The sequence below is a fragment of the Chinchilla lanigera genome, unplaced genomic scaffold (genome assembly GCF_000276665.1).
Source record: "Chinchilla lanigera isolate Chin_1 unplaced genomic scaffold, ChiLan1.0 scaffold00083, whole genome shotgun sequence".
Classification (NCBI taxonomy): domain Eukaryota; kingdom Metazoa; phylum Chordata; class Mammalia; order Rodentia; family Chinchillidae; genus Chinchilla; species Chinchilla lanigera.
Genome location: NW_004955484.1, coordinates 8,663,681 through 8,724,661, shown reverse-complemented (window position 1 = coordinate 8,724,661; position 60,981 = coordinate 8,663,681). Strand labels below are relative to the sequence as shown.

At 45.7% G+C, this 60,981-nt stretch overlaps 1 protein-coding gene, 1 long non-coding RNA gene and 1 pseudogene across 10 annotated transcripts in view; 1 reads left to right on the top strand and 2 right to left on the bottom strand.

Moving 5' to 3' along the window:
• LOC102015637 (dipeptidase 2) overlaps nt 1-9,625 on the bottom strand; it is a 14,447-nt gene extending 4,822 nt beyond the window's left edge. For 2 of the 8 annotated variants that reach the window (XM_013503879.1, XM_013503880.1), the window contains exon 1: nt 2,972-3,218. In XM_013503879.1, the coding sequence (XP_013359333.1) occupies nt 2,972-3,084 (113 nt within the window). In that variant the 5' untranslated portion in view covers nt 3,085-3,218. The other 6 variants (XM_013503881.1, XM_005403599.2, XM_005403597.1 and 3 more) reach the window with 6 other exon arrangements.
• Nucleotides 9,626-19,285: 9,660 nt separating this feature from the next.
• Nucleotides 19,286-21,474, bottom strand: LOC102007773 (annotated as a pseudogene).
• A 1,399-nt stretch (nt 21,475-22,873) lies between these two features.
• Nucleotides 22,874-38,569, top strand: LOC102014903. 2 transcript variants are annotated; one of them, XR_001231043.1, is made up of 7 exons: nt 22,874-23,019; nt 29,890-30,003; nt 31,718-31,847; nt 32,262-32,340; nt 33,962-34,045; nt 36,832-36,901; nt 38,508-38,569. It is a non-coding gene; the product is annotated as an uncharacterized LOC102014903 (long non-coding RNA). The 2 variants fall into 2 exon arrangements; XR_263896.2 differs by lacking the exon at nt 33,962-34,045.
• Nucleotides 38,570-60,981: the final 22,412 nt, after the last annotated feature.

Genomic DNA, 60,981 nt, shown 5'->3' with positions numbered 1-60,981 from the left:
GAGAGAGAGAGAGAGAGAGAGAGAGAGAGAGAGAGAGAGAGAGAGAGAGAGAGAGAGAGAACCAGGTGGCTCTCCAGCTGCCTCTAGGGTTTGCTCTCCCAGAGAGCCCCCTGGGGTCCTTCTCCCACAGCGTGGCCTCAGACCCTGAGACCTTTCCAGACCACATCGTGTCCTCCGGTTCCTACAGCCCACCCCTGGCCTCTCTGAGGCCACAGGTGTCTCTGTGACCACAGTGTTCTGAAGTCTGGGTTTCTCCGAGCTTCCAGGTAGGGTGGGAGGAGACCTTCTCTGGAAATGGAGAATTAACCTCCTGGACTTTGGAGTGAGGAAGGGACCCTTGGACCCTGATTTTATTCTTCCCTGTTTTATCGTGGCCACATGTCCATCTCTGGGGACTCCAGCCAGCAAATGGAGACTGTCAGGGGGACCCTCCCTCATGAGTCCACATCAGCCTCAGGAAAGGGCTCCCTCCGAAGAGGCTCTACCTGCCTAGGACTCTCATGAAGGACTAATCAGGATGAGAACTGAGAGAGCATCTAGAGGGGGCGAGGGAATGCCCACTTAGGAGAGCAGGAACTCCAACAGCTATTTGGGTGGAATGAAAGGAAGTAATTTCCAGTGCAGCAGAACCTCCACCCCAGCACCTTCCTCCAGGGGCTGCAGGCTGACCCAATTACCGGGATTGTTCCTACCTTAGTGTGGAAGCCAGGTCAGATGTATGGGTCTCAAGGGAAGGCCTGGACACAGGGTTCTGTAAGCACCCCTGCCTTACATTGTGGATCTTGTGGCTTTATCTGTTACAGTAACCTCAAGGGCTTGGTTCCCTTTCTTGCCTGGTAGGCCCCACCCCATTTCCAGCCTGGGGCCTCATCTCCCACAGCTTCTTCCAGGAACCCTCCAACACATTCACAGATGCCCATGTACTTGGGCACACATCCCCTCATTCACTTGCCACCAAGATTCTTTGGGAGCAGTGCCCAAACTCATGCTGTGACTTTTTCCTATTTCTTGTTCTTGCCCCTCAGTTTCTCAAGATTCTACCCTGAATCCTGAAGCTGTAAGACCAGTGCATGAGGACTTGGAGAGGCGAGACAACCCTCTAAAAAGGAAATGAGCAAACATTGTCAAAGAGACTAGCGGTTCCAAGCTACCCAGGAGCGGGGGTTTCCCAGCTTGGATGGATTTAGGAGCTGTGTGTTTGTTGTTGCCTGGTACCTGCTGTCCTGGAGGAAGGCAGATCAACAGAACTGTGTGAGGGGTAGGCCAGCTCCTTGCCTTCTGCAGCTGGAGGGTTCTGTGAGTAGGCCCATTGCAGACACTGGGAATCCACTTCAGATGACACCAGGCTATGTGCCGGCCCTGGGTGGTTTTTGCACCCTAAGATAGACATGGGTCTCTTCCCTCCCACAACTGGTCAGCAACCCCCACCCTGTCTTATGCTGCTAAGTGACAAAGAGGAGGAGACATTCTTGGATTTGCTGGTTTCTAGGTTAAAGATGTGGGTTTGATGGTAAACAGCATGTCTGTTCCACTCCTGATAGCCTGCAGGATGTGGCGGGTTTGAAGAACAGGGAAGACATAGACAGAAATAAACAAGTAGTAGCTGGTGATAGAGGAGTGGGTGAGAGAATTTAGTTTTTAGGTTTTTTGAGGCTTTTAAACTTTTCAGGGGCTGAATGTCTGATATCTCAGGACTTGGGGGAAACTCTAGCCTAATAGAGAGATAGGCTATGCTGAGTCACTCTCTCTGTAGAAGATTAGTTGTAAGCTGTGTGTGGGGGTTCATGCTTGTAATTCCAGCTTTTTGGGAGGCTGAGCAGGAGAATTGTAAGTTCAAGGGCTGCCTGAGCAACATGAAGACCCTATGTCAAAATCAAGTAAAAGGGACATGGGATGTAACTCAGTGGTAGAGTTCTTATCTATTATGTGTGAAGCCTTGGGTTCAATTCTCAGCACTGCAAGAGAACAAAAACAAAACAAAACAAAACAGAAACAAAACTCCAAACCAAAAAGATTAGGCGAAACATAATTTTCCATAACTTTCAACTTCAGTCAAACATTGTCTTTGAGGTAACCATACAAAGCCAATCATAGAAACCGAACACACCCAGCGAGAACTAAACATTCGTGTTCAAGTGGTAAGCAGGTTTTAGCTAACAAGGTGGGTGTCTGCCTCTTAACCTCACCCACGGCCATCTCTGCCCTGTCGCTTCCAGGGAAAAAGAATACATTAGTAAAGTCTTGTCTTAGGGCGCTCTCCACCTCCCACAGTCTGAGGGCAGAGGCTATATGCTAGCAGTGGGCAGATTTGGACAAAAGGTAGAGGCGCAGGGGCTCACTCCCCACCCTACTCCCCATCATGGCATTTCCAATTCCTCCTGGCTCAACCTCAACACATCTCTTGTGTCTGCTTTCTGTTCCTTCTGGCTCTTCCCCAGTAGAGGCTGCTTCCATCTCCCCCTTTCTCCTGGTGTTCTGGTCTCTAGACTGTTCCCCACAGAGAAGCCCTTCCCTTCCCTCCCTCCTCCCCTCCCTTCTTCCCTCCTCCCCTCCCTTCTTCCTTCTCTCCCTCCCTTCCTCCCTCTTTCCCTCCCTTCCTCCCTCTCTTCCTTCCTTCCTCTCTCCCTTCCTTCCTCTCTTCCTCCCTCCTTTCCTTCTGTGGAGATTGAACCCAGGGTCTTCATACAGAGCTACATTTTCAGGTGTACACCCCCGACCACCCCATTTTTTGAGACAGTGTCTTATTAAGTTGCCCATACTGAGCTAAAACTTGCAATTCTCCTGCTTCAAACTCTGAGAATGGTGGGGATTACAGGTGTGCTCTACCAATTCTGGCTATACCTATACCTGTTTTAAAAAACCCCTATCAGAGGTGGGTGATGTGACTCAGTGGTAGAGTGAGTGCTTAGCATGTTCAAGGCCCTGGGCTCCATCTTCAGCACCAAAGTCAAAAACAGGGTCATTTTCTTACCTGAAGTTATTTGATTTCCCAGTGTACTTAGGATATACCAGTTCTTTTCTTTGGCTTTCAATTGCTGAGGAGCCTGCTCCCATCAGTCTCTCCAATCTCGTGGAACTCCTCATGCTCTAAACTAGCTGCCTCCTACCACAGGGCCTTGGCACATGCTATACCCTCAGCCTCCAGCTGGTGGGGCTATTGAGTCAGGGAGGGGTAGGACAGGAAATCTTGCCACCAAGAAGGGGCGAGTCCTTCCAATTCCTCACCTCTGCAATGTTGTAGTAGCTGCTGATAGAGGAGTGGGTGAGAGAATGGAAGAAACAGGACCAAGGTTATTCCAGTGGCAGAGCTGACGCACCTCTACTAGGTCCAGTGCATTGCAAGAATATTCAGGAAGTAAAAGTCAGGCTGAGTTATAGGTGCACAGGCTGTCTCACATGCTCAAGTGCAGGCGTAAGTGCAAATGGGGGGTTACTTGCTAGTTGGGGTTGCCCAGATGATGGTCATGTCCATTCGGGGTCCCCAGCCCCGGGGGTCTCATGCCTCTTTTGGAGTGTAGCGCTAGATCTGCTCCCATAATAACGGACACAGTCAAATTCCCAAGAAAACAATAGTCTTGTAAGTCAGAAGATAGATGGCCTCCGATCACAAAGCTGAGGCTACCCATTCTGTTGTCCGAGTACTAACCAGGCCCGACCCTGCTTAGCTTCTGAGATCAACAAGATTGGACGTGTTCAGGGTGGTGTGGTGGCCACCCATTCTGAAGGGACAGCACATTTTTCTTCCTCCAAAGGCAGCAAATGTTTATCTTGCTAGGAGAAATGTGATAACCACTACTGCACTGCTAGCCTCTTCTTCTGCCCAACCTCCTCTGCAACTCCCACATTTTGTTCTGCACCCTGGCCAGCCTGTCCGTCCAGTGGTCCTGGGCTGCTCTTTGAGGAAGACGAGTGGTGTCTTGAGTCCATCTGTACTGCTGAGCTCCCCTTGCAGCCAGGTACTGCTTCACTTCAGGCGCTAGAGAGGATCCAGTGACAATGTCCCTAGAGCAAAGTCACATGTGGTGCCCGACAGGCTTAATGTGTTTATCTGAGCTGTTTCTGGAGACCAGATGTTCTGGTGCTTCACCCTGGCTCCACGGACTCCCATGACTGCATGTGGCTTTGAGGGGACACAAGACACAAACCATAACAATGCTGTTGTCAGTGATGCTCAGGTGGGCCTTCCACACCCAGTGCCACGCCGATTCAGTTCAGCTGGGTGTTACAAGCTGACCATTAGTCAATCCACCACAGTTGTCTCGATACTTTTCTTCCCTGTGTGTGTACTCAGAGAAGATTCATGTTTTACAAATGAGTTCTCAAGACAAACATGGAGGTAAAATCAAGGTACCAGTGATAGTAAGTGAAGTTCTGATCAGCAGTGGGATGCCATGCTGTTTGTGTTTGGGTCAATATGTATATCAAAGAGTACTGTGTGGATAAGCTCATTGCTTTTGAAGGTGCCAGACCCGTGGAAGGAAGTTGCTATGAGGCATATGAGGATCTCTAATGACTTAACAAAGCAAGAATGAAAGACCCATTTTTCCATGAAATTTGAGGCACACTTATAGCCAAATGACATAACATAAAGTGTCAGCCTTATCTTTTCACTTATGTCCTGTACAAACGGCAAATGGGCTCAGGATAGAGCTCAGTGGTAGAATATTTGCCTCACACTCCCGAGGCCCTGGATTTCATCACAGCACAAAAAATTACAACCAAGAGTCTTTGGAAAACATGTGGTGCTTAGCATATGAATCCTTTGACTTCATCCTACTCAGGATAATAATTTTGAAGGGAATCCAAAAAGATGATGTATGTTAGTAATCATGAAATAATACAACGTTAAAATTCAAAATCCACTTTAGGTTTCATGGGTCATGGAAAAGTCTACCCTTTAATGCTGATGTGTTGCTTCTCATTCAAAGCCAGAAGCAGCTCACTAGGCAGGGCTTCGGGGAATGGACCGGATAGCCCAATGCCTCCTGCTCACAAGGGTGCTCACCCACCCATTATCCTCCTGTGGCTTCATGTTTAGGGCTGTGGCCACCTCTTTCTCCCCGCTGCAAGGACGTAGTGTAAGACTGAGTGTGCAAGCAGCCCAAAGACTCAGTGCTCAGAACTGTGCTATCAGTTCAAGGTGTGCCAGCCCATTCTACTCTGCACACAAGTGTGTTTTACTTTCACTTTCAAAATGAGAAAACTGAGCAGCAGGTTAGGCAAAGGAACACAGTGGTGCCCAGCTGGCTAAGCCACAGGGAGATTACTTAGAGCCCTCCTCTTCCAGGCAATGTCCCTCTCACCAGGAGGGGCCTCGATCCCTTCCATCATTCCATTTGTCTAGATAGCCTTTGCTGGTCACCCGTTGGTGCCGGCACATTATGAGGTGGCAGGACAAGTCTCTGTGGGCCACACTTGGAAACATGCTGTTCACAGGCACGCTGCATCATCCCAGATTCTTCGCTGCATTTGTTTGTGTGTGCAGGGCCTCCCTCCTTGGCCTGGCTTTGTGGTTCCCTCAAGCAAGCTTACCCTCTGTAGCTGAGCATTTGAGGTCTCACTGCTGCCCATTTAGATGAGCATCAGGTTGCACCTGAGATGCTTTTATCATTATACTTTTTCTTTGGGGTGTGTGTGTGTGTGTGTGTGTGTGTGTGTGTGACAGTATCTTTCTATGGACTCCAGGCTGGCCTCTCACTCAAGATCCTTCTGCCTCGGCCTTCTGATTGCTGGGATTGTACATGTTGGCTTCCACGTCCAGGTGAGTTTTCTATGTTGTTGAGTTTGCTAATGTATCGCATGGTGACATTTTACATGTTTGTCTGTCTCTCTCTCTCTTTTTTCCTATAAGCTGGTAGTTGTTGGAATCTTTTACAAATGATTCATTCATTCATTTTTATAAAAATGTTGTCTGGGCTGTCCTCCAGCCTGTGGGCTTGAGCAATCTTCCTCCCTCCAACTCCCACGTAGCTGTCACTACAGATGTGTGCCAGTGTGGTGACTACAAGAGGCTTTTAAAAGTATAGATTTCCAGGTCCTCATCCTATAAATTCCCTTGGCTTGTATGTGTTCTGGGTATCTATTGTTCCCAAGAGCTCCAAGTGAGCCTGTTTTCTTGTATTTTGAAATTGGCAACATGACCTGTCCAGTAATTGAAAATCTGCTCCAGTTATACCAAGTTTCAGAGGGGCGGGGAAGGGAAGGAGAGGGGAAGGGCTGGGAGGGGAAGGGAGGAGAGAGATTGTATGTTGAAGTCCAGACTGTATAGGGTTAAGATGCTGAACACAGGGACCTCTGGCTGTGCTGGAAAAGCTCATATATATAATACTCGGAAGTCAATTTAACACCACAGCTGAGGTAGTCAAGGATGTGGGCTGCTGACACTCTCTATTCCAGAGCAATAAAGCTGCCAACCTTAAGAGATCAAACAGTTCCCTTAACTGGCAAAATTTACTGCTTGGAGAGGTCTTTGCACTGACCTCCCAAGGTCCTCCTCAGTTCCCATGCTTGCCTCAGTATCCCCTTCCTTTGTTTGAAAATTAAATAAATAGGGGTTGCCTGGAGAAGCTCTTTGTCTCCACTTCCAGAGAGTTTTGAGCTTCTTGGACGCCTCAAAAATCATACCACTTCTTTTATTGAAGCCATTCGCTGCCCAATCCTTTAGGAGATTGAGGGTCTGATCAGTTCGTGATAATTGTGGAGGGTTAACTGAGACTCTCAGTAGGGACAGTTCTGGAGCCCAGGGGGCCTCTGCTTCTCCTTTTAGCCCACAACCTTTCCTGGCCTTTTAAGTATATATGTCAGGGGAGGAGTTACTGTCTTGCTGCTTTATCACCTTACAATAAGTAAGCTATCCACAGGATGGGACACCACACTAGGGCTCTGTGCTATGTGTGGCTGACAGCGCCCCCTGACACTGCTGTTCTGGTGTACTAGGGTAGGTGGGCATGACACACAGGCTCAACCTATTTTGTTGGTTCTCTTGTGACTGCTCCCCTCCAGCATTCCCCAGGACAAACTGTCCCCCTAACTGCTGAGAGAGACATTTTCAAGGTAACCCTCAGTACCTAACTGCCATGGCTCAAAGCAGCTATGGTGAGCTTTTTAGAATCTAGAGCAGATTTCTTTCCTACCCTCTTTATGTTTCTGCATATCTTCTTGCATCTAAAGCAAGATTCACATTCTTTACCACAGTGAGCAAGGCCCACACTTTTCCAACCACATCTTTTGTTCTTCTCTATCATTCCTTCCTGGCCTCTGAGCTGCTCCTAGAATAGTTCAGCCTCATTTATACCTCAGGGACTTGTTTTTTTTTTTTTTTTTTTTTTTGCTTTTGTGCTATCAAGAATTTAACCTAGAACCTTTGCACTCAGCTACGTCACCAGACCTTGTTGTTTTTACAAGGTCTTACTGAGTGACTCAGTTACGGTGGTGGTCTTGACCCTGTGATCATGCTGCTTCAGTCTCATAAATTTTGGGGAATATAGAAGAGCACTAGCCCACTTGGATTTTTTCTTTTTAGACAATATCTGGGAATGTACCCAAGGCTGGCCATGGTTTTCAGTCCTCTACCATCATACCTGGCTCTATCTCAAGGTCTTTTCCATATACGTTTCCTTCAGGAATGCTTTACTTTCAGATAGTCACATGATTCCCTCATTTCCCTCTCTGCCAAAATGCCCCCTCATCAAAGAGGACTTGTTAACTAGCTTGTATAACATGGCTTTCCTTATTACTCTGTATTCACAATGTTTTATTTTCCTTTGTAGTGCTTATAGTAATCTCATTTTAAAATTTTATTTTGCTGGTGCTCTAAGAATGAATGCGGATCGTTCCCTATGCTAGGCCCTTTACCCCTAAAGTATAACCACAAACCCTGATACTGTATTTTCTATCTCATCTTTTATTTGGCAGGTGCTTTGGCAAGAGAAGTTTCAAATCTCTCATTTACCAACTTATCCTCAACAGTGATGCGGTGGCTGATGTGTGACAGGTGCTCATAAGTACTTGATGAATGAATGGACATATGTATGGGTAGATTGAGAGGTGGTCCAACATCTTCTCAGTCCTACTTCTCTTTACACATACACGCATGCACACATACAATTATGCAAGCCTAGCTTTGAGCACAGGGCCTCATACATGCTAAATACATTTAAAAGAAATGGCCTATTTTCCCCCGCAAGTTGTCTAGGCATCATTGTAGGCATCACACTGTGAGAAACTGCATCCAAGGATCCCTTTTGCCAGCAGAGGCCTTAAAAGAGCAGGAACTACATGTAGAAATGTATTTCAAGGGAAGTGGGAAGTTTGAGGATTGGCCTGCACAAGCTGGATTTCCAGTCAAATATCTTACAGAAAAATTTTTTACCAAGCACTAAAACCTACTTATGCCACAATGGGCTGAGAAGAAAGGAACATGTAAACCTGAGGGATGTTCCTGGACTTTCTTCACACCTTTCCTGCCCCCCCCCCGAGCAGATCCCCGCAACCCCAGCTCTGTTTTCTGCCTTTTTTCTTTCTTCATTAGTGAGAATCAAACTCAGGACCTTGCGTTTGCCAGGCAGGCACTGTGTCACTCAGCTATATCCCTGGGCCCTGTTTTCTGCCTTCTAAGACCAAGGGTATGAGGATCCCTGTGTAGTCCCTGTTTACTTTTTTAGTGTGGAAACGTAGACCTTCTGCTTGGTGCTGGTGGTTGCTGGCTGTGATTGAGGACTTGAGGGCAAGTAGATTGGGCAGACAGGTGTTTCTTCTGTGTGAAGAGGGACTTCAGAGTGTTGAGCAGGAGAACATCAAATCTTCTTTCCAGAATAGCTAAACTTTGGTGTCCTTGGAAACACCAGTTTTTGAGGCTCCTTTCCCCATAGCCAGTTGGCATGGAAAGCAGTTGTTAGGGTTTATATCTAGATGGCCCCCCCATGCCTCATGCACTCCTAGGTGGGGCTCTGGGAGGTGATTGAGCCCTGGGGATGTGATGCTCATTAGTGGATTTGTCCATGGATGAGTTTATAGATCAGTGTGATGCTGGGAAGTACGAAGTGGTCTCCAGAGGTGGGCCACTGGGGGCACGGCCTGGAAGAGTCTGGTTCCCTCCCTCCTCCCTTGGTGTCTCTCTGCTTGCTAACTGCCATGCCTGTGAGCAAGCCTCCTCTGCCCCGCTGTGGAGCCAGGCAAGCACAGACTGTAACCTCTGCAAACTGTGAGCCCAAATAAACCTTTCCTCCCTTAATTTGTGGGTGTCAGGTACTGTGTCTCAGTGACGAGGAGTGTAACTAAGAGAGGGCAGTTAACTGAGATTCTCAGTCAGGATGTTCTGGGAGCCCAAGGCTCTGTTCTTCCTTCTTCTTGCCCAGGTTAAGGTAACTCTTGAGTTACAGAATTGTTCCTGGCCTTTTGATTATGCATGTCAGGGGGAGGAGCTACAGCCTTGTGCTGTGGCGCCTCAGGATGAGTGTGCTGTGCGCAGGGTGGGATGCCTCAGTAGGGTTCTGTGCTGTGGGTGGCTGATGGTGCTACCTGAGACTGCTGTTCTGGGCTGCTGACGTAGGTGGGGCTGGGACGCAGGCCCAACGTATTTTGTTGGTTTTCTGGTGACTGCTCCCCACCCCCACTCCCCAGGACCAACTGTCCCCTTAACTGCTGAGAGACATTCTCAAGGCAACTGCCAGTATCTAACTGCCATGGCTCACAGCAGCTAGGGTGGTCTTTTTAGCACCAGGTCAATTTCTTCTCTACCCTTTCTATAGCTTCTTCTTGCACCTAAAACAAGATCCCTATTCCTTACCCCAGGGGACGTGGCCCACACTACCTCTCCAAGCACAGCTTTCCTTCCTGGCCATATTAGACTTAGTGCAGCTCCTAGACTAGTTCAGCTTCATTTCTACATAGGACTTTTTTTTCTTTTTTTTTTGGTGCCACTGGAAATTCAACATAAGACCTCTACACTGGGTCACTCAGTTATACTGCTGATCTGGTTTTCTGTTTGTTTGTGTTTTTTTTTTTTTTGTTGTTGTTTTTTGAGACATGATCTTGCTGTATAGCTCAGGTTGCCCCTCGAATATATATAGCCCAGGCTGGCCTCGAATTTGCAGCAATCCTCCTGCCTCAGCCTCCTGAGGGCTGGGATTACAGGAATGCACCATGCCAGGCTTACCCTGCTGATTTTCTCCCATCCAAGTACTAACCAGGCCTGACCCTGCTTAGCTTCCAAGATCAGACAAGATCGGGCGCTTTCAGGGTGGTATGGCCGTTGACTTGCTGATTTTCTGTAACTATCCTGTTTTAGTCACATACTTTTGGGAATACAGATGTATACAAGCACACCTGGCTCATCTTTTTAAGATGATAGCTGGGAATGAAGTGGAGGCTGTCCACAAACTCATGATCTGCCTGTCTTAAATTCCTGTATACATGGTTTACAGGTCTCTACCACTATATCTGACTCTATCTCAAGGGCTTTTACACACACACACACACACACACACACACACACACACACACCCCACACATTTCCTTCAGGAATGCTTTATTTCCAGATATTTGCATGGCTCCCTCATTTCCATCTCTGCTGAAATGTCCTCTCATCAAAAGGGCCTTCCTAACTAGCTAGTGGAACAGAACATGGCATTTCTTATCTTTCCATAGTCACAATGCTTTCCTTTATAGTGGCTTTATAATAACCTGATTTTTAAAATTTTACTGGTGCTTCAGATTGAGCACCCCTGAGATATAGCTCCAAACCTTGATATTGTATTTTATATCTCATCCTTTAATTGGTGAGTGCTTTGCTAAGAGCAGATTAAGCTGGCATTCACCAATATATCTCAAATAACTAGAAAGGAGCATGTAAACCTGAGGGGTGTTCCCAGAATTTTTTCTTTTTTTTTCAGGGGCTCTTTTTTTTTGCCTTTTAAGGCAAAGGCATGAGCCTCCTTGTGCAGCCCCCGCTTATTCCTTTAATGTAGAAGCCTGGACACCTCCTGCCTTGTGCAGGAGGTTGCTGGGTATGACTGAGGTGAGACATCCATGTGGTAGATCAAGCTTTCCCTAGGCCACTCTGCACTTGACTCCTCCTCAGCTTGCAGCGTGCAGAAGAGACTTTAGAGCATTGAACAGGAGAAAATCAGACTTTCTTCCAGGATAGAAACTTGTTGTTCAAAGCAGGCTGTCCTTGGAAACACCAGTGTTTGAGGCTCCTTTCCCCACAGCCAGTCAGCATGAGAGAGGGACTCCTGGCTGAGGAAGGCTCAGGAAGAATGGCTCAGGTCCTCCTTCCAGTGGTGGGCAGTAGAGTTCGCTGGAGTGGAGGCCTTGACCCTCTCCTGACATCAAATGTTTATTCTCTCAACAGAGTGACTCAGGCAGCAATCTGTTGTCACCATTGCTCAACTGGCACATTTTAGGACTAGGGCAGCCTAGGTGTTGGGTAGGTTCTGCTATAAATGAAGGCTTCTTGGGACCTTTCTGGAATGCAGGCTTACCATATCTGGCCTTTGCTGGGTTTATAATGGAAAGATCCCCACAGGGCCACCTGTATGCTGGCTTCTCTGCTCTGGCTTTTGCTAGGGTGATGATGGAAGCTTCCGCATAGGCCCAGGAGCTGCCAGTTAGTTAGGTAATATGGTAACCCACCTGAGTCTCCACATCTTTGGCAGAGGACATCTTGGTAAACAGGTGTAGGAGTAGCTCTGATTGGTAATGCTGCTAGAAGAGAAACCAGAACTGATCAGTCATTTCTTTAAACATTGTGCTGCCAGGACCTCCCTTTCTCGTGCACATTCTGGCCTAACGTCCACCAATCCAAACATACAGTTGGCCTTAATTTCAATAGATCTGTTAGGAAGGGATGCCCACTGTAATAGTCTCTGTGGAGCTAACAGCAGCAAGAGACCACAATATCTGTTCCCCATTCACACAGAGAACAGGAGAACCTGGAATAATTGAAAATGGGACCACTCAGTTTCTGAGTACCAAGATTTGGCCAACTGGACCTCTCATACCAACCCAAGTTACTCATCTACTTTGTTGTTAGATTTCTAGTCTTAATAGTACTTTCTCTTTTCCTGGGCTTTTCTTTTTTCTTTTTTTTGTCTTTTTGAGACAGGGTCTCACTATGCCTTGAGCTCACTTTGTAGCCCAGGCTGGTCTCGAACTCGCAATGATCCTCCTGCCTCAGCTTCCCAAGTGCTGGGATTACAGAGGTGTGCCACCACACCCGGTTTTCCTGGGCTTTTCTGTCCCAGTTGTATATCACCCTTTCCCTTATACTCAGCAGCTCAAACAGGAATGTGACTGAGAGATCTCTGTGTCTCCATGGCAGCTCAGTAAAGATGTCTGAGTCTTAAGGTGCAGTACATGAAAGGCCTTCAATAACTCTTCCTCAAATTATCACTTAGCAGCAAAAGCACACTTGGATTGAGCTATTATGGAAGTCTCTAACGTAGCACCTTTCCTTTTTTTCCTTCCCTCCTTCCTTCCTTCCTTCCTTCCTTCCTTCCTTCCTTCCTTCCTTCCTTCTTTCCTTCCTTCTCTCTCTCTCTGTCTCTCTCTCTCTCTTTCTCTGTCTCTGTCTCTGTCTCTCTCTCTCTCTCTCTCTCTCTGAAATGGGAGTCTCACTATATTTTCAGGCTGGTCTTGAACTCCTGGGAGTAAGTGTTCATTCCACCTCAGCTTCTTTCATAAGAGAACTACAGACTCACTCTATTGCACTCTACTGCACTCTGAAGGAAGCATCTTGTATTGCAAAGGAGAAAGCTAAACTGATAAAGATTAGAGGCATTCTAAGTGCTTGCCCGCAAATGACATTTCACTTTTGCCTCCACAATAAGCAGGGACACTCTAGCTTGCTGCGTGGGTACCGGGGTGCCGATCCTATTCATGACTGGGGAGGTTGGGCGGCGTGTGGCAAGTACAAAAGGAACGTGTGAATAAAGATGATCTGGTGCCACACTCTTTTCCAGACAACCAGACACACTAGTATCTTGTAGAAAACTGGTAGGGAGTTTTCCCTACATTTGAATGGTGTCCCTGTGTTGACTTATGATGTCATCACTACCCAGTGAGGTCACATTTGGAATCTGTGAGTTGATAGGCAGGCTTCAGGCCCTCCACATTTTCTGGAAGAGAGCAGACAGAAGACAGAGAGGATCCCTCTTTATCCTCCCTGTGTGGGTGGGCACAGCTTCAGGAACACAGGAGGACAGGGAATCGAAAATCCTAGAGTCAAGATTAACCTGAGACAGATTGCCCAGCTCTGACGCTGTGTGTACAACCAGAGCAGAATAAGGATTTGGGTTTCACTGTGGGCATGATGCAGAAATGAGATTTGGATATTTGTAAAGATTTTCCAGTGGGGAAGAATAAAGTCAAAGATGGGCTCTTTTTTTTTTTTTTTTAACCTTGTTCTGCCCAAATTATACATTCCTAGCACCTTAATATGTTTACACCTTAATATGTTTATAATATGTTTATATCTCAAAAAAAGCTAAGATGTTAAGGGGCCTGATATGGTCACACAGGTAGTAGTTAAGAAATTCTTTTCAATAGTAGGACTTCGTGTTGTTCATGTTGAGGTTCCAAGTTACAGCTGTTTGTAATGTGAGGACAACATTAGCACATTTGAAAGTGACATACCCTGGGAATGAAATTCAAGCTGCTCTAAGACAAAAATGAGGGTCTCCATGACTCTAGAAGCTGGAAATTATAGCTCCCTTTATTTATTATTTATTTATTTATTTATTTATTTATTTATTTATTTTTTCCTTATGTTTTTTTGAGCCAGGGTTTCACTATGCAGTTCAGGCTGACTTTAAACTCACTTTGTAGCCCAGGCTGGCCTTGAACTCACAGTGATCTTCCTGCATCAGCCTCCTGAGTGCTGGGATTACAGGCATGCACCACCACGCCTGGTGACAGCTACCTTTTAACAAGCAATTCAAAACACATTCATGACAAAATGATATAATACAAAATGACAACCTTACACACTTGAGCCCCGAACACCTGAACCTGAAGCTGACAGGCAGGCACCCATCTTCAAAGTCTTTCCAGGCACCACCACTTAGGACTATGACCTCACTGTTATTAAGCATGGTGCTGCTGCTATGGCTCCTGGTTAGCACTACCTACCTGTCCCTCAAGAAATGGTTTTTACTTCTGTGCATTTAATAAAAACTTCACTGGTTTAAAAAAAGAAATGACATTAACATTTTACTCCCCTGTTTTAAAGTAAGTAATCTAGATAGGCAGGGATATAGCTCCGGGGTAGAGTGCTAACCTTACATGTCTGAGGCCCTGGGTTCAATCCTAGCACCTCCTCCCCCACCCCAAGTTAACCGTCACAACCTTTCACCTCCAAGGAGTGCTTTGGAGTATGAATGTTCACAATGTGCTGAATTTTTCACAGTGATAATTATTGCAAATTGTCCGTAAAAAGATCATTTATTTATTAGAAATTGTAACATGAACCTAGGTAAAAAATCCCAATCCACTTTTGTTCAGCAGCTTCTTACTCAAAGTCATAAGCAGTGCACCAGTCCCTGAAGAAGGTGACTATGTAGTTTGAGGCCTCCTACTGACAAGGGTGCTCAGCTTTGGAGATTGCTGAGAAAAATCCCTTGGCTAGCATCATGTTTGTTTGTTTGTTTATTTATTTATTTATTTTTGAGACAGGGTCTTACTATGCAGTTCAGGCTGGCCTTGGGCTCACTTTGTAGCCCAGGCTGGTCTCGAACTCAGAACAATCCTCCTGCCTCAGCCTCCCGAGTGCTGGGATTACAGGCGTGCACCACCATACCCAGTGAGCATCATGTTTAAACCAGCCAAAATCAAGCTTGCTGAAGGAAAAGCTCTGTCACCGAGGATGCTAGTTCTGGATGGATGTTTCTTCAAGATGCCAATTCAGTCTTCTGTGCTAGGCTCATGTCCCAGAGACACGTCACAATGCTGTTGGTGGCTGATGGTCCAATGCTCCCCACCCGCCCTCCCTCCCTGCTCTGTTAATATCATCTTCAAGGTAAGAGGGAAATCATAGCTGAACAAGCAGCTCTCCTGTGTGCTGACTGGCCCCTTACAGGCCATGCCAGTGCAGGGAAGTATGTCTTGGCAGCCCTGTGGAACCTCTGGAGGATACCTGCCCTCTTTAGAGCTGGCACTTGCCCCTTCAGCTTTTGGTGTTAGATTTTGAGGTCATACAGGATATTTCCTAGCCAGTTTCCTTTGGTGGCTAAGTTGCCCAGAATTCACTCAATCTTTTGATCCTCCTGCCTTCAAGTCTAGAGTGCAGGGATTACATATGTGGGACACCTTGCCTAGGTTTGTGCTGTGTCCTTAAAGCTGGGGGTGGATGGAAAATTAGTGTGGCCTTGGGTACAGTAGCTGTTTCAGTCAAGACATTCAAGGATGGTTCTGAGACTAAAAATTTCCCAGACTACCAAACTATGATATTCAGTTTCCTGAAGAAGGGGCAGATCATGGAGAACTCTGTTAATTCCACACACTCTCTGGTGACTTACCTGTGTACAACATAGCCCTGAGGGAAGCCTCTTCGCCCTACTGGGTCAGGTTTTGTTGAGAACTTTCCTTTCTCTTCCTCCTCATCCAATCAGTCTCTGGTGGCGAGTAAACTCAGCGAGGCCAGGGCCACTGTGTTCTGGCACCAGGTAACGCATACCAGCACTCAGGGAACATTTTGTGGAAGAGTGAGTGCACTTGGCTTACAGGAGTTTACTACCTCCCCTTCTGTTCTGCAACAAAGGCGTGTAGGAGGAGTGACTATGACAGCAAAGTGACTGTGTGCCCAGAGCTGTGCTACTAGTTAAACATGTGCTAGTCCATTTATTCTTGCTCGCCAGGGAAATTTTCAGCAGCCTCACTTTGTGAGGCAGGGCACACGGAGGAATGCATGGGTACCCTCCTGGCTTAGACACATGGGGGTTTCTCAAATTCCTCCAGTCTTGCTGCTGTCCCTCTCAGCAGGAAAGGCCTCCACTTCCTACATCCATCCATTTATCTAGACATCCTTTGCTGGTTGGTGCTGGCATTTTGCTGGTTGGTGCGGCTAAGTGTATGAGAAATCCAGTTGATCATCCCTCTGGACTAAACGTGCACCAGGGTGGGCATCAGAGGGACTAGGTTCTCAGAGCCAGACCTCCCCCTACATCTGCACGGCATGTGCGATTTCATAGCCTCTGGGTCAGACTTGCCATCTCTGTGGCTTGACCTGTCCCACTATCTCAGGCAGCAGGAGCTGTTCACAGGTACCCGGCACCCCAAAGCCCTCCCCCTGTTCGGTTCGTGTGCCCTCCCTTCTCGACCTGAATTCGTGGCTCCCACAGGTAAGCTTACCTGTGAAGCTGAGCTCTCGCTGATGTCAAACTTGGACAAGCATAGGGTGCACATAATTGGTTTTTTCCTTTTCACATACCTTTTTTTTTTTCCTTTTGAGACAAGGGACCCCAGACTCATATCTAATCAGAATCCTTCTCCCTTGGGATACCAATTGCTGGGATTCCAGGTTTGAGCCTCTCTGGCTGGTGAGTTTTCTGCTGCTGAGTTTGCTGATTGTGTCCCGTGGTATCATTTTAGATGTTCCACTGCCTCTTTGTTTTTCATATAAACTGGGAGTTGTAGGGATTTTTTATTCATTGATGGATGAATTCATTCTTTCATTTAGGGACTGGGTCTAAACATGTTTCCTAGTCTGATTTACAACTGATGGACCCAAGAAATCCTGCCTCAGGAGAGCCTGCAGGCTTATGCCAATGTTGCAACTACTAGAAGCTTTTAGAAATACAGATGTGCAGGCCCTCATCCTAGAAACCCCCTTGCACTGGTGGTATAAGTGCTGAGGCTCTCTCATCCCTAATAGTTCCAGCTGAACCTGTTTTTCATGTTTGCTTGAATGCCACCATGACCCCTCTATTAACTGCAAATCCACTTCAATCACACCAAGTATCAGAGAGGAACGCTGGAGGGTGAGACGCTCAGTGGGGGTGCTATGGGAACTCCAGGACCTGTGCCTCCTTCTTGTAGACCAGTGCAAGGAAGCTGTTGATCATAAATTCTTTCCTGGCCTGGCGAGTATGCCTATCGGGGAAGAAAAACAGTCTAGCTGTTGGAGCCTCTCAGGACAAGTGTTCTGTCCTGGGGTCAGGATACCTTCTCTAGGGTTGGGAACTATGAATGGGGGATGATGCTACCACCTGCTCTGGACTCAGACAGCACCAACTGTGTGCTGTTCCTGCTCTACCAACTGTCCCCGCACTTGCATTCCCGTGACCAACTGTCCCCTTAACTGCTGAGAGAGACACTCTCCAGGTAACAGCCAGCACCTCATTGCCATTATTCACAGCAGCTAGAGTGATCTTTGTGTATCCACATCAGATTTCTTCTCTATCCTATGCCTGCTATAACTTCCTCTCACACTTTAAATGAGATCCATATTCCTCATCACAGATGAAAAGTCCCACGCCTACCTCTCCTACCACATTGTTTATTCTCTATCTATCCTTCCTGACCACACCGGCCCTTCTGGGGTTCTAAAACAGATCAGCCTTACAATCTTTTTTATTGTTACAACGGAGATTGAACCCAGGGCCTTCCCACAGAGCCAAACCCCCAGCTATTTTAATTTTTACCCTTCAGACAGGGTCTTATGAAGTTGCTCAGTTGCCTGGGCTTGTGATCCTCCTGGCACAGCATCCCAGAGTGACTGGATCATGGGCATATCACAGCACAATGGCATTTTAAAATTTTGTCCATATTTCTATTTTTAGGTATTTTCTTTTTTTGATAGAGAGTCTGGCTATGTAGTACAGGCTATCCTAGAATTTGTGATCCTCCTCCTTAAGCCTGCTGAGTGCTAGGATTATATGTATGCATTACTGTTGTGGTATACATCTAAAATATTTCTGCAAAATCTTGTGTTGATTTCTGAAAATTTGTTGGACCATGAGGCCCCTTCATATGTCTTTCAGTTGGAGAAAGGCTGTGGTCTCCTTGTTCGTGCTGGCAGTTGCTGGTCGTGACTAAAGTGAAGAATCTAGCTGAGGTTCGGGGCCTCAGCTCAGCTGCTCTGAGATCGACTCCTTCTTGGCATGCACCTGGACACAGGTATTTCTTTCGTATGAGAAAGAATAATGGAGGGTGGAGGGGCGAAACATAGTCCTTTTTCCTGGTAAGTTCATCCTGTTCAAAGTAGCTTCTCCTTTCAAACACAGTTTCTGGCTCTTTCTTGTAGCCAGTTGGTAAAGAAGAGAGATTCTGCCTTAGCTGGGATCAGGCAGGATTTCCAACTTCTATCTCCAGGACAAGGCTATGGAGGTCACTGAAGAGGAGGCTCTTTTGAGTCTTCCAATGTCCATCTGCTCAGAAGAAAGGCTCAGCCATTCCTAGGGCTTGTCACTATTGTTCAAATGGAAAATTTTGTGTCTAGGGCACCCTAGTAGTTGGTTATATTCTTCCATACATTGAGATCTATTGAAAGCCTGTATGGATGCTGCCTTCTCTGCTTCAGTCTTGGATGGGATGATGGATAGAAGATTTCACATAAACCTGCCTGCATGCTAGCTTCTCTACTCTAGATTTTGCTGGGGTGGTGATGACAACAGCACCGCAGGTTCAGTGGCCGCCGACCAGGCATCAGGCCTCTCCATGCCAGCCCATCTGGGCTTCTCCCCATACTCCATAGAGTAAACAGGTATAGGAGGATCCGTGGGCAGCACTGCTGCTAGAAAGAAAGCTAGAAATGATCAGTCACTTCTGCTTCATACATTGAGCTTCTAGGACCTACCCTTCTTATGTGCCTTCCTGGCTGCAGCCTGTTAATCTACTTTGTATCCCAAACATAGACTTGGTCTGTCACTTCTATAGGTGGCCTAGGAAGGGATGTCTGCTGTAAAGAACTTGGGTTTCATGGAAAGTACAGCAGCCAGACGCCAGAACGTCTGTCCCTCATTCTGACAGAGAACAAAAGAACTTGAAAATGGGACATCTTGCATTTCTGGGTACCAAGATTAGGCTCAACGTGTCTTCTCACATCAAACCAGTTCTGGTCTCCAGGCTTAATAGGAAGTTAGCTCTCTCCAGGCTTCATAGGAGGTTAGTTCTCTCCAGGCATTTCAGAACCAGCTGTATGACAAAACCCCCACCCTAGTCCTCAGCAACTAATACTAATATTGTTACTGGGCCCAAGTACATGTCTTCATGACAGCATAGTAAAGATGCCTGAGTCTCAAGGTGAGGTTTATTAGACATTTTCAACAGATCTTCAAATAGTTCTTATCTCTTTTTATTCAAACAAAAATGTTTATGAAAGAATAGACAATGTAAACAAATAACCAATCTCACTTCCTTGTACTAGGTGGGACCAGTCTGACCCTTTAAGTGAAAAATACCCTTGTGCTTTATTTAGCATAATAAAACTTACTGCTTAGACTTTACCAAAAAATTTCTCCCTTCACATAACTTCCCTAGCATTATGTAAGATTTGTCTATTTCCAGATCTTGAAGTTTCTCCATTGTAATGTTTGTACAACCCATTTAAAAATTATGAATGCTGCTTGTATTTCATGTTCTGATTAAAAACTCACAAGCAAAACACAAATAGCAAGGCACACATCATGTGTTATAATAGTATTTGTTTTGGAACATCAAAAATAGCAGAGATCCTGAATATAATTTGCTTAAATCATAAATTCTGAGATTGAAATAGGCATGTACAAATCACATTTAGGCTCCATGAACTGAAATCTCTCCATAAATACATAGAAGTACATGTGAAGTACAAAGCAAGGGCAGTAAACATGAGTGCTCTGGAATTTTGGTCCTCCCAACTCATCAGATTTCAGGTTGAGTTAGCTGAGGATGTTCTGGGTGAGCATCACATCCAGACTGCCTTATGGGACTCCTGACAAGTAAACTGCTTCCTTTTCTCCAGGGCCTCCTTCAGATCAGTGTAAGTGATCAGGGTTTGCACTTCAATCACAGCTCTTTTCCTGGCTTCCCAAATGCATGGCTTCCCTTCCAATCTACTTCATCCAGCAGTCCAGTCAAACCCTGCAGTTCTGTCTTGACACTCAGGTACAATTCAGGAGGGTTTTGAATTTAAAGAAATTCATTTTTTAAATTTCTTTTATCCTCTTGAGAACCTTTTCTATTTTCAGAGTGGAATGGGTGCTGGGCCTGGTGGCACATGCCTGTAATCCTAGCACTTGGGAGGCTGAGGCAGGAGGATTGCTATGAGTTTCAAGCCTGCCTGGGCTACAAAGTGAGTTCAAGGCCAGCCTGAACTGCACAGTGAGAAATTCTGTCTCAAAAAGGAAAAAAAAAAAAAAAAAAAAGGAATGGTTCTGTCTCAGGTCAAATGTGTGAGTAGTGTTGGCTTCCTCTTCTAAATCCAAATACTTCAGGAATTTGTTGATATCTTCAACTACTTCCCTCGGATAGTTTCTGGTTTTTGAATGCCTGCACATATCTAAAGTGTCCAGATCAGCAATCAGCCCTGACAGCACATGGTAAGTGTTATTACTATCCACTCCCATTAGAAGCGCAACCCTGACACCTCTGGTCTTGTCCACTTCACACATTGCAGAGTTGATTTTGGTGACGGAGGTATATACATCCTCAGAAAGTAGGAGGGAAAGCTGCTTTTTCATGCAGTCTCCCATAATCTCTGGCATGCCGTAAATTTTGGTTAGGGTGTGAAACCTTACTTTCTGCAAGGAGAGCTTTCCTCCAGTTTTAACATGTGTCAGCCTCAGAATGATAGCCTGGAGGCCTTCCTCAATTTCGTCACTAACGCAGTTGCCTCCTCTGTAAAAAGGGGCGATCTTCTGTTTCGTGAGGCTGTGGGCTTCCTTGGAGATGTTCTGCATTCAGATCCGACGTGGGTGGTTTTGCATTCTGCTCCAACTCTTTGAGGCCTTGTCTCCTGTGATGCCCTCTTCCTAGGTTGCTGAATGTTTCCTTTTCCTTCTGTATCTAGAGTCTGTTTCAAAAAGTTGCTTTGTTAGAATCCTCCCCAGTTTCTTGTAATTCTTGTCACTTGGCAGACCGCTGAAGCTGATTACTTGTTTTATACTTTTTCCTTCCTTTTGGATATGCTGGAGCCTAGCAATGAAAGGATGTTGGTTTTCTACATCTATACTTTTGTTATGTTCAGTTTCACAAGCACTCCCGCGAAGGGTCCGGAACGGCTGGCTTAGGATATGTTCCCCTATCTGGAGTTTTTATCCAGCGGCTCCCTCGAGGCGGACAGCCCGCTGAGCCAGTCCAGCAGGCGTATGAGTGCGGCGCTCGCCCCTTCTCCCCACGCGCCTTCACAGGCAGCAGCGCAGAGCGCGGCCCCTCCGGGCATCCCCTGCACGTCTGGCTAGGGCTGACTGGGGCAGCGGCGAAGGTGCCGGCGCCGCAGGTGGCAGCTACCAGCCTCACACCCACTCCGTGTGTCGCCCAGCCCAACCTCTCCACCATCTGACTTCACAATAGGCACGCGGCAGCGGTGGTCTGTGGGGAGCCCCGAGCTCTAGTTCTTCGTATCTCTTTTTTTTTTTTTTTTTAAACATACAATGGTCTAATGGTCTTCCTATCTCTTGACAGCCAAATACAATTTGCTTTTGCTAAGAGTCTTCTGAAGGAAAGGGTGGGATATATATATATATATAAATAAAATTTTTAAAATGAGATTTTACTATGTTGGTCAGTTTTATTTTATCCTTGTAGCTCAGCCTTGTGAATAACTAAGATTATAAATGCCTCCCATGTACCCAGGTACAAAAGAAGCAAAAGCCAAAGGGGAGGGATAAATTGATAAAGATTTGGGGCTTTCTAAACATATGGTCAGAGATAAATGTCCCTAGCCTGCACATTGAGCAGGAACTCCCTAGGTCCCTGGCAGGGTTCCTGGTCCTATTTTATACCTTCCTAGGGAAGATTGGAGGTACGGGACGAAAGGACAAAAGGAAGTTGTGATGGCCACTGATGTGTGTACACCACGGCCTCATGTAGAGATGCCTGGCCCAGGCTTACCTGCTGCACTGCCATCCCATGGGACAGATGACGAGTTAGCCTGAAGATAGATGATCTGGTCAGACGTTCTCTTTCAGACAACTGGTAACACGTGTTTAGGAGAAATCCAGTAGTTAGGTTTCCCCACATTTGAGTAGATTCCCTGAATGGAAACCAGGAGGCCCGTGATGTCATCCCTACCCACTGAGGTCCCGTGTGGAATCTCGAGGTGATGGGCAGGCTCGAGGCCCTCAGTGTGGGGTGGTGGAGATCAGGGAGAAGGCAGAGGAAACCTTCCTGAGTGCCGCAGTCCTCCCTCCCCAAACTCTCATCAATAGCCACTTTTTGTGTAGTGTTCCTATGGGTGGCCACACCCCCAGTGACCATAGTAGGGGAAGAAAATCTCAAATGGTGATAATGGTAGGAGAGTCAAGATTAACCCAAGAGATAAGTTGCACAGCTATGACTGTTAGAATTCAACAGTTAGTAGAAATTTGGGTGGGTTAGGGTATGAGCAAAGACGCCTCAGAGGTGGGACTGAAGCATATGTGAGATTTGGATATGTGCAGAAGAAAGACATTACAATTGAAAAATACAAAGGTAAAGACAGTGTTGTCCTAGATTTTTCTTCCCCATGTGTATGTTCATAGAAGTCATGTTTTTACAAACGAGTTCTCAAATATATATATATATAAAGGATGTTAAAGGGCCTAATCAAGGTAACACTGGTAGTAGAGTGAAGTTCTGCCCAACAGTGGTTCCATGTTGTTTGTACTTGGCTCAATATTTATACCAGAGAGTACTGTGTGGACAAGCTCATCACATTTTGTTTTTTTTTGTTTTTTTTTTTTGTACCAGGAATTGAACTCAGGACTCTGTGCTTGCCAGGCAGGTGTTTGTGCCACTGAGCTATATCCCTGGTCCAAGTTCATCACTTTTGAAAGTGCCAGACCTGTGGAAGGACGTACAAGTTGCTTCAATGCAAATGAAGACGTCCACTGGCTTAACAAGGTAAGAATGCAGGTGTATTTTAACATGAAATTCAAAATACATTTATGGCATATTGACATAATATGAAATACAGCCTTATTATTTTACTCCTCTCTTGTATAAAAGGCAAACAATAAGGTCAGGGATAGAGATCAGTGGTAGAGTCTTTGCCTCACAGACATAAAACCCCTGATTCCATCACAGCACCAAAATTCAGTCAACAAATAGAGTCTTTTTTTTTTTTTTTTTTTGTCTTTTTGAGGCAGGGTCTCGCTATGCAGTTCAGGCTGGCCTTGCGCTCACTTTGTAACCCAAGCTAGTTTCGAACTCGAAACAATCCTCCTGCCTCAGCCTCCTGAGTGCTGGGATTATAGGTGTGTGCCACCACACCCAGCAACCAATAGTCTTTGAGAAGCATGTCTAGGAGTATGAATTCTGTGAATTCATCCTCTGTTAAGGTAATTATTTTGAAGGGAGTCCTAAAAGGACCATGTATGTTAGAAATAATGACATAATACAAACTCAAAATTTAAAATCTACTTTAGCTTTCATGTGTCCTGGAAAACTCTACCCTCCGGTGATGGCCTATAGCTTCTCATTTAGGGCCAGAAGCAGGTCAACAGACCCTCAGGGAGTAGACCAGGTAGCCCACTGCCTCCTGCTCACAAGCATGCTCGTTACCCACCTATTATCCTGAAAAAGACCCCTATGTGGCTTCTAATTTAAACCAGCCAAAATCGGGCTTTGTGGCAGTGTCCTTCCTTAAGGATTCAAGTTCTGGAAAGTTTTTCCTTCAACAAGCCAGCCACTCAATCTCCTGAACCAGGCTCATGCTCCAGATGTGGTTACAAAGTTGGTGATGGTGTCTGACACCTCTTTCCGCAGGACTGACCCTCACTACTCTGCAGATATCACTTAACAGCATGAAGTCTATGTCATAATGGACCACCACTCCCCAGGGTGCTGCTCAAGCCCAGAGAGCCTATGTCTGTGTAGAGAAGTATGTCTCTGAAAGGCCTTCTGGAAACACTGGAAGATCCGTTCCCCCGTTAGTGGGCATTTGCTCCTGCGGCCTTCCATTATGGATTTTATGATCTTCCAGAACATATCCTAGCTTGTTGTCCAGTCACTAAGTTGGTCATGCTGGCCTCTAAGTTGTGATTCTTCTGCGTCAGCCTCCTGGTGTGCCGGGATCACACGTGGTCAGTCTACACTTGGCTTTCTGCTGCGTCCACAATGTAGTGTTGCTGGAGGTGGAGGGAAAACTGGGAGGCTTGTGAGGTAAGAGCTGTTTCCAAAAACACATTCAAGTCTTTTACTGGGACTCAGATCCCCTTTGCCAAGCTGTGATTATCAGTTGGTTGGAGAATTGCAGGTCATGGAAACTCTGCTAATTCCAAACCTTCTCTGGTGATTTCTTTTCTCTACCAACAGGCATAGGGAGAGGATTTTAACAGCCTCACTTTAAAGGTGAGAAAACTGAGCAGCAGGTAGGCAAAGGAACTCAGTGATGCCCACCTGGCAAGGCACATAGAGATTATGTGAATCCTTCTACTTCTGTAGCAGAAAAACCAATATCAAACCAAATGGAAGACTCTGCACCAAGGAGTTAGAAGGAAACTTTTATTACGCTAGGGGGCTGGGGAAGCCAGAGGCTCAAATCACCAGCCCAGAGTCAGGTTTGAGCTCCATTTAAATAGGGTTTGTGGGTGGGAAGCACAAAGCCGATAGCAGGTTATTACATGATTGGTTACATGGAATACAAGAATTATGTCATATATTGTCAGGCAGGTTTGCTTACGGAATTGTTTAATGTTCTGGGAAGGACGGGAGGGGGTGTGAGTGAAGCAAATAGAGTTAAATGGGTCTTTGACTGGGTCAGTCTGTTCCAGACATGAAGCCAATATATTTTTCTAACTAAGGAAAACACAAGCTGGACACAGTCAAGTTGGCCCAGGGCATTATCAAAGAGAAGTAGATGGTCAAGGCTGACTCTCTGCGTGACAGGCAGCATGAGCATAGTCACAGGCTATGAACTGATTTCTAACAGTTGCTATAATATGCCTACAAGTCTGCTATTCTATAAGTGTGCCCTTACATCTTCCCCCCGTTTTTACTACAGAAGAAAATCTTTTTCCTCAGTTTCCTCAGCTTCTTCAGTGCTAGGGAGCTGATAGGATGGAGTAGCTTGTAAAAGAATTTGTGGTGCGTAGCTTCAAAGAGTTCTGTCAGGACCTGTGACAGAATACGGATCACACAAGGACCCAGGAGAAGTAGTGCTAGGACGGCCAGCACAGGTCCCTAGACAGCTCCTGTCTAAGAAGGGAGAAAATCTAAGGATCCCCATTAGGAAGAACCTCCCATTAGATTTGGAACCTTATGTTTGAGGCATTCCTACAGCTGGCGGGAGTTTTCTCTTACTATTCCTGACTTCTTAGCATAGTAACAACATTTCTCCTCTGGGAAAAGGCAGATTCCTCCATGTTGGGCAGTCAGGAGATCTAAAACTCTTTGATTCTGGAGGACAACTACAGCCAAGGAGTCTATTTGGTCTTGCAGTGTGTCTATGGAGGTCTGTGTATTGGCAAATTCTCCAGCAATCTGAGCACTTAACTGTGAGTATTGCTGTTGGCTTACACCCACAGCTGTAGCCCTGAGTGTTAAACTCCCTGTTATTGTCATTCTGGTTAACAGGGGCAGTATCACAGAGTCATGTTTCTGAGGTGATGTGCAGGTCCCTTGCTGTCCTGGATAAACAGACAGGTGGGGTAACAGAAAAGCAAGTCTACAAAGACTCATTTTTGTATTATCAAATCCCTGATGTATCCCATCAGCACAAACAAAGAAAGTCCCAAAGGGAGCTGCTAGGGAACCTGAAGTGACAGCCAATATCTCCATACAGTCAGCAGATGCATTTTGGCCCTTCCTGGAACCTAGAAAACAAGAGGTGCTTCCCTATACTGTCGTAGGGTTGGGCTAAAACAGGCGATCAGGAGTACTGGTTGAATTAAGCTTAATATTGTTCTGAATGAGAACCAAAGGTCGATAGGATAGAACTGAGAGGGGGGTTTACAATGTTTCAGTGTTTGTCGCCAGTCTGGACAAATGTACTTTGTATTAGAATGACACTCCTGTTCCCAATTTAATTCTCCACACCTTGAGGAATAGCAATGATTTTTCCAGTTTGGGAATTTGGCCTGGACTGGGCATGTAAGATTCAAGAGCAATCAGATCTGGAAGAGGAACTATTACTTGGACAGCTATTAAACTGAAGTATATTGAGTGGGGAGCATTTTTCTCTTAGCCTAATCATCTTTTTAGCTTTGGCCTCCAAACCTCAGTTGTTGAACACCCAGAAGAGAAGATCAGTGGCATTAGTATTGTAGTGGGTTTAATTATTATAATTTTATTTAAATATCAAGCACTTTGAAACATAAAGTATAGCAAAGGACTGTTACTTTTATCAATTATGGCTGACCTAGCAGTTGAATCCCTGCATAATGTCAAGGGACAGCAGTTACACAGTTTTACAAAGAAAACCTGAGATCAAAAGCCACATATCATATTTTAGTATGTCAATCATGACATTATTTTTGTAATGCTTTTAAGTCTCTATCTTAGTATTGAGTAGAGTAATACACAGCATATACATCACATAAGTTTTTTAAGGCTATTATTTCACGGGTAATCTCACGTTGATTTGACCATTTTCCTCATGGGGGTTTTTAGAAGGAACAACCCAAGCTCCATCAAATGAACAAGTGGCCATACATATATTTTTCCTTAATAAACTATTTCTACAAGCTTTCCCCAACATACGTAAGCTTTCTAGTCTTGTCATTTTCTTTCTTTTTATCCCCTTAGCAGGACAAGGCTTTTATCATACAGAATCCTCTCACATCAAAAGTATATCTTTTACATTTATAGCCTCCTTTAATATTTTTTCTACCACATACTATAACCTTTTACAACAAACTTGACTGCAGCCACTTGAATTTTAAAGTGTCCTCTTTTTTTTCCCCAATAGTAAACTTGATCAACTGACAGCAGACCTCTAAGTAACCTTAAGTCAGTGTTTTTATTTGCCTTTTTGAGACAGGGTGTTGCTATGCAGTTCAGGCTGGCCTTGAGCTCACTTTGTAGCCCAGGCTGGTCTCGAACTCGCAGCGATTCTCTTCCTTCAGCCTCCCGAGTGCTGGGATTACAGGTGTGCGCCACTACGCCCGGCAGTGTTTTTATTTTAAAACAACAGAGTAAAGAGCAAGTTAACCCTGTAAATTCAAAACTTTTTAATGTACCATAAATGCTTTATGCACATAAGCTCAAACTGAAAACCAAAAGTATAATTGCCAGTTAGTTAAAATTTGTAATTTGATTTCTCCAGTAAAACTTCCTTAAGTTCGACAAGACTTTGGCTATTCACCCCAGGCTGGAGTTGTTCCACCTTTCAGATGTCTGCAGGGGGCACCAGGCTGGTGACTGTCAAGCAAGGGCTGGCCTTGAAGCTCCTGAAGCAGGGAGGAGAGCTTCGGCCATTTTTTGTTTTGTTCCCTTACCAGCTTTGAAATGAAAAGATAACACGTTTTGTCCCTGTAATCTCAGCATGCATATCGGGGCCTGTCTTTTGGCTTTGTGTCTTCGTTATAGCTTAGCCATCAGGTCAGCCAGCTTTCCAGTTGCTGTTTCGCTTTCTCTTTTATTAGCCTATCTGCATCATCCATCTGTATATTTTGGTGTATTAAATCAAAACAGCTTTTTCATGTCTTTACACCTTACAGTGAAAATAATTTTTTTCAATTACTTTTGTTTTCAGTTGTTTAAACCGCTTTTTTTCAGTTAGTTGAGTCCAGGTTACCTTGGACTTATGTATTCTATTTTGTGTACAAATATACACACATTCACACGCAGGCACAATCCCATGGGGAGGAAAAAAAAAAAAGATCTAACTGGAACAGCAGCTGCAGCTGATTACTCTGACTAGAGCAGGAACTGGAAGTGGAACAGGTGGCAGATGCTGAGGAGTGATCAATTCCTCCTTCATCCCTCAGAGGGGAGATGGTTCCAAGCAGGTACCAAGCAGGTACCAAGCAGGTAAGCAGGTTAACTGTGGGACATAACCTCGGGCAGGCCTACCTTGTCTAAGGGCCCGGTCCGGTTCCATCGTGACTCCTCCCAGGGTCCATTGAGGTCTCTGCTGTTCTGCAGGGGCCCCCTCCCTTGACTGCTGAGGAGACTGGAAAACAAATTCAGAGGGCGTGCCTTTCTGTCTGCAGATCAGAGGATGGGTCCCAGCAGTAGCTGCAGGCCTGTATCGGTGACCTAAGCAGTCAGCAAAGTGTCTTCCCAGCCAGTGCACCAGAAATGTAGCAGAAAAACCAATATCAGACCAAATGGAAGACTCTTTGCACTGAGAAGTTAGAAGGCAACTTCTATTATGCTAGTGGGCCGGGGAACCTGGAGGCTCAAATCACCAGCTCGGAGTCAGGTTTGAGATCCATTTAAATAGGGTTTGTGGGTAGGAAGCACAAAGCCGATAGCAGGTTATTACATGATTGGTTACATCAAATACATGTATTATGTCATATATTGTCAGGCAGGTTTACTTAAAAAGTATTGGAGCCCGAGATATAGCTCAGTGGTACAGCGCCTGCCTGGCAAGTGCAAGATCATGAGTTCAATTCCCAGTGTAAAAAAAAAATTGTTTAACATCTGGGAAGAAGACGGGATTGGGGGTGAGTGAAGCAGGTAGAGTTAAATGGGTCCTTGACTGGGCCAGTCTGTCCTAGACATGAAGTCCTTGAAGCAAGTTGGAAACAAAATATATTTTTCTAACTAAGGAAAACACAAGCTGGACACAGTCCAGTTGGCCCAGGGCATTATCAATGAGAAGTGGATTGTCAAGGCTGACTCTCTGTGTGACAGGCAGCATGAGCATAGTCACAGGCTATGAACTGATTTCTAACCTTTGCTATAATATGCCTACAAGTCTGCTATTCTATAAGTGTACCCTTACACTTTCAGGTAATGTCCCTCTCACCAGGAGGGGCCTCTAACTCCTTAGAGCCATCCATTTGTCTACGCATCCTTTGCTATCACACACTGGGGCTGGCACATGGATGCATATGCCATGAGGAGACTAAACAAGTCTTCACTGACTGCGCTTGGAATCAACATGCTGTTCATGGGCAAGGTGCACCTTACAGCCCTCCCCCTGCATTCCATTTAAGTGCACATAGCCTCCCTCCTCGTGCTGGCTTCACGGCTGCCCCAAGCAGGCCTGTTATCAGGTAGCTTGATTTTAGAAATGATTCACCAATTCAATGTGTTCTGGGTCCTTCTCCCCTCAAATAAAAAATTGAATGAAACAAGCCAAAATTTATTTGAAAAGAGGGGTGAAGGGTTAAGGGAGCAACTGGCTCTGCAGAGCAAGCTTGGGCTGAACAAAGAGAGGAAAAGGTAAAAGCAAAAATGAAAGTGTACCCTGGGTCCGGGAGATGCAGGGTGGGCTACCATGAAAGGAACAGGAGATCAGTTCCTTGTGGAGTCTGTGTCCTTATATGCTTCAAATAATCATCTATAAAGCACAGGCAGGGAATTTTTACAACTCCTAGAGGCAGTCCATCTTAGGGAAAGAAAGAAAGAGCTCTGAACCTGTTGATCTCCAGCAGGTTCAGATATGGAGCCCTGGGAATTATTTGGCACTGTCCTGGGATCTTGTAATTAACAGGTCCAGCTTGTTCCACCAATCAGCTTTGCCACACCCTGCCTTCCTACCTCAGGCCCACCCTATGAACTTAAGTATCTGAGCTCACTGCTGCCCATTTAGACGAGTATCCGGCTGCACCTGAGATACTTTTATCATTTTACTTTTCTTCTTTCTTTTTGTTTCAGTTTTGGGCTTTTGAGGTAGTGTCTCTCTATGGCATGAGGTTGGTCTCTGACTGAAGATCCTTCTGCCTTGGCCTTCTGACTGCTGGAATTACATGTGTGAGCCATCATGCTGAGGTGAGTTTTCCATGTTAAGTTTGCTGACTGCATGTGTCCTGGTGACATCTTACATGTTTGTCTGTCTCTTGATTTTCCTATAAACTGGTAATTGTGCCAATCTTTTATGCATCGATATTTCATTCATTCATTCATTCAAGGCAGGCCCCAAAATGTTGCCTATGCTGGCCTCCATCTCATGGGCTCAAGCCGTCTTCCTCCATCAATCTCTCATAACTGAGACTACTGGTATGGGCCAGTGTGGCAAATATAAGAAGCATTGCCTGTCATCCCAGCACTTGGGAGGCTGAGGCAGGAGGATCACCGTGAAGTTAAGGCCAGCCTGGGCTATGTAAGCTAGTTCAAGGCCAAGCTGTGCTACATAGTGAGACCCTGTCTCAAAATAAATAAATAAATAAAATTTTAAAATATATAAACTTCAGGTCTTCATCCTATGCTTTCTTGGTCTGGCCTAGGTACTGGGGATCTGTCATTCCTAAGAGCTCTTTTTTTTTTTTTTTCCCCTAAGAGCACTTCTGTGAGCATGTTTTTCTCATGTGTAAAAACTGGCAACCTAACCCCTCTAGTAACCACAAATCTGTTCCCGTCACATCCACTATATGGGAGGGACTATGGGAAGTTGATAGCAACTTTTGGTGGGGACACTGTTTGAACCTCAGGGCCTGTGCCTCTGTGTTTGTTTGTTTATTTTGTTTTGTTTTTTAGTGGACTAATTTTTAGTTTAAGAAAACTTTTTTTAAAAAAATTTTGAGACAGGGTCTTGCTATGTAATTCAGGCCGGCCTTGAACTCACTACATAGCCCAGGTTGGCCTCAAACTCACAGTGATCCTCCTGCCTCAGCCCCCCAAGTGCTGGGTGCTCAGCAAGAAAACTCCTGAGTTACAGGTTCTTCCTGGCATTGTGAGTGTGCGTGTCAGGAAGAGGAACAACAGTTTGCTTCTGTAGCATCTCAGGACAAATATGCTGTCCGCATGGTGGGACTCTTCTCTCAGGGCTGGGGCTATGTGTGGATCACGGTGCTGTCTCCTCTTCTGGACAGTGGATGTGGCTGAGCTCTAGACATAGGCCAACCCTGTGCCCCTCCTTCTCTGCTGTCTCATTTCCCGTTCTTCAGGGCCTCAGGTCTCTCTACCTGTGGAGAGAGAGATTCTTTTGCTAACGAGCAGCACCTTACTGTCATTGCTCAGAGTAGCTATGGTGATCTTGTTAGCATCTACATCACATTTCTCCCTTACTCTGTCCATAGTTCTGCTATCTCTTCCTCCCACGTCCAAAAGAAGATCCATACTCTTCTCCACAGTGCAAATGGTCACATCTACCACCCCAACAGCCTTTTCCGTTCTAGTACATGTAGTACAGGCAGCGGAGAGACCACGCCCCTCCACTCATGAAAGTTTGGGCAACATCAATGGCCCAACCCTCCTTCTCTTGTTACCTGTAACTTCATCAGAGTGAACTTGGAAACTCCCGTGCTTGTTGAAAGCCCCTACTTAGGGTGACTCAGCACCCATTAATCATTCCTGTCAGTCTTACTTAAAGACCAAATGACAGGCACCTGGGCTGGGGTGTGCCTCCTTTAAGAAAGCCTGATTTATCTGTGTGTGTGTGTATGTGCATGAGTGTACATGTACATGTGCACATGCATGTGTGCACTTTTTACTTTCCTGTCATCCTGGCATCATTTTTCTGTTTATGCCATGTTTTTCTCAGCAGGGACCTGCCCTGAGTACTACTTCTTGTAGTCTGTGATAAATGTAGCTGCTTTTCATTTACCTGTGGATGTAAACTTGCAATTCTTTGCTCGCTGTATATCTGTCAGATCAACTCCCCCCCCAATCACTTGGTGAGTATTACGTCTTGTGTCTAGATGTCCCTTCAAAGCCTCACTTGGTCATGGGGGGTGCTTTTCAGATGTGGCTGGATCTAGAGTGTGTGATGCTGGGATGAAGGGTGTGTGATTACAAATTAGTCCGCTAGTTGGCTTGGCATAGTTGTGAGTACAATTAAGGGTGCCCCACCCTGGGTGTGAGTGCTACCTTCCCTATGGGCGTATAGCCTGGATAAAATATAAGGACAGAAAGAGGGCTGCTCCAGGCCTCACTTGTTGCTTGCCACTTTGCTGCTTTGCTGCCTTCTGCCTGCCGTGAACTGTTTCTCCTTTGTGATTCCCCTCGGCCATGCCACCCTGCCTCAGAGCCAGCCAACTATGAACTGAAGCCTCTATAAACTGCGAGCCAAATAACCTTTCCTCCTTTAGCATTGGGTGTTGAGTATTTGTCTCAGCAACAAGAAAAGTAACTAAAACAGTGAGCCAGCCAGGAGACGTTGGAAGAAAGGTAAATCTGTCTTTGGGAACATGTTTTCTCTCTTCTCCTTTTTACAAGCAACCAAGGGCACTTGTTGGGTAAACAGGACAGATTCCTGGGAGTAAGAGATGACTAGATTGTGGAGCAAAAGGCTTTGGCTTTTGCAGGGAGCAGGAGGGCTCCTGATTGGTTGGGGTTATATTTTGCTGCTGGTACTTTCAGCCTGGGAATTCCCCTCTAGTAGCCATGGTTTCCCATGCCTTGGGGGGACTGGACCTGAACCAAACCAAAGTGAGGCAGCCAGCAAGTTGCATGGCTGTCACGGGCACTGAAGAAATGGGGTTGGGATGACCTGGCCTGGACAGAGTTCCCCAGGCCAGGTTCACATAATATTATTGCTTCTCTTTGGAGGGTACAGTTGGCAGCATGCATTGGTCTGTGGGGATTTAGGCGGCCTCTTGGGTATTGCCAAAGGTGTTTGTGGGGCCCAATGGACCCTGTTAGCTCACATGGAGTGAGCTAACACTCCAGTGTCCTTCTTCGGTTTGTTTTCCTTCCCTCCCTGTCTTGAGGGAACTTCTGCTCCCTTCTTGTCCTTCCCTCACCCCTGGGCTTTGATCTGTCTTCAGACTCAAATTATTTGGCTTTCTGGTACTACTAGTCAACCGAGGGAGACAGAGACTTAAAATATAGAATACTAGCCTAGTGATTTCTCACATGGACAATGGAAAGAAAAACTTGTGGTCATTTAAAAAGGTGCAGTTTTTGTGCTGGGAGGGCTGACCTAAGCAGCCTGTTTTCTCCTGTATCCTAAAGCTGATCTATAGCTGTCTCCCCCGGCATTACTTCTCCAATGCTAGTTTGCTCTCTCTATTCTACTCGGTTTTGCTTTTGTTGTGATTTTGGGCATGATCTAGTGAAATGCAGGAGAGCTGCAGACAGAGGAAGAGACTAAGAGGAGAGAGATTCCTATACAAGGGCACAAGTTTGAAAATCTAAGTCCTATGTGGACCTCTGGCTGTGGCAGTTTCAGTTGTGTTTGCTTATTCCCTGTTTTTAGACTGTCACCTACTGGCCGCCAGTGGCTAATCATCCGTTACAGTACTCATTTCTCAATCAAAGGCTCTAAGAGCCACATCTGCAAGAAAGTTTTCAGAGTTTGGGGGTTCTGTTGAGTAAAGCACTTGCTACCCCTCCCTAGACAGGATGTTAGGTGGTTTTGTAGTTGTTTAAGAGGCAGCCCACCAGTACTGCGTCACAGTTCTGTACTGTTTGTTCAGAAGATGAGTTGTGGTCATAGGGGGAGGTCCAAAGGTTCAAAAGGAAGTGGTGCCGCCACCCATACAAGGCCAGATACTTCTGGCTCCCGAGTCCAGCTCTACTATGGGGCACCTGAAGTGAGAGCTGGACAGGGTTATAGATCTAGAGGATCTCCTGTATGATTCCCATGTGGAAATGATGCAGGAGAAGGCTCAATAAGGCTTTTATGACCAAAGCCCAAGGACTTCAGCTCTATCAGGTCACAGCCTGGGGCTGTAAGGCCCAGGATCCACCAGAAGATGCCCTACAACGTCCCCACCAATAGGCCGGGGATTGAGCCAGGGATAGGCCTGTTAAGATCCCACAACTTAATTTTTACTCCTATTTACAGACCCATCATGGGAAATGCCTCATCTATTCCTTCCGACTCCCTGCTCAGATGCCTCCTCACTCACTGGAAACATTCCATCTCCAGGTCCTTCAGAAAGATCACCTTATATTCCTGTGTACTAAAAATCTGCCTACATGTCTACTTGGGAAAAAGAGACATGGCTACTCTTCGGCAGCCCAAAATAACTCCACATTTCAATTAGGTCTTTTTTTAAGAAACAGGAAAAATAGTTGGAGGTGCCCTGTGTTCAGGCCTTTATAGCCTGCCACCAAAGTCCTGATCTTTGCCCTAGAACTAATCCTCGCTCAGGAGCTGATGCTGCTGAAGATGCGTTCCTGTCAGCTCCTCCTCCCCACAAGCTATCTCCTCACCAGTGCTCAGTCAGTGCCCCCAGGAGATAAAGGCCATTGCCTGAGCCGGCCCAGTGCCAGGTGTGGGTCTGCTTACCATAAGGGCGTGGATCCATGGAACTCAATAGCTAAGCCTGCCACCACTCTACCCCTCTACCTCTTCGAGAAGTGGCAGGTGGTGAGGGTAGTGTCCAGGTGCAGGTCATTTTTTTCAATTATGGATATTCAGTGATGCAAGGAAAAGCTGGGTAGATTTTCTGAGAATTCTGAAAAGTTTGCTGATGGTTTCCATACACTAACAATGTCCAGTTCATCTTGATTTATTGCTGCACAGCAGTGGAAAGAAAAGGGATTTTTAAAAAGCTTCAAAGCCAGCTAATGAGGAAGACTTCGCAGCTTCACCCAGCGATAATCAGCCGATTGCTGTGTTGTTTGGATCCCAAAAGGGGCCCGAGTGGGATTATAAGACAGTGGGTAGAGAAGCCAAATGCAAGTCGTTCATCTAAGCTATTTTAGTGGGTATCAAGGCTCTGATGAAAAATCCAGCTGCTTTTCTGCCTTGAAGAAGCACTCTGTAAATATACTAATTTAGACCCAGAGTACAGAGAAGGTCAGATTATCCTAGCACAGAATTTTATTAATCAGTTAGCTCTAAATATTAGGAGAGAGCTCCAAAAATTCCAAGAGGGCCCATAAGCAGGGATAAGTCAGTTGGTTGATGTGGCTTATTCAGTCTTTTTTTTTAATTTAATTTTTTTTTTTTTTTGGTTTTTCTCCAGTACCAGAAACTGAACTCACGACCTTGCACTTGCCAGGCAGGCACTTTGCCGCTGAGCTAAATCCCCAGCCCCGCTTATTCAGTCTTTAATGACTATAATGAAGCAGAGGACAAACAAGATGAAAAGAAGTAGGCTAAAGCCATGATTGCCCTAATTGATAAGGCTCAGGATAAAGCCACACTGCTAGGGGAAACTGAGGCAATCCAGAATGATAAAAGCAAGTCAGAGTGCTTCAGGTGCAAGCAACCTGAAGAGTGCCCTCTAAAACCACCAAACCCTTGTGGGGTCTGTCAGAACATGAAAAAAGACCATTGGCACTGGAAGAGGGACTGCCCTCGTCCCTAGAGCAGGATGAGGTCATCCGCTACCATGGCAGCCAGGGAAGAATGCTGGGATAGTGAATGACGACGCCCTAGGCAGCCTGTGTGGTTCCTGCGCAAGCTTACTTCCTTCCTTACTTACACCTTACAGGAGCCTCAGGTGACTCTAGAAGTAGTAGGCAAACAAATTACATTTCTCTGTGATACGGGGGTGTCTTATTCATTTCTAATTTTTATTGGAGGGAACTTTCATCTCATTCCAAATTTGTGGGCCTTGAAGGGGTTAGCTGGGAAGCTTTTGTTTTGTTTTGTTTTGTTTTACCTCCACTCATACTGCCAGTTGGAAGATTTTCTTTTTCAAGCTACTTTTTTTTTCTTCTTCTTCTGGTACTGGGAATCGAACACACGACCTTGCGCTTGCCAGGCAGGCACTATGCCGCTGAGCTAAATCCCCAGCCCCCACCAAGCTATCTTTATGATGATACTAGAGTACCCCATGTCAGTAATTGGAAGACATATACTCTTCCTATTCAAGGCCACTCTGACATCCAAGCCTCTGGCAACCTGTGTCTCTGCTGGGAGTTGATCCCCCATGATGTCTCTGCTGGGAGTTGATCCCCAAGCATGTATGATGGTACTCTGTGGAGGGTTGTTAAGGTCGTCCCAGTAATTATTCAGCCAAAGACCCTCACCTATACCTTCACAGAAGACAGTATTACTTTCAGAAAGAAGTGAGGCAGGGGCTGAAGCCCATTATTCATAGGTTTTGGACTACAGAGTTACTGGTGCTGTGCCAGTCGCCATGCAATGCACCCATTTTTAGCAATAGTTAAACCATCAGGAGAATATCCCCCCGTACAAGATCTCAGAGCCATCAGTGAGGCAGTGGTACCTACTCACCCATTAACAGAAGACCCATACACTCTTTTAGCACAGATCCCAGGAGGCACAAGATGGTTTTCTGTCCTTGATCTCAAGGATGCTTTCTTTTCTATCTCTGTAGATCCTAACTCCCAATATTTGCCTTTGAATTGAAAGACCCCCCCAGACAGGACTCACCAACAGTATACTTGGACTTCCTTGGCTTGGGGTTTTGGAGATAGCCCCTACTATTTTTACATGGGCCTTAGCTTAAGACCTGGGCCTTAGCTAAAGTTTAAAAAGGGAGACCTACTGGCACCCCACTCTTTCCAAGGTTCCACTGGCCCTGGAAACTGAACTCTGAATTTTCTTCCTGCCCTTGGGGTAACTTAGGCTTGTGCACTGTTTTTTTTGTTGTTGTTGTTGTCATTGGTGTTTTGTTTTGTTTTGGTTTTCTTTGGTCTTTCTGAGACAAGATCTCACTACGCAGTTCAGGCTGGCCTTGAGCTCACTTTGTAGCCCAGGCTGGCCTCAAACTCACAATGATCCTCTTGCTTCAGCCTCCTGAATGCTGGGATTACAGGCATGCACTTGTGCACTGGTTTGAAGAACTGGAATACTGCTGCTGAGGTGGGTATAGCCAAGCTAAGTCCATGTCCCTGCAGCTTTTGGGGGCAGAGGAGGAAGGGGACTGCTCATCATGTCTGCTGGCCTTGCTTCCTCTCCACCCAGCATTCCTGGTCCTCTGTGCTTGTCCCAAGCATCCATCCCTAAGTTCTGCATGTGTGCATATGCATCAGGAGCCCTGCCCCTGGTCCTCCTGAAGAAACTTTTGGGCACTTCCCAGCCTCCTCACCTTGCACTGCCCACCATCTGTGCCCACCACTCACGGTTCATTTGGAGTTCCTTTTCCCTGTTAGTCTGGGGCTCCCTGCCCCACTCCTCCTGCTTTTGTGAGATTCTTCTCTAAAGAGTCCCTGAGAACAGGGCCTGCTGAGAGCTGTGAACAGTTGTAAGCATTTGGTGCAGTGTGCATTCCAATTGCTTGTCTGCCCTCAGGCTGCAGGGCCTTTCCCAGAGCCTTCTTGTTCCAGCACTTTCCACCCGCAGTTGGTGCCCTCTGAGCCTTGGCCCTTGGTGTGCGTACTTCTCCTAGAGTGCAGTCCTGGTGGGTGCTCAGAACTCTGCCCGGGAACATAGGACCTACCCCCAGCTGGATCTCAGAGTCTTTTGTTTAAATGTCCCTTGAAAAGCACGGAATTTCATCATTTTGGGGACAGTGCAAACACCCATGCAGCCCAGTGCAGGCTGGGAATGGAGCCCACCACGTAGCTGACCCACCCACAGATGTTTCTGTGCCCTTTTCTGTCCTTGGACCCCACTGCAGATGATGCACTGCAGGCTCTGGCCTTGGGTCAGGAGCCTTGGAAGCATGGCAGAGCCCATGGACCATCCAACTCTGCCTCTTGAGTTTACTGTAACCCTTTGGGGTCTCCCAGGAAATAAGACCCTTGTGTGGTCCACCTCAAACCATGGCGGGAGCCTGTACCCACCCACTCCCAAGGGTCAGAGCAGATGCCCTGCAGGACAAGGAGAATCTTTGGCTATCGGGGAGTAAGAACCTTTGAGTAAGGTGACAAAATGGTGCTTGGGAGTACAACATTGTTTACTGGCCTACTCTTGGTGAGGGAGGTGGAGAGCACTCTGGAAAACGCCCAAATATCAAAACCCACCTCCATGTCCATGGATCATCAAGAAATCCTCAGAGGCTGGCCATGGTGGTGCATGCCTATAATCCTAGCACTTGGGAGGCTGAGGCAGGAGGATCATTGCGAGTTTGAGGCCAGCCTGGGCTGTAAAGTGAGCTCAAGGCCAGCTTGAACTGCATAGAGAGACCCTGTCTCAAAAGAAAAAAGAAACCTCAGAGGAGGAACACAACTCTTAGATCAGATAGTATGAGTTCCTTTGTCCCTACACAGGTAGGGCCAGCAGGAAGTAGCCATGGAAGACAGATCTTTTTACTTTAGTACCCCTTAATGATTTTGAGGGACCAAGTCTCTTGGAGGGAATAGTACAATGGGAGCTGGGAGGCCATTCCCTTTCCTCCCACTTGAGTTTGGGCAACACGGCAGGGCCAATTTCCCTTTCATTGTTACCTATTACTTAATCAGAATGAACTCTGGAACATGCAGGCTTGTTCCAGCACCTTGTTAACATTTCTGTTAATCTTACCTAGAGACCCAATGAAAAGGACCCAGGATGAAAAGGACCTCAAAAAAAAAAAAAAGAAAAGCCTGATTTATCTGTGCATATGTCCTTTTTGCTTTCCTGTCATGTGGCGTCATTTTTCTGCTTGTGTCTGTTTTGGTTACTTTTCTCTCATTGCTGAGACAAAATACCCAATACCCCAAATGAAGGAAAGAAAGGCTTACGGTTTGTAGAGGTTTCAGTCTATAATTAGCTGGCTCCCAGGCAGGGTGGCAGGGCACAGGGGCAACACTTCAAGATGGCAAAAGACAGCAAAAGCAGCAGGAGTAAAAAGGGGTAGGAGACAAACCTCTTTTCCTCCCTTATATTGTAAGCGGGCTACCCAGCCACACCCACACCATCTTCATGCCCTCCTCTTCCACAAGCTGGGGATGCTCACAAAGGACGGACCCTGGCCCCCTGCTGGATCACTTAGCTGAGCTCTTAAACTTCTCAAACTGATACAATGAACAACATCCTAGAGGGTAAGAGCATGTCCTTTTCACCCCAAGATGTACAACTGAGTTATTTAGTTAAGCTTCTACACTCCTCAAGTTGACACAAAGTAGCAACCATAACAGTGCCACATTTTTCTTGGCACCAGCCTTCCCTGAGTACTTCTTCCCTTGATCTTCAATAAATGTAGCTACTTTTCTTTCACCATTGTTTGCACCCTTGCAGTTATTTGCTCTTGTAACACAAGAGCTGGGACTCTTATCAGTTGGATCCACCCCCTGTATCAATTCTCCGTGCTTCCCTTCCTGGCCACTCTAGCCTGAGGGTTGACCTAGACTCTCAGTGGGTACATTTTTTCAACCTATTTTGCCTCCAAAATAGCAGATCAGCCTCACAGTGTTGTTGTAGTTGTTGTTCTGAGGATTGAATTGAGGGTCTTCCCACAGGTCTTTATCAACATCCATTTTTTATTTTTAATTTTGAGACAAGGTCTTAAGAAGTTGCTGAGTTTCTGGGTCTGGTCTCCCAGTGAGACAGGGGAGGAGTTCCTGGCTCTCTCATTTTCTCCTGTTTTAATTTGCATTTCTCAAATGTAAATTACCCAGAGACTGTCTGCCCCTCCTCTGTGCTTCCCTTTGCTCCCCTTTGCACCCCTTGGACTGGGACAGTTTGGTTCAGTGTCTTTGCAGCTATCTAGCTGTGTCCTCCCTGACTATCAAACTGCTACTCTCCACTCCAACATGAGCGCAGCCAGGCAGCAGTTCTCTTCCTGATGGAGACCACTATGACGCGGCTCTGAGCAGGATTAAATATTAACCAATTGGCTTTTCCTGTTTATGTGTGAGTTTGCCCAAGGCCTAGGCTCTTGTTTGGAGATGAGCAACAGACTCATAGTAAGTGAACCTCTATGAGTCGTTGGTCCCGGCTGAGGCCTATATTGGCCTGTGAAGTTGGGACTCCTCAAAGGACAAGGTAAGGCCACAGCTGAGGACATTTGGTTCCAACCCCAGTGAACTAAAAGGAGACTGTACCTGCAGACATCTCATTCCTCCCATGAAGGCCTTCCTGGAGATAACATAGTTATCCTAAATTAACATAGTGTATTACCTGGAGAAGTCCTTAAAGGGCTTCCCAAGTCCTGCCCAGAGTCCTGCATTTTCTTCAGTATCCCTCTCCTTTGTTTGAAAACCAAATAAATATGGGCTGCCCAGGGAAGTTCTTTGTCTTAACCCAGAGAATCTTGAATTCTGTAAGAGAGCTGGACCCTCCTGGAGTCCTAAAATCATATCAGTTGTCTCATTTATTTAAGCCTTGGCCATCCACTTATTTGGGAGATTGCAGGCCTGATCAGCCTGCAATAACTAAGGGTTATTAACCCAATATCTTCTCACTCTAGCCATTTTAGTAGATACTGTTTCTTTTTGTTTTGTTTTATGGAAAAAAGTAAAAAAAATTTCATAACAAACAATAGGAGAATAACAATAGTTAATACATTGCATATTTGTATTTTTTTTCATATTGTTATCTTTTAAGTAGTTACTCAGAGTACAAGATATGGGCATAAAAAAATTCTCCAATTGCCTGTAATCCCAGCACTCAGGAGGCTGAAGCAGGAGGATCTTTGTGAGTTTGAGGCCAGCCTGGGCTACAAAGGGAGCTCAAGCCCAGACTGAACTGCAGAGTGAGACCTTGTCTCAAAAAGAGAAAAAAAAAATCTCCAGTTGATATTAGTACAAACCTTCCTTTCCAATAAAACTAAGAGACACTAGTAGTATAATAATAACTTGTATTTTTTTCTTTTCCCTTCCTTCCTTTCCTCTTTTTCCCATCCTAGTTTTTTTTTTACTGTTGGATAATTTCTTCCCATTTCACAGTATCTATTGTCATTTTAGACCTTATTTACTCTTTCAGTTTCTTACATCAAGGAGATAATCTGATGTTTATACATGTGAGTCTGACTTATTTCACTTATGAGTATGGTCTCAAATTACATCCATTTACCTATAAAAATCTCAAGTTTATCCTTCTTTATGGCTGAGTAGCAGCCCATTGTATAAAAATACCACATCTTTTTTACCCATTTCTCAGTTGTTGGGCATTTGGGTTGTTTCCAAGATTTAGCTACTACAAATTATACTGCTATAAACATAGGTGCCCATATATTGTTGTAGTGTGATGTTTTTAATTCTTTTGGGAAGATACCCAGAAGGGAATAGCTGGGTCGAATGGGACCTCTAATCCTAGCTTTTTGAGGAGTCTCCACACTGATTTCCACCGTGCTTGCACCAGTCTACACTCCCAACAGTGGCAAAGGGCTCCTTTTTCCCCATAGCCTCGCCAGCATTTGTTATTGGTTGATTTCTTGGTGATAGCCATTCTTTCTGGGGTGAGATGGAATCTCAGAGTTGTTTTAATTTGCATTTCTTGAATGACCAACTTTGTTGAACATTTTTTCATACGTTTATTTGTCATTTATATTTCTTCATATTTCTGAGAAATGTGTATTCATCTCAGATGTCCATTTTTTGACTGGGTCTTTGAATTTGTGGGCTCTGATTTTTTCAGTTCTTTATATGTTCTAGATATAAGTCCTTTGTTTGGGGGACAATTGGCTACAATTTTTTCCCACTGTATGGGTTGTCTTTTCACTCTGTTGGTGATTTTTTTTTAAGTGCAAAAGCTTTTTAATAAGCTGAGATCCCAGTTGTTGATTCTTTGAAGTATTTCCCTGCAGGTTTTGTTCATGAACTCTCTCCCTATACCTATGTCTCCAAGATTTCTACTACTTACTTTTTCAGATTTAGTGTTTCTGTTTTAATATTTAGATCTTTTATCCATTTTAATTTTAGTTTAGTGCATGGTGATAGACATGGGTCTAGTTCTAGTCTCTGGCATGTAGAAATCCAGGTTTTCCAGCACCATTTATTAAAGAGGGTTTCCTTCTTCCAGTGAATATGTTTGGGTCACTTGTCAAAGATAAGGTGGCTGAGTGTGTTTATAGTTGTGTCTGCATCTTCTAATCTGTTCCACTGATCTTCAGGTCTGGTTTTTGTTTTTTTTTTTGGCCGGTACCATGCTGATTTTTTCATGATACTGTTGCATTTTTGAAACTAGAAAGGGCTTCCTGCCATTGCTTGGGTCAAGAAGGAAGGTATCTGGGCCCCTTATTTACATATTCAACATTTACAGCAAGCCTTCCAGATGATTTCTTAGTTTCATCTCTTATTAAAATGGGCCTTCAGGCTGCTGTGCAAGTAGCATTCCCAGGAACTTCTTGGGCTGTAGTCCAGGAGGGCTCTCTCATCTATACTTCTTACCCTGTCGTGAAGCACAGGCCTTGTTGAAATAATTTTATGCTCCTATAAACCTGCTTGTGATTTATTTCTCAGGTAGTGTGGGCTCCAGAAGTCTGGTAAATCTGCTAAAGAGTTTTATTTTCAGTAGTGTAGACAGAGCAAATAAACATAGCTATTAACACCAAAGAACTCCAGAGACCAGCAGTCAGTAAAGACCAGCAGCAGAGAGAGACAGCACCTGGCCAAGTCGACTTACAGTGTTGAGCACAAGCTGGCACTGGACAGTGATAGCTGGCAGTGGTGGAGACACAGTAGAGCTGACCTATAGTCTTCAGCACAAACTGGCATCAGATGATGTCAGTGACAGTGTCCAGCAGCCAGCTGCATCAATTGTTGGCATCCAGCATTACCTCGTGTCACTTGGTAACATTGGAAGTGCTAGCACAGCTGCACTTTGCTAATTTATGATTTCCACATGAATTAAGCAAAAGAACCCCAAGCTAGTTGGCAACACCGTTGTGATCTTCCTGCCTCAGCATCCCAGAGTAATTGCATTACAGTTCTGTGATGGCACACTTGGCTCAGAGGCTTTTAACTTTTCTTGAGACTTATAACTTTGTTTTATTTTCTATTTTTAAAAGCAGAATCTGTTTGTGTAGTGCAGCCTGACCTAGAATTTGTGATTCTCTTGCTTCAGGCTTGGATTATGTGTATGTACCACTCTTGTGGTTAGATCTAATATTCTAAAAGTCTTGTATTTATAGGTGATTTGGGAAGGTAACTGAATCATGGTGGCACTGTGCTCATCAGTGGATTAATCTATTTTGAGTACCTGGCTTTTTTTTATACGAGATAGATCAAAGGAGGTGGGTAGCTGGGGAAAGCACCATGAAGTCTGTATTTTTGTCCCTGGCTTCTCTTACTTGCTACTTCCTTACCACCATACTGTCAGCAGCTTCCCTCCTCCATTTTCTTTCACCATGCTCGTTCTACAGGAGCCCACTGACTACGGGCTGGAGCTACTGGAACAATGAACCAAAACAAATCTATACTGTTATTTTGGATATTGTTGTCATGTGTTAGTGATTAATACAGCCACTATGCTTGGCTCTACCTCAGGGTGTTTCCACATGCATTTCTTCGAGGAATGCTGTGATTCAGCTCCTCACATGTCTCCCTCAATCCCATATCTGCTGCAAATCCCCTCTTTAAAGAAGCCTTCCCAGATTGCATTGTTTACATAGTTTCCTTCATCATTCTTTCTTTGTAATGTTTTGTTTTTCTTTATAGCAAACATCAATCTGTGGGGTTCTTTTTGTATTCATACTGATGGGGGTTACATTAGGGCCTTGCATATGCTATGCAGCCTAGCACTGAGGTATAACCATTCCTGAAACCTCCACGGAGGGTTCAGACCTCCCACCCAGCAATATGGCACACAGATGCAAAATAAAGACAAAGAGAGAAAGTTCTACAGTTGAGCAGCTCTGAAATAACCATTGTTCTCTGTGGAACAAAAGGCCGTGAGTCCAAAAGCTCATGGCTTTTATTGGTCTCACTCAGGGAGGTGGGCGGGGGTCACGGCAGAGTGCTGGGGCAAAAAAACTTTGTAGACATTGGCTGTAGGAGAAACAAGAGCAATTTTGTACCAGGCACAAAGGTGCTCCAATTAGCTATTCAAGAGTAGCTATATCAAGCAGGCACCTTTCCTGCCAAGAAGGTATAGTTCTTTCTGGGTCCCATGGCCTCAGCTGAGATCTTATCTCATGTCTTAGCCCTGGAATCTCACAGGCTCTTGCTGGAGTCCCCATTCCAGCCATCAGCAGGGGGGCAATTCTCACCCACATGCTGTAATGAGACGTGTTGGCTCCTCCCCCTACTTGATAACATTCTTTTAGCCAATTAAGGGAGCATCCACTCCAATATAGCCAGCTTTGCATATCTCAGTGAATAAGGTTGAAAGAGAGGTTACAGAAAGATGCTTTGTTTCTCAGGAGAATGCAACTTGACTATCTCCCACAAACCATAAACCCAGGCGTTTGTTGCTCATCTTATCCTTGAGTTACTTGGCCCTCATAGGTCAGGGCCTTGACTGTCTCATTGGCCAATATGTCCCAAGGAACTAGCATAATGTCTGATTTCAAATAGTTGCCCAGAAGTACTTACTGAGTAAATAGATAGATGTATAGACTGTCCAGCATTTTCTTATCCCTGGCCCACTTTTCATAACATACACTTATACACATACAACAGTGAAACACTCAACAAACTCTTTTCATTTTTACTTTTTATGGTACTGGGGATCAAACACAGAACATCACACATGTTAAGACATGGTCTACCACTGAGCTATACCCTCAGACTGAGGCTCTCCATTTATCTAAGAACTGGCCTGGGCTTTGGTCCAGGTCTTCTAGGCATCATTTCAGGGACCATACCATCAGAAATGGGAACCACAAATCCCCTCTGAAGGTAGAAGGCCTGAGTATGAATATAGTTGAAGCGAAGTAGAACAGTTGAGAATTTGTTTTGGAAAAATTGAATTTCCAGTGAAAAATTGTTCTAAAAAATCACTTTATTCAACAGTAAGAAGTCCTCAGGGGACATTGAGGGCAGGGAAGAAAGGAGGTGGAAGCCCCAGTGGGATCTTCCTGAGAGCACATGCGTGAGGTTCTCTGCGTAGCCTCTGCTACATTTTGTCCTTCTTTGTGCTGGTGGGTGCTGGCTATGACTGATGTCAGCAGTCCATCTGGAATACTGTATTGGGCCTCTGCTAGGCTACCCTGTAAGAGATTCCTTTCGAGATCCACTGTCTCACGTCTTAATAGTGTGGTTCAACCAGCAATCTATTGTTGGGTCTTGTGGGCATTGTTCACATGGCGAATTTTGGGGCTAGGGCCCCCTAGGTTTTGCTTATATTCTTCCATACATCGAGGTCTTTTGAGAGACCTTGTGGCTGCTGGCTTCTGGGTTTCAGCCTTTGCTGGGGTGACAATGGAAGCATCCCCACAGACCCACCTCAGTGCCGGCTTCATGGCTGTGGCTTTTGCTAGGGTGGTGATGGCAGCATCCCCATAGGTCCGGTAGCCACCAACCAGGCAGTAGGTCTCTCCGTGCCAGCTCACCTGGGTTTCTCCACATCCGCGGTAGAGGACATGGTAGTAAACAGGTGTAGGAGGGGTGGTGGGCAGCACTGCTGCTAGAAAGAAAACAAGAACCGATCAGTCACTTTTGCTTCATCCACTGTGCTGCCAGGAGCTACCATTCTCGTGTGCCTGTCTGGCTGAAGCCCATAACTCTACTCGGCACCCCGGTGTAGTCGTGGCCTGTCCCTTCCATAGGTCACCTAGAAAAGGATGTTAGCAATAAAGCACTTGATTTTGGTGGAACTACTCAAGCAAGAGATCAGAATATCTGGCCCCCATTTGAACAGTGAAACAGAAAAACCTGAATAATTACCAAATGGACATCCTGAGTTTCTAGATATCAAGATTTGGATCAACTTCCCTCCTCATACCAAACCAATCCTGGGATGCTTTTTCCTTAGCTCTCCAGTCTCAGTAGGCCGTTACCTCTCTCCAGGCTTTTGAGTCCCAGGTGTACGATGCAATCCTTATTCTAGTCCTCAGCTACTAAGACTGCAATTGTTGCTGGGCCCATGTGTGTGTCTTCATGACAGCACTGAAAAGGTGCCTGAGTCTCAAGGTGAAGTTCATGAAAAATTTTCTGTGGATCTTCCTCAAACAGCTCTTCTTATCCCTTGATGCCAAATATAATTTACTTTTCCTAAAGGTCCTCCAAAGAAAGCATTTTTTCAAGATGAGATTTTACTATGTTGCCCAGTCTTGTTTCTAACTTCTGGACTGAGTTACCCTTGCAGCTCAGCCTTATGAATAAGGCATTGGACTATAAATGCCTCTTCCACACCTAGATATGAAGGGAGCATCTTGTAGCCCAAAGGGCAGTGATACATTTATTATAATTTGGGACTTTCTAACTACTTGCTCAGAAATGAATGCCCCTAGCCTGCAGATTGAGTAGGAACCGTCCAGGACTCTAATAGGATTCTAGGTTCTTGGTCCTACTCATGACTAGGGAAGATAGGATGTATGGGGGAAAAGGACAAAAGGAAGTTGTGACAACCACTGGTGTTGTGCATATACCAATGTCTCTTGTAGAGGTGCCTGGCCCAAGCTTACCTGCTGCACTGCCCTCCCATGGGACGGATGACAAGTTAGCCTGAAGATAGATGATCTGGTCAGACATTCTCTTCCAGACAACCAAAAAGACTGGTATTTAGTAGAAATCCAGTAGGTAGGTTTCCCCACAGTTGAGTAAATTCCCTACCATGGAAACCAAGAGACCTGTGATGTCATCACCACGCAGTGAGGTCACATGTGGAATCCTGAGTTGATGGACAGGCTCCAGGTTGCCAGTGATTGGTGGAAGAGCTCAGGGAGAGAAGGCAGAAAACACTTTCTAGGTTCCTATCTGTCCTTAGCCACATCCTTGTCAGTAGCCACTTTTTATATAGCACTCCTGTGGGTGGCCACACCCCTAGCAACCACATGAGGGCAAGAAAATCCCAAACAGTGGTAGTGGTAAGAGAGTCAAGAATAAATTGAGAGACAGGTTGCAATTCTCTGACCCCAAGAATTCAACAGTTAGAGAGGCAGAGATTTGGGTAGCTTAGTAGAGGAGAGAAGGCACCTCAGAGTTGTGCTTGAAGCATAAGTGAGACTTGGATATGTGTCAAAGAAAGACATTACAGTGTTGTGAGAATGATAAACATAAAGACCATGTCATCTTGATTGTTTTCTTCCCCATGTGTACGCTCATGAAAGATTCATGTTTTTCAAAGTGAGTTCTCAGAAAAAAATCGTTGTGGGAACAGTCTAATCAAGGTTACACTGGTAGTAGAGTGAAGTTCTGCTCAATGGTGGGGTTTCATGTGGTTCATAGGTTTTGAAAGTCCCAGATCTTTGGAAGGAAGTTCAAGTAGTTCCACAGCAAATGGGAATCTGCAATGACTTAACAAGGCAAGATGGCAGGCCCATTTTAACATGAGATTCAAAAATACATTTATGGCCAACTGATGTAATATAAAATGCAACTTTATCATTTCACTCCCCACTTGTACAAAAGGGAAACAGTAGGGCTAGAGATAGAGATCAGTGGTGGAGCACTGTCTCACATGCCCGAGGCTCTGGACTCCATCACAGCGTGTGCGCGTACACCACACACACACACACACACACACGCACGCACGCACGCACGCACGCACGCACGCGCACCCCCCCCACGTAATCAAAAGAGCCTTTATTTATTTATTTATTTATTTATGGTTTTTCTCCGGTACCGGGAACCGAACTCATGACCTTGCGCTTGCCAGGCAGGTGCTTTGCCGCTGAGCTAAATCCCCAGCCCCCCAAAAGAGCCTTTAAAGAATGTGTAGTAGCTAGGACTGTGGATCTTCTGAATTCACCATACATCATAGTAATTATTTTGAAGGGAGTCCACAAAATATCTAGTATGTTAGAAATCACACATAATACAAAATCAAAATTCAAAATCCAGTTTACCTTTCAGGAGACATGGAAAAAGTCTACCCTCCAACAGTGGCCTGTAGCTTGTTATTTAGAGCCAGAGGCAGCTCACCAGGCCCTCAGGGAGGTTACTAGGTAACTCAACACTTCCTACTCACAAGAGTGCTCTTGCATCTGTTATCCTGAGAAAAGTCCTTCTGTGGCATAACATTTAAACCAGCCAAAATCAGGCTTTCTGTGGCCTAGTGTCACCCTCATTGAGGATACCAGTTGTGCAAGGCCTCTCAACAACTGCCCACCCAATTTTTTGTTTTTTGAGACAGGGTCTTGCTATGTGGTCCAGGCTGGCCTTGAACTCACATATAGCTCAGACTGGTCTCAAACTTGCAATGATCCTCCTGCCTCAGCCTCCTGAGTGCTGGGATTATAGGCATGCACCATCACATCCAGCTCAGTCTTCTGAATGAAGCATAAATCTCAGGGTTGGGTCACAAGGTTGATGATGATGTCTGATGTCTTTCTCCACATTTTTTTTTTTTTGGTACCAGGAATCAAACTCAGGACCTTGAGCTTACAAGGCAGGTGCTGTGCCTCTGAGCTATTTCTCTGGCCCTCTCCACATGTCTGACACTCCCTGCTCTGTGGATATCATCTAACAGGCTGAAGACCAAGTCATAATTGACCAGTTCAAGCCCAGAGAGCCTAGGACTGTTATACAGAGAAGTATGTCTCTGAAGGCAAACACTGGGGGATCCGTTCCCCCATGTTAGTGGGCATTTGCCCCTGCAGCCTTACATTATGGATTTTATGATCTTCCAGAACATATCCTAGCCTGTTGTCCAGTCACCGAGCTGGCCATGCTGGGCTCCAACTTGTGATTCTTCTGCCTCAGCCTCTCAGTGTGCTGGGATCACACGTGGTCAATCCACATCGGGCCTTCTCCCGTGTCCACAATGTAGTGTTGCTGGAGGTGGATGGAGAACTGGGGAGGGCTCGTGATGTAGGAGCTGCTTCTCAAAACATATTCAACTATATTGGAGAATTGCAGGTCATGGAAACTCTGCTAATTCCAAACCTTCTCTGGTGACTTTTCTACCCACAGGCACATGGGGAAGCCTCGCTGCTCTCTCAGATCACACCTTTTCCTCTCTTTCTCCCCCTCAGGAGGTCTGTGGTGCCTACCAGCTGTGGAGCTGGGGAGTGAAGTCAGCAAGGCCACCACAGCTCTGTTGTGACACCTGACAACACTCCTCGGCACACAGCAAGGCCATAAATATCTGTCATCCTTTGAGGAGTGAGTGCGCTTGACACTCAGGAGGCTGTTGCCCCCTCTTTCTCCCTGCTGCGAGGATGTAGTGTAAGACTGAGTGTGCGAACAGCCCAGAGACTCAGTGCCCAGAACTGTGCTGTCAGTTCAAGGTGTGCCAGCCCATTCTACTCTGCACACAAGTGTGTTTTACTTTCACTTTCAAAATGAGAAAACTGAGCAGCAGGTAGGCAAGGGAACTCTGATGCCCACCTGGGCAAGGCACATGGAGATTATGTGAGTCCTTCCACTTCCAAGTGATGTTCCTCTCACCAGGAGGGGCCTCCGGGTCCTTACACCCATCCATTTGCCTAATCTCCTTTGCTGGTCACCCAGTGGTGCTGGCACACTATGGGGTTACCAGTGAGGTGGCAGGACGGGTCTCTGTTGACCACACTTGAGTCAACACACGTTCACAGGCAGCCTGCACCCCAGAGCCCTCCCTGCATTAGATTTCTGTGCACACAGCCTCCTTCCTCTGGCTTCATGGCTGCCGCAAGAGGGGTTATGTTGTGTAGCTGAGCAGCCGTACTCACTGCTGCTCATTTAGGTACGCATCAGTCCATCTGAGGTGCTTTTATCATTGTTTTTGTTTTTACTTTTAGAGGTTTTTTTTTAGATATTCTCTGTCTAGAGAGTCCAGGCTGACCTCTAACTCAAGGACCTTTTGCTTCAGCCTTCTGATTGCTGAGATAACACATGTGAACTACCACACCCAGGACAGTTATCCATGTTTTTTGAGTTTGCTGATTGTATCCCATTGTGACCTTATACATGATTGTCTATTATTTTTCCTATAGCCTCCTAGTTGTAGGAATCTTTTATACATAGAAAGATTGATTCATTCAAATACAGGCCCCAACATGTTGTAGGCTGGCCACTAACTTGTTCACTGAAGCCATCTTCTTCCTTAGGCCTCCCAAGTGGCTGAGATTACAGATGGGTACCAGTGTTGGGACTACAAGAAGCTTTTATAAATACAGATTTCCAGGTCCCCATGCTGTAATCTCCCTTGGTCGGGCCTGGGTGCTGCAGATTTCTCACTCCTAAGGGCTTTGTGTGAACACGTTTTTATCATGTTTCAGAATTATCAATCTGACTCTACCAGTAAGTGCAAATATACTTCAGTCTCATCAAGTATCAGGGAGGGACTGTGTAGGTGCTATGGTTTACATCTAGATGTACTCCCAAAACCTTATGTGCTCATATATTTGGCTATTTTGGTTCTACCTACCCAGGCACAGGGAATACCTTTCCATTTTCTGATGTCCTCTTTGATCTCTTTTTGCAGAGTACTGTAGTTTTCATTGTAGAGGTCTTTTGTTTCCTTGGTTAGGTTGATTCCTAAGTATTTCATTTTATTTTATCTACTGTGAAAGGTATTATTTCCCTAGTTTAATAATACCTTTCTCAGTGAGTTATTATTGGTGTGCAGGAATGCTATTGATTTTTGAGGGTTGACTTTGCATCCTACTTGTACTCTACTGAATTTGGTTATTAATTCTAGGAGTCTTTTGGTGACGTTTTGGGAGGTCTTCTATGTAGAGGATCATGCTATCTGCAAATAGGGATAATCTAATTTCTTCCTTTCCTGCATATATCCCTTTATTTCTTTCTTTTGCCTGATTCCTCTAGCTAGTATTTCAAGAAATACATTGAACAGGAGTGGTGATAGTGGACACCCTTCTTCTTATTCCTAATTTTAGAGGGAAAGCTTTCAGCTCTTTTTCATTTAATATGATATTGCCTGTTGGTGTGTCATAGATGACTTTTTATCAGATTGTGATAGAGGCACTATTTTCTTCAGGGTGTGTTTTTATTGTGAATGAATGTTGGATTTTGTCAAATGCTTTTTCTATGTCTATTGATATGACCATGTAATTTGTGTGCTTGCTCCTGTTTAAATGTGGTGTAATACTTTTTTTTTTTTGTCTTCTTGAGACAGGGTCTCGCTGTGCAGCTCAGGCTGGCCTTGAGCTCACTTTGTAGCCCAGGTTTGCCTAGAACTCCCAACGATCCTCCTGCCACAGCCTCCTGAGTGCTGGGATTACAGGTGTGCGCCACCGTGCCCGGCAGTGTAATACTTTTATCAATTTGTGTAGGTTGAACCATCCCTGAATCCCTAGGATGAAGCCTAGTTGGTCATGGGCAGGCTTCAGGACCTCAGTGTTTGGTGGAGGAGATCAAGGAGAAGGCAGAGCAATGCTGCCTGCACCGTCCTCTCTGGCCTTCCTATGTGAGAGGGCACAGCTCCACGGACTATAGACGGGCCAGAGAATCCCAAATTCTGGGACTGGCCAGAGTCAAGACTAACCTAAGAGTCAGGTTGTGGAGCTCTGACCCTGACCATGCAAGTGGAGCACAGAGATTTGGATGGATTTAGGAACCAAGGAAGCTTCATTGGGCAAGGGCCTGATACAGAAATGAGATTTGGATATTTATAAAGTCACTCTGGTGGGGAAAGAATAAAAGCAAAGGTGGGCTATTCTTCACCTTCTTTCCCAAGTGTACATTCTTAGAACACTAATATTTTTATACCTGGGTGTCAAAAAAGCTAAGGTGTTAAGGGGCCTAACGTGGTCATACAGCTAATAGTGAGGAATTCTGGTCAATAGTAGGTCTTCATGTATTCATATTGGGGCTCCACATTTTTAGCTGATAAGAATGTGAGGACAAGGTCAGCACATTTGAAGATGACATACCCTGGTTAGGTAGTTCAAGCTGTTCCAAGGCAAAATGAGGGGCTCCATAATTTTTAAAATTGGAAATTACAAAGCCCTTTTCACAGACAATTTGAAACACATTCATGAAAAAATGACATAAAACAAAATGACAACCTTAATATTTCACTCCACTACTGTAAAGTAAGCAAATATATTGAAGATACGGCTCCATAGTAGAATGCTTGCCTCACATGTCTAAGACTGAGGGTGTGAGCATGCGCCCCTCTCCCCAAAATTAACCACTACAGCCTTTGACATCTATGCAGTGGTTTGTAGTATAAATCCTCACAATAGACTGAATTTTGCCCAGTGATGGTTACTACAAAATGAGTCCATGCAAAGGTCATTCTTTGTTAGACATTATGACACTATCTTACGCCAAAATACAAAACCCACTTCCATTTCCATGTGCCAAAGTTGACTCTTGAATGCTGGCTGGCGGCTTCTCATTTAAAGCCACATGCAGTGGGGTGGACCCTCAAAAAAGTGACTGGGGAGCCCAAGGACTCCTACTGATAAGGGTGCTCACCCTTCCAGGTCACTGAGAAAGATCTCTTTCTAACATCACATTTAAGTCAGACAAAATCACGCTTGCTGAGGGAAAGTTTCTGTCATTGAGGATGCTAGTTCTGGTTGGCTGTCTCTTTGAGAAGTTGCCAATTCAACCCTCTATAGCAGGTTTCCAGACCAGGGATAGGACACAGTGCTGATGGTTGCTGGCCCAGTGCTCTCCACACACTCATACCCTCTGCTTTGTAAATGTCATCTTCAGAGTGAGACAGAAATCATAACTGCTCTCCAGTGTGCTGTCTGGCCCCTTACAGGCTATGCCTGTGCAGAGAAGTATGACTTGACAGCCCTTCTGGAACCACTGGAGGATACCTGCCCTCTTTAAAGCTACCATTTGTCCCTTCAGCTTTTGATACTGGATTTTGAAGTCACGCAGAATATTTCCTAGCCAACTTCTGGTGGCTAAGTTGTCCAGGATTCACTCAATCTTTGGATCCTTCTGCCTTTGATTCTAGAGTACGAGGATTCCATATGTGGGACATGTTGCTTGGGTTTGTGCTATGTCCTTGAAGCTGGGGGTGGATGGAAAATTAGAGGGCCCTGGCGTGCAGGAGCTGTTTCCAGCAAGACAGTTAAAGATGGCTCTGAGACTAAAAATTTCTTGAATTACCAAACTGTGATACTCAGTTTCCTGAGGAAAGGGTAGATCATGGAGAACTCTCCTAAATCCCAACACTCTGGTGACTTACCTTGTCTGCAGTATGGACCTAGGGGGAAGCCTCTTCACCCTACTGGGCCAGGTTTTGCTGGTGATGTTCCTTCTTCCTCCTCCTTCAAGTAGTCTCTGGTGGCGAGTAAACTCAACAAGGCCAGGACTTCTCTGGTCTGGCATCTGGTATTGCAGAAGGCAGCAGCACACAGAAAGCACACAAGGAATGTTTGTTGAAGAGTGAATATACTTGGCCCTCAGGAGATCGCTGCCTCTTCTATTTTGCAGTGCGGGCATGTGGCAAGAGTGACTATGACATCAGCCAAAGCGACTGTGTGCCCAGAGCTGTGCTGCCTGCCCGTTAAACATGACGTGTGCTAGTCCTTTTAATCCTGCCCACAAGGGAGAGTTTTCACCAGCCCCACTTTGTAGGTGAGAAAACTGAACTTCAGGGCATGTAAACAATACACAGATTCCCTCCTAGCTAAGGTACATGGAGGTTTCTTAGATTCCTCCCACCCTGATGCAGTGCCTCTCCACAGGAGGGCCTCCACTTCCTACATCCATCCATTTGTGTAGACATCCTTTGCTGGCCACCCATTGGTGCTGCCCCTTTGCTAGAGTGTGCAGTGAGGTGGCCGGACAGATCTCCACTGATCACATTTCTTGGCATAAACATGCAGAGGGGCAGGCAGCGATGGTCCCAGGTTCTTGAAGTGAGACCTCCAGCAACTGCTACACAGCATGTGTGATTTCATAGTTAGCCTCAAGGTCAATCTTGCTATCTCTGTGGCTTGACCTGGCCACCGAATCTACACATTTCAGGCAACAGCAGCTGTTCACCAGCACCCAGCACCAAGCACTGAGCACCCCAGAGCCCTCCCAGTGTTGGGTCTGTGTACAGACAGCCCCCCTCCTTGTCCTGGCTTCCTGGCTCCCTCCTTGTCCTGGCTTCCTGGCTCCCACAAGCGAGCTTACCCTGTAAGCTGAGCAACTGAGCTTTCACTGATGTTACTCAGTGAACGTAGGCTGCACTGGATTAGCGTTTTTCTTTTCATGTACTTTTCCCCCTCCTCAGACAGGATTGCTCTGGATCATCTCTAATCAAAATCCTTTTCTCAGGAATTGAGTGCTGAGATTACAGATTTGAGCCTCCCTGTTGGGTGACTTTTCTATGTTCTTGAGATTGCTGATTACATCCTTGATATCCTTTTATATGTCCCTCTGCCTCTTGCTTTTCTTATAAACTGGGATTTGTAGGAATTTTTTATTCATTGACTGATGAATTCATTTTTTCATTTAGAGACTGGGTCTAAACATGTTTCCTAGTCTGATTTCCAACTCATGTTCTAGGCAGTCCTCCAGCCTCAGCAGAACCTATAGGTTTACACCAGTGCGGTGACTACTGGAATAGTGGAGACCCTTCCCGTAGTGCCAGTTATTGGAGACCCCTGCAGTGGGATCCAGTCTCTGGCCTGGGTTAAGGCTCATGGCAGGAAAGGGAAAAAGAGCAAAAGACAAAGTAGAGGGCTACACAGTAGGGATCTGAGACTACCAGTTACTCTCCAGGAACAAAAGGCCCCAAATCTCCAGCTAACCACCATTTTATTAGCGGCTGTGTGTGAGGGGGGTTGTTTTAGGGTGCTATTCCTGGAACAGCATAAAGACAGTTCTAGAATGGGCAAGTTTAACATCATAAAGGAAGCAAGCCAAGATCCATCCCCACACCTGGGTGCTAATCTCATTGGCCTAGAGGAAGCAGGATTCCCACATTTCAAAACCAGCCCACATGGCAGGCAGGGTAAGGAGAACCTAAGAAAACACTATGTCAATTTATAATTCATGGTCCTCAACACTGGAAGCTTTTAGAAATACAGATGTCCAGGCCCTCATCCCAGAAACTCCCATGGAGTGATATAAGTGCTGGGGATCTCTCATTCCTAACAGCTCCAGGCGAGGCTGTTTTTCATGTTTGCTAGAATGCCAACATGACTCCTCAGCTAACTACTTAGGTCACACTAAGTATCAGAGAGAGACACTGGGAGGTTAACTGAGATGCTCAGGGGGGAATGCTATGGGAGCTCCAGGGCCTGTGCCTCCTTCTTATAAGACCAGTGCAAGGAAGCTGTTGATCACAGATTCTTTCCTGGCTGATGAGTATGCGTACCAGGGAAGCAAAGCGGTCTCGCTGTTGGAGCCTCTCAGGACAAGTGTTCTGTCTCCAAGTTGGGATACGTCTTCTAGGGTTGGGAACTGTGAATGGATGACCGTGATACCTCCTGTTTTGGGCTGCTGATATGGATGAACTTCAGACAGTACCAACTGTGTGCTGTTCCTGCTCTACTGCCTGTCCCCCAGTTCCATTCTCATGACCAACTGTCCCCTTAACTGCTGAGAGAGACACTCTCCAGGTAACAGCCAGTACCTCATTGCCATTATTCACAGCAGCTAGAGTGGTCTTTGTGTATCCACATCAGATTTATTCTCTATCTTATGCCTGCTATACCTTCCTCTCACACCTAAAATGAGATCCATATTCCTCATCACAGATGAAAAGTCCCACGCCTACCTCTCCTAGCACATCTTTTATTCTTCTCTATCCATCCTTCCTGACCACACTGGCCCTTCTGGAGGTGCTAAAACAGATCAGCCTTACAATCTTTTTTGTTGTTACAATGGAGATTGAATCCAAGGCCTTCCCACAGAGCCTAACCCCCTGCCATTTTAATTTTTACCCTTCAGACCGGGTTAGGAAATTACTCAGTTGCCCGGGCTTGTGATCCTCCTGGCACAGCGTCCCAGAGTGATTGGATCATAGGCATATCACAGCACATATAGGATTTTAAATTTTGTCTATTTTTAATTTTTGATAGTCTGGTTAAGTAGTGTAGGCTGTTTTAGAATTTGTGATTCGCATTACACCTGCTGAGTGCTAGGATTACATGTATACGTCACTGTTGTTGTATACATCAAAAATATTCCTGTAAAATCTTGTGTTGATGTTTGAAAAGTTTGAAAGTTTGTTGGATCGTGAAGTGCTCTACTCATCAGTGGGTTAACCCATTTTTGAGTTCATGGCTGAGTGTTTTGTTGTGAGACGGAGCACAGAGGAAGGAAATAAATAACTGCGTCAAGTCTCCTTTTTCTCTCATTTCTTAGCCAATATGGTGTAAGCAGTTTTCCTTCTCTTTTTTTTTACCATGATGTTTCTGTTGGAGCCTGCTAACCGTGGATTGACCCTACTGAAACTGTGAACCAAAATAAACCTCTACTCCTTTAATTGCGTGTGTCAAGTACTGTATCTCAGTGATTAATACAGCCACTCTGCCTGGCTCTACCTCAGGGACTTTACATCTGTATTTTTCTCTGTTCTATTTCAGCTGCTTACAAGATACCCTTATTTTCATCTGTGCTGAAATATCCCCGCTTCAAAGATCCCTTCCCTGATCCCCTTATGCAACATGGCATGGTTCATTGTCTCTCTCCTCATAATGTTTTAGTATTCTTGATACTGAGTTTAATAACTGAATCTTTCATACTGGTGAAGCTATGAATTGAGTCCAGGGGGTGTCATATTCTAGGCAGTGTGCCAGTGAGCTACAACCCCAAACCTTGATATTGTATATTTTGTCTCATAGTTTAGGTACTTATGAGATAGAAGATAAACGTGTAGGAAACTGACCAAGCAAGTGGGCATGCCAGAAGTGTGCAGAAAAAGTTCCAATCAGAAAGAGTTACCGTCACTTCTTCTCATGAGAAGATTTTGATAGGGCAGCCTAGACCTGACATCACCCTAATGAGTGAGAGATATAAGTCACCTGTCATGAAACTGTGGGCTACTGTGCTCTCTCTTTCGTAGTGGCCTGCTCTTACCCGGAGAGTGTACTTCTTTTCCTACTTTTAACTGGCCCACACTCAGTCTGCAGGGTATGTTTCTTTTCCTACCTTTGGTAAATGTAAAACTCCAACTACCTTTTGTGCTTGGTTTATCCAATTCTTCGTTCAGAACAAGAAGAACCTAGAATGAATTTCTAGGAGACCCCAGAACCTCAGAACCTAGTCACATATCTTGGCAAAGCCAGCCAGGAAGTATGGCCTTTGGGAACAATTTTGTTTCTCTTTCTCTGTAAAATCTACAGCCAAGAAGGTTTTTATTTTCCTTTCCCTCTCTGCCCTAGGAAAGTTCCAATCCCCTTCTCCCCCAGGATGGGCTTTCATCCTTTAGAGGCCTAATGTTTGTTGTTGAGGGGAAGCAGGAAACTAGAGGGTGGTACAAATAAATGGAATCTGGGAAGCTCAGGAAGTTTTCCTGTGGGTCTAGAACAGTTTCCTGGTGTGTCCCACCATGTGGGATGCGGGAGGGGGAGCATATGGCCTCTGTGTTTTTCCCTCTGGTCTGCCTCAAGTTTATCTCTCCTTTTCTTTCTTCTCTTTCCTGGTTTCAGTCCCTCAGTGTGAGTACAAGTTGGTTGGGGGCTGCCAGGGTGTCTTCCCCTAGCCCAGTTGTGGAAGGGACCATTTTAGGCTTCACTGGGCCCAAGTGGGCTTTTGCAAACCATGCAGGTTCCATGTGTGTGACCTAGAGTTTAATGAGCCTTTTGTCCTCAAGTTTTTTTCCATGATACTTTTGTCTGTCAGGTGGGGGTCTGGGATGCTAGGAGACCCTCTGCTTCCCTGGTTCTGTGAGGCTGACTGGAAACCCAAGAACCCTCTGGCATAGAATGAGGAACTCAAAAACATGAAAGTAATATGAAGCAGAGGCTTAATTATAATATTGCAAAAGCAGGGACTGCAAAATAGCTAGTTTAATGAGGAGAAGCCCAAGCTAAGCTTCTCAGCCTGGACACCAGGAACCCTCACCCTTATATGTAAGTGCTAAAGTCTCCACTTTTAGAGATCATATGGGCCTCCTCCCTGCTTCTCTTCTGAATCAAATTAGATCCTGTTTTTTCTAACAGAAATTCAGGTAATCTAGAAACATATGTGATAGGTCTGACCCCCATTTGCCGCCCCCAGCTGCCCCAGTTCCTGGAATAGCTGTTCCCAGCTGCCTGAGCCTGAGGGACAGTTCCTACACTGCTAGAACATGGCACACACACCCACCTGCTAGGTCACAGTGCACTCACAACAGAACACTAGCCTTTGCTATGGCCTTGTACTCAGCTACTCTCCTTCCCCAGTCTCACATCCTCCTTCACTCCACCTCACCTAAGCCCATCCCACTAACCCCCGCAACCCTATCCATAAGAGACCTAGCTCAATAAATTTGACTCAGACACTTTCCTTCAGAGTTATTCTGGGGGAGGTCTCACTTAGAACCTCAAATTTGGGCTGGTGCTGTGTTCTTTTATGGGCTTGTCACCATTTACAGTGGTGCCTCAGTTCATAAACTCAATTGTCTCCATGATTCTGGCTGCACACTGAACTTCATGAGAACAAAATCAAATTTTCCCACAAGGTCACCTAACAATTGAATTTGACTTGATTCTCATTCAACTTGGTTCGCAACCAGAATCATGAAAATAATCAAGTTCATGAACCTAGGTACCACTGCACCTCACATCTGGTGCCAAAAACCTGGGATGTGGCAGTCTAAAGGCCCCCTTTGGCTTGTGGCTCCCCCACCTCAACACTGTCTGGGTGATAAGAACCAGTGGCCACATTGCCTCTAGCTCACCAGCAATCTCCTTCCAATATCTCCTCCACTTGAATCCTGCTGTTCAAGACTGTGGGGTGATTCGTCCTAGGTAGAGGGTGTCCATCCCTCTGGTCAGTTATCCAACTCCTAATTAGGCTTGATCTCTGACTTTGGCCTGGACACAACCTCCCTGGACACATGTTACTCTGTGCATTGTTCCAGCTTTCAGTCTTCCTTTGGGGGATGCTCCTTTTGATCCCTGTTGCCCTCCTTCCCATTAGACACTCTTGGCCCTGATCCACCATGAGAGGAACTGCCTCCCTGTTCCTAAAGAAACCTCCCTGAGTTGCCTCCTCAATAACCTCTGTCTCCAATCTTACTTCAAGTCAAAATGCCTCATCCTTTCCTGTAATGGGGCTGGGCCACACTACAAGCTAGATTATAGCTCTCTTTGGCCAAAATATGGTTTGTTCAATTATGAGATCCTCTCTGACTTTGACCACTTTCTCGAGTTCAGACAATTGGAAGGAGGTCCCCTATGATCAGGCCTCTTTCACTGTCTGCTCTCATCCCTCCCTCTATTCATTCTAGTCTACATCACACCTGATGATGGCTTTCCCTCCATCCTTCCAAGCCAGCCTTTGGCCCCAAACTCTTCCTCACATAAAAATTTTAATCTTGCAGTAAACCTCCCACTCCATGCCTCTTACCCTCTCCCTCACTACCCATGACCCAGTCTTCCACCCAACAGACCACCCCTACTGAGTCTATTTATTCCTTTCACCCCACACACATCTGGGCTATTCCCTTTGCTAGAGGTTTGTTATGGTTTGTGTCTGGATGTCCCCCAAAAGCCTCATGCAGTCATGGGGTGGGCTTCTAGAGTTTATGATTGATTCATGGTCCAATGTTGGAATTATGGGAATGAGTGCTGTGCCACAGTTTGCATACAATGTAAGGGAGGGAAAGAGGCTGTTTGCCACTGCTTCCCCCTTTTTGCTCTTGTTGCTTTTGCTGTCTTCCACCACCATGAACAGTTGCCCTCTGCCCTATGCCACTCTACCTTGGAGCCAGCCGAGTATGGACTGAAACCTCCACAAACTGTGAGCTAAATACACCCTTCCTTCCTTAATCTTGGGCATGAGATATTTTGTCTCAGCAACGAGAGAAAAGTAACTAAGACAAGGTTGCAGACACTAACAGCTCTACCCACATCAACATCCCATTCTCCCTCTCCAATGTCTTCCAAATATAAGGTCGCCTTGGTTCTTTCTTATCAAACCCCTCATATTCATATCATTCTCACCACCACTCTCCTCTCCAACAAAAGATAAGTTTGGATGATGGCCACCTATGCAGCCAATGAAACCCATGCCCAAGATAATCACAAATATTCCAGGACAAGGCCAGGGATATGGCTCAGCAGCACAAGCACCTGCCTGGCAAGTGCAAGGTCCTGAGCTGGATTCATGGTGCCAAAAGCAAAGACAAAAAACAAGAAAAGGGGCTGGATCCCAGCCACACAGGTGCCTGGGAGGCAGGCACCCGGTGTCCGGGAAGCCGTGCAGTGGGGAGCTCCGGTTTTTGGGCTGGACCCCAGCAATGCAGGCACCTGAGAGGTGGGCAGCCATTGTCTGGGAAGCTGTGAGGTGATGCATGCTGGCATGCACCAGCCATCAAACCAGCCACCACCATGTGATCAAGAACTATCATGGCCCAGAGAAGCAATGACACAATTGGCCCACCATGTGCCAGCCACTGAGGTCCACCCAGGGACATGCATGAATCATCCCAACCTGGAGAAACCCCTGGGAATACATGCCACACAATGGGTCACTCTTGCCCCTGCTGCTGAGAACCAGAAAGGTCCAGAGTCAGTGGAGGAGCAGCTGCTGAACAAGGACTTGGAGAACACGAGAATACAGACCGCACCTGACGACTCAGAGGTGTAGTTGACCGTGGTCACGAGAGCTGTTTGGAAACTAGAAACCAGGAGGACCTTGTGTAATACCTGGGGAGACCCCCCTGGAAGCCATTCTTCCCTTGACAGTACAGGCTGCGGTGGAGGAGCACGTGGAGCTCTGGAGAAGTCTGCACCGAGATTCCTGCTGCCTGTGCTGACGGTTGAGGAAAGGACCCTAAGTGGCTGCGGGGTCCCAGTGCACTGGGAGGCTGGAGAGAAAAAGCTACAAAAAATGGGTTTCGCCCCAGATGGCTCACTTGAGATGTTAGTAGGGATTACCTCGTCAGTATTCTATAGCTGTGACGAGGAGGAGGCC